Genomic DNA, 64,413 nt, shown 5'->3' with positions numbered 1-64,413 from the left:
CTCAGATGCATATTCTACTACATCCTATTTGGTCATGAAGAATTCTTTTGGTCAGAACTGCATACATCACAATGAGTTTTTTTTCGAAGTAATATTACACATTCTGGTTTATTTGTCAAAATACTGTCAAATTCAGGCGAGGCAAATCCAATATTGTAATTTATTTTTATGTAATATGCTATGAATATAACATTCATCAAAATGATACATGTCTATTTCTGATTTTTAAAAAAATGCAAAATGTTCTTTTTATATAAAAATCTTTTGCATGGCATTGTGGTAAGGAAAGTAAAGGGAAATATATGAACATGTTAAAATTATAATTCAAACTTTTATTTTAATGAGTTACAATGCTGCGTTATGATATTTAAAAAAAACCTTAAAATGATACGAATGACAAATTGACTGACTGAAAAAACGCAAGGAGACTTGTTTTTGTGAGACAAATGCCTGCTTCATTTTTGCTAAATCTGTCGATGTCGTGATAACGGAACATATTTCACTTGAACTTTAACACAAAAAGTCGGCCAAAGGACATCGTCTATCTTTGTATTTTATATTAAACGGTGTACTGTTTATTTATAAACATCAATTTAATTAAAAGAAAAGAGGCTTTTGTACTCATTAAAATAAAATATAGAAATATTTTTTTTTTAATTTTTGAACAAAGAAAGTATCATTAGAAGTATCATTAGAACTATCGAGATAAAGAATAGCTGAATAAAGTATCAGTCTTTAATGTTATTTACCTCAAAAATAGCAATCATTATACATGTATTTTTGCATAAATATTGTCAATGATTATAATGATGATAATGAGCACACATTCAATTATAAAAATAAGATTTCAATCCTATTATAATGCATTTTTAAAATGTCTTTAATATGAATAAAGACTAACTTAATTTACGCTACGTACCATGAGGGCATAGGACAACAACACTTGCTTTAGATCCCCCTCTGTCTTGAACAATGGTTTTTGTCTGTCTCCAGGTTTTGCCAATTTTATTTACAAGTGTTAACACCCTTCAAGTCTAATTTGCTAATGAAATCCGGTAATTTTATCACAAAAATGTTGATGTTTCCGATTCATACGGGTGTACTGACTTCTTGTTAATATTAAATATTCTGATCTAATTGGTGCTTGTTCCTATTGCCTTGCTCCTCAACACTGATTAAACATGGCAAAAACTTGCTGAATCTTCTTTTTCCTTGTCTTGATATCTTTATCTGGGATTCTATAATATTAAGGTTCAGTGATATCTGTCACTCAATGGTTTGTCCAGTGATCATTCTTAAGGTGTCTATGTGGTCAACCACAAACGCTCTTATCTGAACCAGGTATATCGTATCGTATCGTTTGGTCAACGTCCTTCTTTATTCTCGACATTTTGGTTCTCAATAATACTTTTTTGGTAATTTCTTTCTAGCTGGTTGTTAAACAGAGAGGTGTCTCCCTTTTTCGCTAGCTTTACTAGATCTTTGTGTTTGTCTCTGGTATGCTTTCCCGATCGATCCGATATTCGTTTAAGATGGCAAAGATAAGATATTGAAAACTGTCTATGAACTTTATGGCTTCTAGAGATATGTCTTATAACTTTCTCAGTTTTGAACTGTTGAACATGAATAAAGAAGTAATTTAATTTCCAACAGTCTTTCACACATTGTTGAAATAAATATGAACACATACAAGATGATAATATTGACATTGAAACGTGATTGCTTATTCATTTTTGCTAAATATGTATTGCAGACACTACATTGACTTAATAACCAATTGATTTAAAAAGTTATTTTTCGTTTACCACTCAGATGTAAAGTTATCTCAAGATAATCATTAAATCACAGTGCATTCATGCTTTATTTTCTGTTTCCGCAAGACAGTTTCTATATCAAAGTTGCCGATTAGGGGCAGGTAAAACATCAACAATATTTAAATTCTTGAAAAGGGTTAAGCTTTAAAAAGAAAGTATAGTCATGTAGATTGACTTGTGTTTTTCTTTTCCATTATCAACTTCGTAACTGTGTCATTAACAGCTTATGCATGTTTCGTTTAAGGGTCATCACTATAGAGGGAAAAAAAGAAAGACAGAGAGAGATTTTTTCCATGATATTGATAAGTTGACTTAAGGCTTTATGATGGAAGAACATGTAATGTGGTTTAATTACACCACGTTTTGGTAAACCAACACAGCTCCAAACCACAGAAAGATACCACATCTTGCTATCGAACAAAATCACTCTCTTTAGTTCACACACTGCGCTCGACAGAAGGTGATCACTTGTAACAACTTGCAGTAGAGATTAGTGATACCCATTCATACAAACATACAACGAGAGTTCTTAGATTATTACAAATTTTATTTAATCGATTCTTATATCAATCATAAATCAACAATATTTGGAAAAAACAACGTAGTAGCAACAGCTGGATTTCATTTTGGATAAAATATGTAGCTCTGCCGGCTGTGAACAGTAACGGTAAAGCCTGGAGAGGAGGGCTAAACAGCAGAGTACAAATAAGCCATGACATGGCCAGATACATCACTATGAAGTTAATAAATACTGATATCACGAGTCCGTAAGTCTTCAGTGGAATTTCGGGCTATGATGGTGTAGGCTTTGATGGAACAATACAGTTCTTCTTTAGACACAGTTCTTTCCATTGGTGTCCGAATGATTCACAAATCTTACAAAACATTTCATCTACATTACGTACAATGCTAACAAAGCCCTTTGCTGGTGTTTCTGGTTCAAAACCAACGGTAGTTGTTGACACTGCTGGAGTTGTCGTCAATGAGTCTTTGGTTGTGCTAATTTGTTCTGTGGTAGAAATCACAGCTTGCGGTGTGGTTGTCTCTCCAGAGTTTTTATGGAACACTAGGAAATTATTAAAAACACGCATTATTAGTGTCCCACTCGGTGACACCAATGACGTGTCTATGTGCTGGGACGGCAGATTCCCAACTGACCCATCCGGATTTTGTGTTTTGTTTTTACTTTTATTTCTAATCAGATTGCCTTTTTCAATTGACGAGACCGCAGATAATGGTTTTTCTGTGGTTTTTCCTGCCTGGAATGAATTTCTGCTCGTTTCATCTGTCAAAGTTCCTGTTATAGGTAAGACTGGTATCAATGTAGTGGGGAATTTAAAGAATGGTAATCCAGTGCTTGGCAGAGTCGGCATTGTGGTCCCCTGTGTGATCTGGGCCTCATCCGGATTCCGCGTCCCTCGTATCACAAATTCTTGGTTTCTAACAAAATTCAAATTCCTCGAAAAATTTCCTTGAAGGAATTGCATCAGGCGACGAAATCTGTCACTCTGTTGGTTAGACCAGAAAGGGTCATTCAGGCGGGCTGGCTTCAGTGGATGGCCGATTCTCCCAGACACGGGCACGGAAGAATGAGCTCTCTTGACCCTTCTTGGTTCTTTTGAAGCCAAGTCTACAATCAAAAAAGTAAATGCATAAGTTATATGTATGCTCTTTTTTGATTGAAAACACGTTAAATCATACTGTATTTATTTATGGTTCTCTTTCCGCATTGTTGATGCTTTTTTGATAAAAATTAAGGGTGATAAACAAACTTTTGATCAATGACCATGATGTTTGCAAAACTAAAATCCTGCAAAATCATTGTAGTTTTTCGTGGTAGCGATATTTGTTTCATTCTTTTTAAAAGTTTTAATGTATGTATAATTGCACGTTATAATCGTACATGATAATCAGAAAAAGAAAAAAATCAATAAATAGGTAAACTAATTGAATTCATTAACACACAAAATTGGACGAAGTGACTCTCCTCTCGAGAGTGCAAAAATTATAAATTTGGTGTGTTTTTAGAATTAAAGTACAAAAAGTTTTAGCTCTATTTAATTAATGTAAATCAAAATCGCAGGTGTTTTAGTTCTCTACCTAACACCTTCATATATGTATAGGTAACATAACTAAGGTAACTATAGGTAATCACAGTTGTCAAACCAAACAGTTTGTCTTGAAATATAAAGGGTAACACAACCATTAATGATACATTACCGAACTCATTAAGAGCTGTGAGGCAAAATAATTTTGAATTTACAAATAAAAAACTTACCGATTTCTGTTGCTGTATCTTTGTTCACGGATGGCAGATTTCGCCCATGGCACGGTGCAATACAGATAATTGTGTAGATGAAAACAATGACTGTGAAAATATTTAACTCCCGTTTAAACATCCTTAGATTTGAATCTTGCACACTTTAAAAACACTGGAACTTCTTCAGATTGTAATGAAATCCTAATGTTTATCCCCAGCTAACAGAGGATAAGGACTATTTGGGCTAACTATTGAGCTGACAATGATTTTCACACTGGTAACCACAATTTATAAACCGAAATTGATAACACGTTGAATAATTAATGGTTTGTGGATCATAGTTACTTTTCTAAGGTCATGACCTTTGATATGTTAGCGTAAAACATGGCGTCGGTTTTATGAATGATCGATTGTTTTAAGAAATAGCAACAATTCGTAACAATTAACAAGCAAAGAGACGTGATATTTTAACATCATTAGACTGGGGCTATTTTAAAGGAGACATCATAAAAATAATTTGTTTAAAAGAAAAGGTCTAAAAATAATGTATTTGCATATTCATTTTTAAATTTTGAGGACGCAACTCACTTAGGATATGACTTTATCATAATGAGATCCTAATTAAAGGAGAAGTGTTTAATATTTTGAAAATTAGAATTTTACGACGGTAGTTTAAAGATTTGTTATTGCAGAGAGTCAATTAACTTTCATGATTTAAATATGCTCACTTTATTGCTACAAAATTAAAGCCAAAATTGGCGTGATATTTTTATATACCTATATTCAACATTAGGTTATATTACTAGCAAAATTGTTACAGAACACTAAAATACACATATACACGATACATGTATATAATACATAAATTCTGTCCCCCTTTTTTTCCTTTGATATTTTTGTTATCATTTGAATTAATATTTTTGATGAAGGCGCTTGATATAAACAATTGGTCCATAGAATTATTTGTAAAGTAAAATTACTTATCAGCTTTCACAATTAGTAATTTTTAATGTGGTTAAAATTTAAATACAAGGATAAAAAGGAAGGTATTTGTCCAGGATTTTTTTTGGAGGAGAATTTCAACCTCAATATAGATTTTGTCTGTTGCATGTTGCTGCGTGAAGATTTTCGTTATGTGAGGGTGTGGGAGAAGATGATTTACGTTTATGTGTAGCATTACATTAAACCACAAGATCTTATCGTGTTAAGAAAACTATTGTCGTGTGAAAAACGGTGAGGTAAGAAATGGATGAGGTATGAGTAAAAAGATATAAATCACTTGGAGTTATTCACGACAAAGAAATTATTAAGAATAGATTATTACCGTTTCTTAATTGATATTCCAAATATGATTCTGAAATATTCTGAATGTTTGAAATTTTAGATATTGATTGCAGTATGAGTAAACCGTCGATGTTCTTTTCAAAAAGTGCTGATTGCCGGTTTTCCTAATAAGGATATCATTACTTTTTTAAAGAATGGAAAGCATGATAAAGCTTATGCAGTACCAATATTAACTACAAGTTATTATTATGCTTCTTTGTTATATTATGATAATACTGCTTCATTTTATGTTGATATTTCTAATTTAACATGTTGATACTATGATATTTGACATTGCATGCTGTTTTTTGGTATACTGATCATCATTAAGAAGGCGACACTTCTGAAGTAATCTTAATTAGTTCATGGTATTTCATCATTGCTAGATATGATATCATGTTATTGTACACACATAGGTTGAGTAAACATTTTCGTACGTAATATATATAAGTAGCAATCTATTGTCGAATCACGCTATTTTCAAATCAGAAACTTTGCTATGTTCAATAGATTAACAGAATGCATGATAATATTATGTTTCCATTTCACATAACTTTATATTTAGTATATGTTTAAGTATTTCTGAAATGTGTATGTATACATGTGAAACAGCAATGGTTATTTTGTTTTGATTGCAAAGAATGACTAGTAACTTAACAGAGCGGGAGAGAATGTTCACCCTTTTACATGTAGTGAAATGTCATCTATAGTGTGATTTTTAAAATATTAATACATATATTCCAGCAAGATTTTCTGCTTTTAATTAGTTTATCAAAAGATAATTTTAAAAAGAATACACCACTCTTTACAAATTTTTGATAAGTTTTCGTACAGTGCAATTGATATCATTTATCAGAAAAAAAACCTGTCTTAATATCATGAGTACTTATTCTCTGTAGAGCATATCGTATAAACAAAACAAAACACCCCCCCCCTCCTTAAAACCCCCAACAACAACTCCCTAAAACACCCCCCAAAATCCTCGAAACACAACAAAATAACCAAACGAACAAAAACAAAACAAAACAAAACAAAATCACGACTATTTTGTACTGGCCTACATGTGTTGATCTGCATGATCCTAACTACCCAATATTTACATATATGTACATACATTTGGTATATGTTACATTGTACATATAAAGGAGTTTCAGCACATAAAGAGGAAGTTTTAGCATACGATGACGAGTGGTATAAATATAACCCACATGAAGGAATTTTATGCGTTCCATATAAAATTATCAGTACGATATCAGAACAAAAGCGATCCGATCAAAAAGTTCGATGATTGGCTTTTGTCCTTTTCTTTATATTGTTAAAGGTATCGTGGGCTTCTTTGATTGAAACAATTTCATCATTTGGCAACTTTTGTCAACTAAACAAGACAGCACCGCATATTTGACTGAAATAATTATTTGCATTTATTAAAAAAAAGTGTCTCAAGATTTACATGAAATGATTATAGAATACCTTATATTTCTATTATTATTCGGTTCCGAGAACTGTTAATTGTATTTGATGTTTTTATCTTGCCTGAATCACATTTTAAAACCAATTTAGCTTGAAGTATAAGTAACATTTAGAAAAGGTATGAAAACCTGTTGTTTGAAGTGTCATATATCAACATATTGAAGCATCTAACGAGTTGATTTTGTTGCGATCACTTTATAAACAATTAGAATATTCTGCTGCCATTCTGCTAACAACAAAACACATTGCTTTTGCAATTTATCGACAGAACATGTCATACTCGAATACAAAGCAATCTTTGTACATTAATCATTGTGATGTACAGTTGCCAACTATTAAAGTGTTTTGATGTCGCAGCTTAAATAAGATAAGTGTACTTAAATTGAAATTTGTAAACGGCTCTTGACATGCTTCTTGAATGTGAGTTATCACGTTCGAAATTTGTTTGAAAAAATTTACAAAAATTATCAAACTTTTCTTTTTACTATTTTTCATCATAATGGCCAATCAAAGTCAACCCAAGCATTTTTTATATCATATTTCATCACTCTCAGTCTTCATAACGAACAAGGTCGTTAGATTATAGCTCAGTGCTGCATGCACAACATACGATGAAATGACTTTACCTTCAACATAACTTTGCTTGTTTGTTTTAGTAAAATTTCAAGTTTATTGATTAAGACTTCAAAAAGAGTATGTACAAAATGGTTTATAAACAACAAACAAAATAAATCCCCCAAATACCTCATTATGAAATATACATGTCCAACCTCAAATCAAAGCAGTCTCCTTTGAATAAATCAAGGTATGTAAAGATAAATAAATATACATAAATAAATGTACATAACTGTCAACTGCAGTGAATTAACACAATGCTGCCTTGTTTAAGATGCCAACTTTCTTAAGAATCCAATGTCATTCAAAGTATATAACATCAAATTTATCTTGCAGCTTAAGTTTTTCTCCGTCTTTAATCTTTATATTCATTTTTCCAATGACCAGTACTTAAAAAATAATTTCCTTTACTAATTGTAAATGACAAAAGAATATTATTTTGGAATATATCATCCATTTTATATGCCTTAATATAGAACGCCTTAATCGTATAAATAATTACTTTATAAATCCAATATTTTAATATCTGCATAATAATTGAATAAACAAAATCATCATCATTATCACCTTCGTCATCATTATCTATGCGCGATAGAAAATAGAATTTCTTTCGTTAAGGATGATACATTAAAGATGTTCAATAATTAAATAAAACCCTCTAGGTAGTCGAGTATATGTATATTAATCCCGTTGAATCTTTATTCATCATTGCATTTTGTGCATATCCATTTAAGGGGGCCGACCTTAGTTTTCATTGCGCATGTTTTTGCGCATTCTAGTATAATACAGTGGATTAATATTCTTATGAAATTTTTACGATGGCATTTATAAAATTGAACACAATTAACAAAATACAGATAAAAATATTTAGATTTTTAAAGAAAATATTTGTCTTTTAAACGATTATCAGTTGTGCGATAGGGGAGCATTTCAATTGCGCTTTATGACGTTATGATAAAATGAAGCTTGGCAGGAGTACGTTATAAGAAATAACATAAAAGAAAAAGTAAGAATTGAACACCGTTGAAATTTTATACTCAGAATCATGTTATCCTCGGGGACATTTTTCTTATTTTTGAATAAATCCATTTTACCAATCTCCATTCGTAATGTTCCATATATATAGCAAAATTTGATGCAATTCAATATTTTGAGATGCCCCCACCAAAAACAAGACGGTAGAATTTAGTATTTTTAACATATAAGGTAGGAAATGATATTACCAATAATATTTAACAATTTGAGAAAAAAAGCTATTTATTATTTTTTAAATTTGCTTCGAAGTTCGGAAAATGACAGTTTCGTATATATTCCTTCGTAAATGTACCTCTATTTTGAGATGGTGTCTAACAAGACCCAGACGGTCGATTTTCTTGAAACTTTGTAAAGTAACTAGAATTGGTTTAAATGACATATGGTTAAAAAATGAAGAGTTTTGCCGCAAAAAAACCCAAATAGGCCTCCTTAATTGGATACGATGAAGACATTTCATCAATCATATTAATAATTACACTGTACATTTAAACAGTTATACGGGATTATGTTGTATGCTAAAAAATAGTTTCAATGCAATTAATTAGCTCCTGTAATTAATCATAACAGTAAATAGTTTATATTTATTCATGCTACAGCATATGGTATAACGCAAAAAATGCAATTGAACGGAAATGATTGTGGGAAAATGATAGATAGTTATTGTTGACAAGCGACTAGATAAATGTTTCAACTCAAGATGTATCTAGATAGGTTACTAAAAATTTAATATGTAAGGTGAAATCTTTTTTATCTATTTATAAATATAATGGCTTTTCTCAACGAAATTATCGCGGTGCATCCATTTATCGAATTCAATTTGAATTTTTTTTTTTATATCTTAAGCAAGGATGTGATACATGAATTAGATATTTTTTTGATTTACAATAGAAATGTTGATCATAATGAAATCTGTTGAAAAAACGACACAATATTTGTAACAACATTTGTAATCGTTGTGATGTACAGTTTGGCATTAATTAGCAAGTATGGAGTAAATCAAATTATGATTATTATAATAATAGTTATTATCATCATATATATTATTATTATTTACAATTCAGATTAATTTACGTGACACTATGACAGTTTATCGTTTATGTAGAAAAAGGGTCAAAATTACTTAACATATAACATTCAAACTGGGTAGGAACTGAAGTGCAAGTACACAAAGTGTCTCCGTAAAGTTTTCACAAATAGGTAAGCCCTTTTACACGTCTGAAGTGAAACTTGAACAATAGGGAAGCCTGTCTCTGAGGGATGTGTGGGAGGTTTCTATGGACAAAGACTCCCGTGTTTGCCGACCGGCGCCGATTACAAATGTACTCTTGCTATAAAACGATACATGTGTTCGGCTCTTAGATTTCTTTCCCTTATTTTTTTCACGTTGGCTGGTCCGGTGGGATGCATTTTGCGAGGGACAGGTTTGAATCCCATTAAGGAACATTCAGTATTTTTCACTGTTGTTTGACATTTGACATATGGAATTAAATTTAATATTTGATATTCCAGTAATAACTATTGAATAGTAATTCCTTTAAAAAGTTTTAAAAAGTCAATTATAGCCCACATATTTCTTCCAACATGCAATATTTTCTCGCATGTCATAATACTTATTTCGCTGTCAGCAGGCTTTTTACAACATACTTATTCCGTATTAGTTTCGAAAAAATAAGTTGCATCTGACATGTTGATTACATTTTTCTGGCATGTCAACATAATCATGTTGCAAGTCGACATAATTATCATGCATGCTGACAATCTAAAAATCTAGAAAATTCTAGAAATATAACTTGCATTTAGAAGGCAGACATTTGCCACCATATTTTCTCAAACAAGCATGCAATCAAAGCTAGGCTTTCATGTGCATTTTACAAATATGATAATATTTACAACATATTGTGATTTCTTAAAATGCAACCCACACCCTTGCGTGTTTGTTCTGAAATGCCTTTAAATCTCTCATTACCAACCTTTGAAATTTAGGAATCTCTACTGTTTTAATACAAGTACATCGGCCATAACTTTAAAAAAATTGATTTGTTGTTTGGTTATTTTAAATTAACATCTTTTAAGCACTGTCATCAAAAAGCACTTTAATGTTTTGCTGATAGATGAGTAGATAAATTTTTACTGTCAATACTAACTTTCAACTGTCACCTATCAATGTTAATCCAATGTAATTTTTTCCCCCAAATTGTTTCAAAGTTGGACTTTTTTGCTCACAATGTAATTGTGTTTTTGTGAATTACTAAGAAATGTGTAGCGAAACAGAAATTCCTCGTTTTCTCAATGTTTTTACAAAGCAGATCAAATATCCAATTATCATAAATAAATGATAAGTAAAAAAAATACTTTTTTTCTGAATTAAGCCATCGAAAATGTTGACGTTTTAATTAATGTTTCACAATCTCGATCCCAAAATTTCTCCGCGAGAAAAAAAACAATACAATAATTTACGCCAGCAGTGCCAGGCACTGAACTATTGCTGATGTTTAGCGCTTCCATTTGACTTAGATGTTACTATTTGCATAATGATCCTCTTGAAGATATTTGATTTACGATAGTCGGAGTTTAAGGCATGTTATTAATTTTTGGCCAGTGTCTTGGTGGCGGCAACTTTATTAAAGGGCATCATTTCAATACAATGTCTCTAATTGAGGCTGGCATCTGACACATCTAAATGTTTTCCAAGAATATGAAAATAAACCGATATCTTTGTTTTGACAGTTAATTCGATTCTACTTTTAGATAATCGTCCGAAATCTTCAATGTGAGTTCCTCATTCTTGGTTAAATTTTTAAAAAGTTTTATGCGTTTTTATATATAGTTTTTAAATCTTATTACAAAATTTACCAACATAATAATCACAGTGATGATTTTGATATTGACAGTAATTATCATCATTTTGTATAAATGAATAATACAAACGATAATTACATTTTGTTTATCAAAGAGTTAAGAATAAAAAATTGAGTTAAAGTATAATAGTTTTGATGACATTTGTACTGATGACACATTGATCCATTTATTGCAGTCAAAGATTTGAATTACAAATTACACAAGGTGACCTTGATTGATTTTTTTATGAATGGATATACCGGATCTTGGAATGATTCACCGTGTTCACAGCGTACATTTAGCTCGTGTCGAATCTCACCATGTAAAATATTGTTCAATTCTTCAACTCTTTGTTCCAATAAAATGATGGATACTATCTGTGTCATTCAATGGTTAAATGTATCTGTTTGCCTTTTTATGATCTTTGTATGCTGGTACAGGCTGAATCACTTTCTAATTACAAATGTGTTGAAATTTTAGCGCAATTTTACGGGTTTCAGAGTGATTACTCTGTTATATTTAAATATCTAATAAAAAAAATATTCTTCCTTGTATATTGCAGAACTAAAAAAGGCTAAAGAGGAGGGGTGAACAAGAACTAGGGAAAGCAATAAAAAAAGTCATGAAGCATTCACAGATGACCAAACACATTTGGGGAGACATTAATTTACGATTCGGCCATATAGATTAACTTTTTAGAGTGTAGTGATACTTCCATATTTGCTGTAATAGACTTCTTGTACAAATGACGAAGTCACTGCGTAGGGAACTTCTTATAGATATTACCGGGGCACGGAACTTATGAACTTTGTTTACTCTGTACGTGAGCAATCATTGCATTTGGTACAGTTTTGTCAACAACATTTGAAAAGCGTTGTTAAAGTCGGACGGTGCAGGCCGCAGAAATGTCCGATTTTATGTTTTCGGCATCAGGCCGTGTCATCCTCATCTTCGTTTTAATCTTAAGTTGACGAAAGCGAAGACAGAGGATCGTTTGTTCCTCAGCAATAAATCTTTAACAGATTATGTCACCGACTGTCGGCAAAACGTCAGCTTGATATTTTGGGACCCAAACTTTAATTAATATGATTTTCCAGATACAGAAATGGAGTGAAAATCGGATAAAATGGCAAATTAAGAGTACAGTAATTAACGTAGCATGTTCATTAAATGGCGTTTAGGAAATTCTCGACAGTGTTAAGACCCCTACTTCCTTTGTACGATTTTTTGTCTATCGCTGGTTTTGAAGTACGGGGCAACTAAATGCCGTCTTGTAATTTTCAGAAATGGTTCGAGAATGTTTGAGGTGCTTTCAAACTGCAAAGTGACTGTAATAATACAAAATAGATTTTCCACATCTGTTATAAAAAGATTAAAATATTATTAATATTATCAAAGTAATAAAATAAATGCATTGAAATCATTGTTTATGGCATTATTCATATAAATGGATTAAAAAGGTATTAAAATCAATGCAACCTAGTTTAACCTAAAATATCACAACCATCAAAAATGCAAAGTTAATAGAAAAAATGCAGTATACATACGATTATATTATATTCTTGTGAGAAATATCCTTTGAACAGATACCTAATATTGGTAATGTTAATACTGTGATTCTGTCTTTGAAAATACTAAAACTACACATTATTGATGACTTTTAAGAAAATTCAATCAAACGTGTATTTGACAGCAAAGACAGCGTGTCTTTCCTTTCATTTCCACTCTAACATTATCTATATCTTAAATCTTTCTTCCCATTTTAGCCAAACCAGTGTGAATATTATTAAAGTTATAAGAGAAATTGCAGGACACAAAATAATTTGTCATCAGTTAAAAAGAATGACTTCAATTGAAGACGGTTTTATTCATTGAGTCTAACAAAATTAATAAACCACAGAAATTCTTTCGCCGAATTTAATCTACCTATTTGTTGTCAAAAATTGTCGGCTTAACCATTATAGGAGCAATATTTATGCCTGTCTTGTTGGAATATGCAGGAATGCAAGAACTATTTGTAGAAATACGAATTAAACTTTTGAAAAAGATATAAAGAACATAGTCAAATAGTAAAAGTTTGTCAGGATGAAAACAGAATATCATGTAATGAGCTAATTAGACGTGTACTTTAAAAATTCATATCGTGGCGTCACGTCTTTTAGAGAATATTTTTTTTTAAATAGACATGATCATGATTTGAGTTGAAGTTTTTTTCTTCAATGAAAGTCAAACTGCCAAATACTTCAATTTAATTTATTCAATTAGATAAAGTTTTCTGTACAAATCAATGTAAACTCATGCGCTCAATCTACTGTATGTACTATATTTGTATATTCTCAGATTTTAAAGTTACATATAGGTCCTATGGGCCGGTTGTAATTCGAATATGTATAAAATTGTATTGCACCATACTTTTTACACATACATTCACTATGATAAAATATTAACTTTTTTAGTTTCTTATCACGATTTGAGTTGCCTTTTTCTTCAATTTTTTTATTTTCCACTTCAATTGTTTGTAATGCTTTACTACGGTAGTTGCATAAGTAACGGTCAAGCAACACCTGAATGTCACTTAAGATGAAAGCGAGATACAGAGCTCACAATTGTTGTTATAAAAACAGTTGTTTGTAGCGTTTTTATTTGCAAAAGCGGTATATCAATTTTGCAAAAGTTTCCATTGAATCATTTTTTTTTTTGGCTTCAACCTATATATATATATATGTCTGTCAACTATGTACATGGCGTTCAACTCGACAACTCAAAATTAAGTGATTACTAGGAATCTATATTTAATGCATTAAAAATATGTTCAATATGTTCAAAATTCTCATCTAAAATCTTGTCATTGAAATAATAGTCCTTTTTCTTTATGGAACAAATAACCATATATTGGTGCTTGATAAGATAAACAGCGTTTATGAAATCAACACCTTACAAAACGATGTTGTGAACGGATTGACACACAAAGGTAAGTAAACAATATAAAATCTTTCAAAAAGACGTTTCCACTTGTTTACACTTACTTAATAATTCCAAAGGTAGTCACTCCCAAAATATATTTAATGCCGTTATTAGATAATTTCTAAAATATTCAAGAAAATCTATTTGTGGATTAACAGCCATTAATCAAACACAGAATAATGAAGAATTGTTGGAAGATATTTAGATTCAATTAGCGATTTAATATTGTTCATATAGAAATAAATGTTGGCAATCATTGTAAATTACATTGTAGTCAATATTAGAGGTTTGATTGATGAAGACGTGTCAAAACTGCAAATGGACTGATAGGAGAAAGTTTTGTCGTTTTCTCTTTTTATTGAAATATCAGCTCGTCACGTGCATAATTTATATTCTCAATCAATAATTGAAATAGCAGTAAGTTGTCCTTGTTTAATTACCGTTAGTTATAATACAGGCGTTCATGAAATAATTGAATATTATTAATCTTTAATATGTCGTTGAAGAGTTCAATGCTAAACTATTAACAGTCTTTAATTTCTTTCATTCATTCTATCTTTATTTCCTCTCATAGAAGATTGCAAAAAATGACATTTTTGATAAAAATAATAAATGAAACTAAAGAGTAACTATGTAAATAGATATCATGGTGGGGGAAAATACATACATATACATGTATACATTGCATCTAAGCAAGACGGAGCCGAGCTGGTGGGAAAAAACAAAATTGATTGCAATTTACGAAAATAATTGCAAAGAGTTGTTAGCTTTCATTTATCTTAAGAGCTACACATATTTCGGAAAGTTTATTGAATAAACTGCAAGTATTTATTGTACCATGCTGTCATGACCCCCAAGAAACGAAAGTTAAGGATGTGCAAACTTTGCTCGTTGTGAAAAGATATGGGGACGGAGAGAATTTTGTTCCCAGTAGGAATAAATAGAGGTCATGTTGACAAACACCGCAAACTTCGGCACTAAGTGAAATATTAAAGTTCTCAATCACCGTGTTTCACTAAGCATCTCGGAGAGCATCTGTTCCTAAGCAGTTGAGATGTGGTAGAAATTTCCAAACAGCAAGTATGGTTTTCCTACGTTTTTGGTGTATCAGAATCTAAAAACATTTGCTGAAATTTTTTATAAGTCTAAGTGGAAGCTGGTTACAGCTGCTGTGACAGTTTTAAGGGAGAAGTTCCCAACTTGCAAGTAGGACAAAAGATGTTTAATGAGATTGTATTCAATCATAATTTTGATAAAGTCATGATAAGGCCATGAAAATATTCAATTCCTTGCGTTCAAGTAAGTGGATGTAGGAAAAAGACCGGTCAAGAAAAATCTTAATACTAGTAGGAGTTTTGGTCTCCAGATTAAATAAGCGGCCGAGTAATTCAAGTTTCCTTTTGTCAATTTTAGATGACATTGAAAGGAGTCAAAGAAGTGATTCGAAAATGTCGGATCCAAATCCGCGAATGTCGGTACTCTTTGGGAGACCCATTGCATCTTTGTATATAAAGTGCGGAAGAGTGTTCAGATCGTGCATATCTTTTGTACGGAGGTCGTATCAGAGTTCACAGCTGTACAAGATGGAAAGGAGAACACTTCTGGTATAAAGCCGGTATATTCATATGATTTCTGGATTGAAATGTTACGTGTTTTTAAAGCAAAATAGGCTTGTTGTCTTTTTCTGCAGGCGTTAGCAATTTTCATAGTATCAATAACAAGTCTTTAATGAAAATGAATACGTTGGTGATTAAAAAAAGCAACATATTTGGTACTACCAAGTTCTATATTGTGACAAATTGTTTTTTTTTTAATTAAAAAAATGCCTTGAGGCAACAGATCTTTGGCTTAAATCTCTGCTGTTGTGGGTTTGGGAAATCGGTAGTTGAAAACACATTAGTTTTTTTTTCTTGCAAGTAACAGTTTTTCGAAAACCTTTAGGAAACATGGGAGTAAAGCTATTGGTCTGTAATTGTCGGGTGATTTTTTTTCATGGCAAAAACTGGTAAATATATGCGTTTATGGTCCATATATAACTAATTAAAAATACCGGCCTTTTTTGTGAAAAAAAGTATTAATGTAATTTGTCTAAAAAAAATCCAAAATGTTTACATAAAGTTCCTGTTTGTTGATTTCTCTGTTTAAAGGAACGATTATGTCTGTCTTTTTCCAAGAATCTGAATAAAATGGTCACTAAGTATTTAAGCGGCTTTCAGGGTTCTGTGAAAATTTTCAATATTGTAGTAGAAGTCTTTTTGAATAAAACGTCTTCTTTTGAGTTGTAGAAGTCACGTTACTATTAAAGACGCTGTCATTTGATTAGTTTCCAAAAGAGTCGGACATTGCATTTTGATGCATCGTCTATATCCTTGAAATCCTTGTCATTGGAATAATAAAGTCCCCTCTTATATGCTAATGAATGAAAAGAACCAAAATTCTCCCGACAAAAAGAAAATGAAGAGATTTTATTATTTCTTGAAACTGTACCTTTATCTGTATATGAAATTGATAAAATATGAATAACTATAATGCAAATCAAGCTCTAGAAAAGAAATACATCGTATGTGTATAATATCATTATGAAATAATTTTAATGTTATTCACGCGATTTGAGTTTCAGACAAATGGGTTTTAACGTTAGCTAATACGCATATAAGTTTGACATATCTTATCTAAATTTGGTTTTTACAAAGAACCATTTGTGATATGATTATGTTTAAATGATTAATAAGAACAGTAATTAAATGTAAAACTAACAAATTGAAGTATACTTGTATCCGGACAAGTTTGTTATGCAACTCTTTCAAGAAGACAAAATTTAGATATGTACTATAAAAAATATACAATTAATTCCATCAAATCTAATATGAATTTCGACATTCTGCACTCTTGATGCAAGTATCAAAGTCATTAAACTATTTCGTAATCTTGATAAAATTATATTTGCTTTTTTAAAAGAATCCCAGGAATATAAAAAACAAACTTTCTTAATCGCATGATTGTTTCTTTCACGAAAATGTAACCTGCTGTCAGTTTTATACAGTGCAACTGAGTCAAGGCTTTTAAATTACGTCTGAGATTTTTTTGTTTTTGTTTTAATGGCATCTTTGAGATTTTTTATATGCATAATTACACCATTGTAAAGTGGCAAAGAACATGCCATTTTAAGAAAACATTTTTGAATACTAAGGAAATTAAATCCATTTCCAGTAATATCTACTCAATGATGAATACAGTATTTGTATGCATTTCAACAGAATCTGGTTTGTAAAGTCACAGAAAACAAACCTTTACCAGGAATTTGTTTTAATGCTTCATTTCCCCAACACTTTTTAAAAAATAATGTTGCTATCAGGTCTAGAAATATGTAGTAAGACTTAACAAGTTTATTTTGATTATGATATTGCTAAAAATAAAATTATAATTAAAAACCTTTTTGTTATTTTATTATAGATAAAATAGCAGAATAAGCAAAGTGAAACATTTTTCATAGGTGTACCAACGGTGCTTTAACTTTGATAAAAAAGGATTAATATGTACGTAAATATGTTAAAAAATCGGACAAATTTTTAATACGAAAAGGATGACTCCAGATAGTTCTTGATATCTGTAGGAAGCGCGTTGTCTAAGCTACCGATTGACCAGGTCACGGCGAATTCCTACTGGTTTAGCTCTCTGAGATTTATATTGCCTTCCTGACAAACGACTTCCCCCGATCAGACTTGTGTCTGTGTAGATTTCATTACAATGAGACCTTGACATTGTTACAATGAGGATTCCTTAATTAACTCTGACATTACGCAAATGAAGTCGACCTTTACTATTCTAAAATTCAAAGCCAGACCTTGCTGCCCCTGTTATCAAAAAGAGATGTTTTAATACATCGTTTTGATGCGTAATTAGGAAATTTAAAGCCCTCGGGTTTTTTTTTATCTCGTCTTATTAGGGAGATGTACTATATAAATAAAATCTTAGATTCAAAAATAAAGAACTTGTATCATATTCCTCTGTATTATATCAATAATGTGTTGCCTACATTAGGATATTTCAACACTCTAGTCTATATAAATATTATAAAATAATATATTAGTAGTTATTTATATGCACAATTAATAGTGTTTGGCTTGAGTGTATTTACGTGTTATAATATCATATCAAAAGTTTCCCTTTAACATATAAAAATCAATGACAACCATTACCTTTGTTTACCTTAAAAAGCGTTATATTAGGTTGTTATTTGCATCTTACATTTACATTTTATGTGAAAGTATCATACAAACATGTATTTAATTTGGGTGCAATATTGATTCATATTAGTTTGTTGTCTTTGGGAACTGTGATCACCAGATTGTTGTTTTAAAATTTGACAGTGTTGTTTACATGCAATAGCTCAGTATTTGTTGCAGCTTGCCTGACAATGCGATGTGTTAACCCAATTTTGTTGAATTGCAATGCTGCAAATAGTTGTTGTTAAAGGTTTTATCAAGTAGTAAACATGATTATGCGATGAACAAACATTAGGTTTTTTTATAATTACGTTTGCTGTTTACAAGCATTAGCGAATGACATTTGTCCAAAAATGTTCAGCTGTCATTATACTGTGTTGTGTAATAATGCCACAAGTTATAATCTACATGGTTTCTTGTTTAGTTTTATTTTATTTATACACTTTCTCTTTAAATTCACAAGTTTAATAGTTAAAGTACTAGTATTCAATTAAAGCTGATTAAGTGAGTTTGATTATTGAATGACTTATTATTATAAAGTTTTCTTTAACATAGATTATAAATAATGAATTTAACTTTGTTTGGTCTATATTAGTTTAAAAAAGTTGTAAGACATATGTATGTTCGGTATACTTTAACAAGCTATTACTTTTAGCTTTTTTTAGTGTGATTATATGAAACAATCAAACGCACTGTGCAAATTCCATTCACCCACACTGCATCAATAGAAGTCTAGCCGATGTTAAAATATAGGGAAGGAAAACCACAACCTAAAAGTAGTTTGGTGTCTAAAGGTTATAGCAAGGTTGTCTTTCAATGGAAGTCTAGCTTAACAACTTTTTATAACAGTGTTGTCATTTTCAGTGACGGAAGAAGTTATCTAAGCTTAACCTTGACTTATTTTAACAATAAAGCTACAGTAGTGATGTGGCTGAAGCATAAACACCTTTCTACAGACGTTATACTGTTAAAGTCAAACCAGTTAAACCAATAATGATATTAAACGGTTGGGGTAGGATAAACTTCAGTGAAAGTAAAATTAAAATTCTTAAGTATAGTTTCATGTTACTATATTGACGAGTTATTAATAAACTATTAGTTTTAAATTTGCTCAACACATGATTGCTACAGTACACGTTTAATTGAAATTGTTCTAGAGAAAAAAATTCGCGAAAAGCCAATCACGCCAATATTGACAATTGAGTTTTACATGCATAATATTAGATATCTCTAACTTTGGTCAATGATAGCCGAGAATTTGAAAATTGTCACGATTAAAATAGATTTTTTTATTTCAATAAATATAATTCCTTTTTTATGCTTACAAAAAGGTTTTTCTAATGATTCGAAAAATAAAAATCGACCCGAACATTACGATTTATGACAAAAAGTCGAACATGTGACCAACTGCAACCCGCATTTATATCTCCATAAATTTGAAAGATCGGTTCTTTTTACAGACTTACCATCACTAATACAACAAAAAATGAATACATACATATTTTGTGAGGATGCACACAAGTTTCTCTACAAGACTTCTGTCGTTTTTACATTCTAAAAGCGGGGAATTTGAAAGCCCATATATCACTGTTACATTTCTATGTGTGAAAAATTAACATTTTGATCGAATTCTTTCGAGAGAAGGACCGAAGGACCGTTTGTATAAACTAGGTTAACATTAACTTCGGAAGTTAGTTTCGAAGGATGCAGGTGCGCGTTCATTATCATTATTTATCAGGTTAATGAGCGCTCCATAAACTTTAGCGAGATAATTGACCAAATATTTTGTTATATACCTGCTTCTTGGACCTGTACAGTTGTTTTAGTGAATATTCCAATCATGCAGCCCGAGTGTAAATAGGTTATTGTGTCACAGATGCCCCCGGAAGTACGTTCAAATTGGTCTAGTAAAAACGTCGATATTTTTTTCTGATCTTTTTTGATCATTTCCTATGAAACGGTAGAAAAGAAACACTCTAGAGTTTTAACATGATATTAGCCATGACAAAGACTCAAATTAAATTGAACTGTTAAAATTGGTTTAGAATAAATCCATTTACAAAATATGTTAATGATGTAGATCAAACGACTTTGAATTACAACGTTAAAACAAAATGAATTAATTCTATTCGATCACAAAACTAGTACTTGAAACAAACTAGTAAATATTAGTAAAATTACAAGGTATTATTTCCTTGTATCCCATTAAATTTTAATAAATGCAAGATTTCATCATAGTTAAAAAAATTATCTTGATAACATGAGAATCTGGATAACAAATGCGTGTTAGGAGAAATAACTTCAACCGAAAGATGCACTGACGAAGATTTCTTGCTAACCTTTTAAAATATTAACGAACCAGCCTTCCATCCGATTTGCGAATGCCAATAACTTACCTTAAAGGGATCAAAACACGATTTGAGATCAAAATTTTGTTCTTAATTTTTTTTTATCTTTAAAACTGTTTACTTATGCAATTTGACTAAAATTTGATTGTTTAGAAATAAAGTTAAAAGCGAGATACAGAGTACGAAATCATTGTTATATAAACAAAACACGAGTCTTTTAGTTCTTTACAAGTAATGCAAAGAACAGATATTGCAATATCATAATTTCTTTGACATAATAACTCGTGCCACACAAGATTAACTGATCCAATGTTTGTAAATGATATTAAATAATTAAAAAGCAACATTTTGATCGAAAATGACTTGTGCTGAAAACGTCCAAAGGAAAAATACAAAACAGGCGCAGAACAAATACGTTAGTTATATTTCTGGATTAGGCACGCTCGACTCCACGGTCGGGTATTCCGGGAAAACTACTATAGTAAGAGTGTACGATGACAATTTCGAAAAAAATTGATGATATTACCCGAATCTGCGGAATTTACGGAGGCATTGTGAATAAGATCCCAGTCGGAGTCAGTTAGTCAGTTGTCTTGTCCAGGCGGGTATAGTTACCTGGGTTGTCTCATTTCAAGCGTAGGCGGTGGGTGGTCCTCTAGAACGCACATCTAACCATCAATAGAACCATTTTAACAAGACCTTGGACTTTTGGATAGACGTAGCTATCTATTTCTTGCGTCAAAACAAGTTAAAAATGACGCGGTTTCAAACGAAATATGCACCGATTGCGTAGTCTTAGCTCAAAAGCCAGGCAAATCTTGTTGATTTCAAAGAGCCATGGCTGAGTGGCAAGCAATGAAATAGACAGGTCTACGCCACATTGCTGTTTGGCACAACTACCCAAAGTCCAAGCTCTTGTTAAAATGGTTCTAAAAGGGAAACTCGAACAAGTTTGACTCGATGCTGGTTGGCTTTGGTCTGTCTTATGATTGGGTACAGTTTTTTGCGCCGCTTTCTACTCCGCTGGGAAACTGTTCGTTTACCCAAATACGAGATCCTTTGAGTCTGCGTGGGGTCCTAAGTCTTACTAATTCTCTTTCTTTGAAATAGGAAAATTTGGCCACAATATTCCGGGGGGGGGGGGGGGAGGGGTCACTGTACACTGAAAATCAGAAAAATAGCAGATAAAACTCGCCGATCTTATTTTTCTTTTGAAAATATATTGTCTATATAATATATACTCAATGTTGCAGCGGTCTAAATACGACCGTCATCGGTCATTTATAAGACTTTTTTTGTTGGTCTACGGACCAAACTCTCCCCTCTCCCCTTTTCGGCACCCATTAAGGTAAATTATCTATTTCTTCCTCTTAAGTTCTAAACGGAATCAAACAATGTTATTTACGTAAAATATTTGCTTTTGCTAAATAAATTCGTTAATTTGCGTTATCTTTGTTATTTTGTAATGCATAGGCAAACTGAAAAGAATGAACCTGATGTCGACATACGTGTCTGTCTTGTTTAGTATACCAAATTAATTTCTAGATAATTTTGGCAAGCTAAAAAAAATAAACCAGAATATATTTTCAGAGTATATCACATATGTCGAAAAGACAAGAAGCGATTGATACAATGCATTACCACACTATGATGTAATTTTTTAAATTTTCATTTTTTAACGGAAACGCGCGATTGTTATAAACAAGAAAAGGCATTCAAGCAGGAACAGTTTACGTCGAAGCACAAAGAAAGATAATTTCTCATTGGTCAATTTGGCTTGAGTCTATCATGCGGGAAAATCCGAGCAAAGAAACAACACATTCAAGCGAGAAATTTGTTAATTCGCTTATTAATTTTATCAATTAAGATTCAATTTTTAAAATCTACATTCACTTAAAAAAAATCATCGCACAATCTTTTTTAATGTTGCATCAGTATGTTCAAGTTCAAGTTCATTTATTCGCTCAAAACCATTTCAAGCACATGGTACATGAGGACAAAAATAACATTAAAATATACATATAAATTGGTTAGAGGTAAACATATATTATTGTTATACTTTCATGTTAAATACTGAAATCTGATTGGTTAAGACGCAGTTAATAATATTTACTATTACCTCAGCGTTAGCAACGCACTTGGCAACGGGTAACATTAAAAAATGTTACATGCGCGAAAATTATGCGCGTACGGTTCGCTGTAGAATTCACGTTATTCCTATATAAAAGCAGTTAAATTTTCTTAAAATTTTTAAAAAAGACATTCAGTATAACAAAATAAATAGTGCCTGTTTGGGAGGATAACAGTTGAAATTGACACCCCTCGAAAACCATTGTCAACCTCCGCTTTGCGTCGGTTGACAATGGTTTTCTCGGGGTGTCAATTTCAACTGTTACCCTCCCAAACAGGCACTATTTATATAATATAAAGGTTATAGAGTTAGGAAAAGTTATACAAAGTGAAACTCATGGAGGACAGACTACCTCGTATATCTTTGTTATAAAAACACACAATTTTCTCAGCAATTTCATGTTACATGTTGTCATAAGATACGAAAATTTTAACACATTAGGTCTAGCTGAAAATTTTTTGTCTTTAAACTTGTTCCGGACTTGTGATATTGCATCACATTCTAAAATATAATGAAATTCATCGGCTATACGTTTTGTATTACAGAGAGGACAACATAAATAAAAAATATGTTGTGTGGACCATTATATAATTTAAACGATTCAGAGTGCATGGTTACAAAAAATAAATAAATACACTACAGGGTAACAGATTACATGCTGTGTACATTCCATTACTTAAAAGAAAGATTAAGGTATTAACTCGGATGTCATTGCCAATAAAACTGCACCTTCACCTGTTCACCCTTTTGTATGGAAGCAGCCTACCCCCCCCCCCCACTTCGTTAAAGAATTCAGCAAAATAACCCAGTTAGTCACAAAAACCTTCCTTTGTATGGGACGCGCCGTTCTAATATTTTTGAGGTATTTTCTGATATCAGAAAATGATTTGATATCAAGAATTCGAATTTCTATGGGGCGCCGTTTTAATATTTTTGAGGTATTTTCTGATATCAGAAAATGATTTTTTGATATCAAGAATTCGAATTTCTGATATCAGGAAATGATTTTTTGATATCAGAAATTCGAATTCTTGATATCAGAAAATACGATCCATTTTCTGATATCAAAAAATCGATTTTCTGATATCAAAAAATCATTTTCTGATATCAGAAATTCGATTTTTTGATATCAGAAAATGATTTTTTGATATCAGAAATTGAAACTCATTATTTGATATCAAGAATTATATTTTCTGATATCAGAAATTCAAAGAAAATGGCGAATAAATTTCACCTATTTAATGAATACTCCCTTGGCCCAAAATTAAATTGCTGAACTACAGAGCCATATTTGCATTTAAATATTTGTTGTCTTTTAATTATTTTAATGAAAAATTTAATAAGTGTTCTTGATAATTCTGGTCTTATGTATTGAAAGCGCTAACTGTACGCCTGTATAACTCTTTATATTATGCGAGGCCATCATTTTTCAATATTCACAGCAAATCGCAAAGAAAGCAGTGTTGATCATTGTATATGTGGCAAAACTTGCCAGAATGAAACCAGGTTTAAAATAAGGCATTCATTATCATTCATTCTTAAGAGACATCTACAGGCTTGAAACACATTTTCTTACAAATTACAAAAGTTGCATTACAGGGAGCATTCATTAAGTTGATAGTAATTTTATGTAAGTCTTATTTTCTGATATCAAAAAATAGATTTTCTGATATCAGAAAATGTAAATGATTTTTTGATATCAAAAAATGATTTTGTGATATCAAGAATTCGATTTTTTGATATCAAAAAATGATTTTCTGATATCAAGAATTCAATTTTTCGATATCAAAAAATCAACTTTAATTCTTGATATCAAAAAATCTATTTTGTGATATCAGAAAATCATTTTTTGATATCAAGAATTCGAATTTGTGATATCAAAAAATGATTTTCTGATATCACAAAATAGATTTTTTGATATCAAGAATTAATTTTTGATATGAAGAATTATTTTTTGATATCAAGAATTATTTTTTGATATAAAAAATTCGAATTATTGATATCAAATATTTATTTTTTGATATCAGAAAATACCTCAAAAATATTAAAACGGCGCCTCATATCTAATATCAGAAAATGATTTTTTGATATCAGAAATTCAAATTCTTGATATCAGAAAATACAATCTACTTTTTGATATAAATAAAAACGATTTTGTGATATCAAAAATCATTTTCTGATATCAGAACTGATTTTTTTGATATAATTAGAAATTCAAACTGATTTTTTATATCAAGAATGATATTTTACTGATATCAGATTCAAATAAAATGGCGAATAAATTTCACATATTTAATGAATACTGATATTAGAAAATACATATGATTTTTTTAAATCAAATAAGATTTTCTGATATCAAGAATTCAATTTTTTGGTATAAAAATAAATTAACTGTAATTCTTGATATTAAAAATTCTATTTTGTGATATCAGAAAATCATGTGTTGATATCAAAAATGATTTTCTGATTTCACAAAATACATTTTTTTCATATCAATAATATAAAAATATTTATTTTTTGATTAGAAAATACCTCAAAAATATTAAAACGGCGCATCATACCTTTGTATGTATAAAAATAGCTACGGTCAGTGCTAGCTCACCCATCACCTATTTATTTTTTTAAGATCAACTTATAAACTTTGTTATGAGTTACATCGTAAAAAAAACAACATTCAACTGCAACGTCATAAGCGAAACAAACAATTATTGTTGAAACAAGGAGGATAGCGTCACAATCAACAATGAACTAAAGGGAATGAACTCTTCAAACAACAACACAGGAAGTCGGTTCGATGATGATTCACGAAGGTTCAAGAATGTAAACAATGAATTATATAAACGTGACGGGTTCCTGAAGTCGCTTAGTCATCACGATCATAGGATAATTTAGGTGTATCGTTGTCATTCACCAAATTTGTTAAGGTAAGTGAAGTAAATTGTTAATTTTGTCAGTTGGTCGCCAGATCATTATCATGAACAGCTTAGAAATGGTAGAATCGAAGTATTTTTATGTAAAAGTTGCAAATAACCATAATAATTTGCAATTGGCTGAATATTTGCAATGTCTTTTTTCAGAATGAGAGTTGACATCATGAGATTTCCACAATATTCGGATTTTTTCTCGGATCCACCTTTTGGATTTGACTTATTTCACAGACGAAGGCAAAATTATGATGCTGCTGTGAGAGAGATTCCGGTCCAGTTTGACCCATTTTCATCTCTCCATACTTTCAGACAGAATCGGGCTACAGATAACAGATCAGCGTTCAGTGATTTTGATGGAGATATTCCGGAGGATTTTTGGGAACCAGTCATTCAGCAGGATAACAAGGCTTCAAAAAGGTCCAACACCTATAAAAAGTTGAAGAAAGACAGAAAACAGCTAGAGGAGATAAGCCCAGCTTTCCTTTACTTGTCTGATGATGAATCCTGTGATATCAATAATAGTGGTGTGTCCACAAAGAGCCGTCGTAAAAGTTTGTCCAGGTCCATTAAGAAAAGTCAGGACGCTAAGGCAGACGAATTCAGATCTTCTATACCAGGCACAGGTGCTGGATCTTTGCAGGCTGTAACAGATATAAAAAAGCCCAAAATGGGTGTTAGTCATACAGCAGATGAAGAATTAGAGAAAGCCTGTGATTACAAGTCCACACTTGAGACTGGTCAGAGTAAACCAGAGTGTATAGAAGTAGATTCATTAGAGGAAGCTGTTGATTATCAAGATCTGTGTGACTTCTTTGGGTGTGATGGAAGCACGACTCAACCTGAGACATCCACTAAAAGTTCTAGTTCTTCAAATATACGTCCAACTCCTAGCTATCCAGCTTATGATATCATCAGGACAATCCTGAAGAAAGAAAACAGATGTATAGACTATATTGAAGGCGATGGAAATTGTTTCTTCAGATCTCTTAGTAAAGTCATATATGAATCGGAGTCATGTCACAGCGAGCTCCGCCAAGCAGTGGTTGATTTATTGGAGAAGTTCCCAAGGGAATTTGAACAGTTCATTGATGGATCTGTGCATGAACATATTAAATCAATGCGAAAGCCTGGAACGTGGGCCACGCAGACAGAAATATACGTAGCTGCGACCCTACTACAGCGAGATGTGTACGTCCTTTCTCCTGACCACACGGGTGAAGTTTACAGATGGCTTCTTTTCTCGCCAAGATTCTCGTACAAGGAGGCATCAGTGTATGATCGGTGCTATCTTACCCTGTGCCACACCAATGGCAATCATTACGACAGGATTGCGTCCGTCAACAAAAACTGTAACTGTGGTGTTCCTCCCCCTCAAATGATGGGAATACAGGGGGCAGTGGATCTTACAGAGGAAGTTGTTTAATTTCAATTTCCTGTTTGTGCAATATAATTTGAATGTACTTGTACCTATATTTCATTATGTGCCAAAATTCAAAGCACCTGTATTCTATATTTTTGTTCAGCACGACTACAAGCAGTGGTAGTATTTTGTACAGTATTGTTCTTGTTATCAATAAATTATTCATAATAATGTACGTAGAGTGTAGTTATTTCTGATTTGGTAAAATTCATTAAAGGGACTTGGATGCAATTTAAGCAGAAAATTCTCAAATTATGAAAAGTAAATATGGATATTTTTAATCATTCGTCAAAATTTGAAAGTCAAATACATATGAGTTACAAAAAAGATACAGAGTTTAAAATTCTTTAAATTGTTATCTAAACAAAACTCGAGTCTTGTTATTGATTGCATATTTGTGATAATGGTATGAATTTCAATCAATTGTGGCTTCTTTTGTTGATAATATTATTTATGAACACAGAGTCAGTTTAACTTGTCAGTCATTTTGTCAAAGAAATGGTAATTTCTGTACTTAATAATTATTTGTAAACAAATATAAGACTCGAGCTTTGTTTACTTAACCATGATTTCTTATCTTTGTATCTCACTTGTAACTTGACTTTTAACATTCTAAATTTTGTCAAACAATCAAAATGCATGAGTAAGCAATTTTACATATAAGAAATAAAAATAAATTTTTATCACAAATGTGTTGGGGTCCCTTTAAAAGCTAAGCTTGGTTGAATAACTGCATGTATTTCACATGTGCTGAGCATTGTAGAGTTAGAGGTCATTATACTGCTTGATATGATCTAATCATATAGTACCTGTAATACAAAAATGTGCACACTTGCTACATAAATGATTTTTTATTCAAATGCATATAAAATGATTCAAAGACAAGACACAAATGAGTAATGTTTAATTTTCATACGAATTAATCTGAATTTCTGCTGAAGACATTAACATCAAATATACAAGAAATGTGTACATATCAGTTTATGTGGCATTATACTTCCGTTAAAATCTATAAGAACGACTATTATATCCAGTGCCACTCTCAGGTCTGATGTTTTAATTGTTGAATGTAAAAAATAAACAAAAAACAAAAACACCCAATGTATTCTAGGTTGCTGATACTCTAATCAACTAAAATAAAAGATTAAAACTGGCAGTATGAGGCGAAAGCTGTTTTGTGACAAGTAAAATAATCACTTTAAATGACATCATTTACTTGGGGTCAAACTAATGAGTATAAATTATGATTGATCTTAATGCAGTGTTAAAAAAAAGCTTAACTAAAATAAGTAGACACACCTATGAAAAGTGCATAAAAATAGAAGCAGAAATATTTATGGGTGTAAATTTTTGTTGATCTTTGATATAGATTGGTGTCTTTGAGATCTATATAATTTCATTGTTACAAAATAAAGAACCAAATAAATATTTTGCATGGGATATTATTAATGAATGTTTTAAAAAATAATACATGTGTACATGAAATTTAATCATAAACAAATATTTCTGCTTTTACTGTACCATAAAAAACATATGAAAGTTTTTATATGAAAGTTATAAATATATTTTGTGACATCTATTTAAGGTGTAGAATTTTGCTTCTCACTGTGAAGAAATGAAAGTTATAATTACTCCAATGATGACATGCTGCCAACAGATCTTGTATTTCACATCATAATCAATGTCTATAGGGCCTAGACTGCCAGGGTTGCTGGCGGCCCCCTCTATCGTACGGGTTTTGCATGTGATCATGCCCCCTTCTTTCATGTCTATGTCGATGAACATCTAAACTGGCTTTCTGTTTAGTCATAAGTCTCTCTCTCTTTTCATTATAGTAATCCTGGTCTCTGAGATCCCTGGGTTTCATCTCTTGAGGGCTGTTGTTAAAGTGTGAATTCCCTTGCAGTGGAATATGTTCCATGTTTCGAGACTCATCGAATCTATTATCCCATTTACTGTTGCCTCTGCTGTGTGACCCTCCTTGACCTTTGCTGTGTGACCCTCCTTGACCTTGAATATCCCTTCCTCCATGACCTTGATAATCCCTTCCGCCATGACCTTGATGATCCCTACTTCCATGACCTTGATGATCCCTACTTCCATGACCATGTAAATCCCTGTTCCCTGGGCTTAGAAATTCTCTTCCGTCATGTTGATTTCTTGAACTAGGCCAAGTATTTCCTCTTTGCATAGAGGGACTTTGATTATGTGCGGTAGGACTTTGATTAAATTGACCTTGAGAACCACTTGGAATATTTTCTGCTGGGCTGTTGTTAAGTGACAGAGTTGGTGTAGCACCTGAAACATTTACATATGTGAATTAAAAAGAATTAAAAGTATCAATAATTCTGAAATATTTCTCAAAATTTTTCAAGACTAAACTGACCTGTTCTTGGCTGTAACCTGAGGGGATTTCCCCAAACTCTGATCCCATCTAATAACTGAATGGCGTATGGCACAGAACATTCATGTTTGAATGTCACAAAACCAAACTTTTGAGGACGACCATCTTTAACAGGAATTGTTACTTTTTCAAGTGGCCCAGCCTATAAATACAAGATTTAACATGTACGGTAAATATTTTAAAAATGTACGGTGAAAAGTAACATCTAAATGCACAAACAACACTACCAGGTAGTTGTGTAGTTGTACTTTTCTTATTATATTAATAAACCAGATGGAGTTGTAACCATGAACAACGATGATTCCATAGATATGATAGCTATTGTTTTAAAAGCTCTTCAAGAACATTTATGTTGACAAGCCCTATAGAACTAAAGTTCTGAATAAGCAAAAAACTTAAATTGATGGGGTATTGATTCAACCTGATTTTTCCAGAAGAGCTACAGTTCTGTAGCTTTTCAAATCAAAAATGTTATCTACCTAAATATGTTGAAAAAGGGGAGGTAAAAGGATATAGTAATGTTTAGATAGTATTGTTTCAATGCCTAAATTAAAAAAAATATTTTGAAAGTAGTCTAATTTGGATAATTTATTGTTATTTATAAAGATAATCATATTAACTTTTACAAAAACAAAACAAATTGTTTGGTCAAAGAGAGATAATTCACAGTCAAATTTTAGTAATAAAATTTTGTAAAATAATTGATGAATGTCTGGGCATTACTGTTTCAGATTCACTAGATAAAGCAAGTGAAGCAAGCTCTACCAGCAAGACATGTGCAAATAAAGAACTTGAACCAGCTGCACTTTCATTCAACTGATTTTTTTGGCATCAGTTACTCAGAGACCAGTAATGGCCTGCTTTTATCAGACTAGCAGTTCCCTGTAAATATGGTTTCCAATTTCACACTCTCACGAGAACAAGCAAGATAAAAATAATTAATGACTATGTACATTGTAAATATACTGCTGACACAGCGTACACGGATATGCAACATCCAACCCTTTAATCTTTGTTCACTTTCAAATACAATCGAGTGACATATTAAACATAGGTTTTCTTGCACATTGATCCATCAGAATTTTTTGGGATCAGTAAATTTCGGCCCTCAATTCAATTCCAAGCATTGCAAATGGCGTTCTCAAGTTCTCCCAAGAATCAAAGTTAAACTTTTGAGAACCAGATAAAATGAGTGTCGTTTTTTAAGGTCAGATGGCATGTTCCTCAATATAACTTTTTTCATTTTTACTGCAACTTTTTATAAATAAACAAATTACAATTTTTTCTTCAATTGTAGAAGAGCAGAGAAAAGAATGGAAGCCCAAATTACTTTTATTGGAACTCTTTATAACTAGGAGATACAAAAAAGATGCTTGAGGAACGTGTCGTCCAACCTTAAGGTAAATAAAACAGTAAATTACATGTAGTTTTAATTATCAGGGGAGTTTTTAAAGAGCCAGGCGACACTAAACCACCGTGAACTCTGTTGTCACAATCATGTTAAATAAGGGGAAATAACTCTAACTGTAATTACTATAAAATCAAAGGTAAATCTTGGGGTTTTTCCCTACTATTGAATGAAAATCGTCTGAACCAAGAGGTATTTATAAATATTTATGTCTCTCGTATGATGATATGTATGTATACATATCTAATCATAAGCAACGCTCGCCCCTATAGTCGTGCCGCAAAACATATTAGCTTACAGAAGTGGAAGTTTAGGATATAAGGCTGTTAAAAAATTGTAGACCGTGGAAATAAATCATTATTAAATCTCTTTGGGAAAAAAAACCCATTACCTGTAAGAATAACTCGTACAGTATTTCTTCTTTTGTTCTTTCTGATAAATTCCCCACCCATAGTATTCTGTTGCGGCTGTCCATCACTGTCACGTATGATCAAAGATATATCGAAGATGATTTTGTGAAGTGAACTTTCTCTTTACTTTTTTTTCAATAATCAATGTTCACAATAGTTTTGAATAGCGCAGTCCAAAATTTGCACTATAATAAACTTTACAATGACTAAGAGTAAAGATAGTATGCTAAAAAATATCTAAGTAGATTTCAAAATTCCGAAAAAAGAAGACACGACTAGGTAGTGATTGTAAGTGTATCCTAACTGAATGAATAACTCTTACTGAAATCATTTGTTTAGCTATTGCTGAATATCGACTGAGTAGCCTAATGCAAAATTATATGTTATTAAAAAATCATTTGACAAAAGTTACGTACAGTAGAGTGTTTGTCGGTTCATATTAAATCAGTCTAGAAAAGTGAAGCCGACTAAAATGTTTTCCTATTTTCATATCCAAGCTCTTCTGATGAAAAAAAAGATTGATGTACAGTGTAGTAAAATGGCCAAGACCACCCAGTCCTCGTTATAGAACAGGTAAGAATATTTCAGTTTGAAAATACCGTGACCATGCTCAAAATGAGATATTTCCGGGGAAGGGGGATCCAAAGATCATTTTCCTTCTAATTTGTACTTCAAATTAAACGACATGAAAATACCCAAGCATGATAGCGGTAAAAAATTGTGCTAGGTATTCAGGGATAATTTCGAATAGAAAAGATATTAGACTTACCCATTATAAAGGGTTTCCGAAAGGAATCTGATTTTGTTTCTGTAAAATCTGAACTCTTGGTAAAAGAGATGGCTTTCCAATGAAAAAAAACCTTGTAAATTTTTTCCTAATCGATTTCAATTGTACCTTATTGTACCTCATCAGGCACGTGGCATCGGAGGGGGGGGGGGGGTGCCCTCCTCACTTTTTCTCGTAGGAAATAATTTTCTGAAAATTACATATTAAAAAGTGAATTATCCTGGAGTCCCCCCCCCCCCCTCCTTTTTTGGTAGTATGTAAAAAATTGGAATGAAAATGAGGAGATTGGAGTTATAGATATACTACCCCCCCCCCCATTAGGATTTTGAAGATTTTGGGAAGTTGCCTCCCCCCTTTTTTTCCCCTTTGCTTGCCAAGATTTTTTGGATGAGTCTGCCCCCACCCCCACTTTCGATGCTACGTGCCTGCTCATTGAGAGGTAATATGTGTATTATCGTTAAGAATCATAAAAAAAAGTAAAAGTATTAAATCGAACGCTAAACAGATCAGACTATAAACATCAAGTATTCATCAAACGCGCAGAAAAACTGGCTTCATTTCTAGCATCATTATATGACAATGAGAAGTTGAAATTCATTACAAAGTCCAGACTTATTTACCGTCAGTTTTGCTAAAATCTGCCATCTTCGTTGCCGAATGAACACAAAGAAGTAGGTGCCCCCTCCCCACTTTTTCTGTCAACAAACAATTTTCGTAAAGCATATACAATGTATAAATTTATTTAAGGAGGCGTTGTCCCCTACCTTTTTTGGGAGTACGTAAAAAGATATAGGAAAATTTGCTCCCGTCCTCCATCCCTAACGGATTAGGATTTTGAACATTGGCGAATAAGATTATTTTTTTTTAAATCGCTTGTCAAGATTTAGGACGTTTGCATCCCCAACACTTTCATAAACGATGCTACGTGCCAGATTAAAATTCAATATTTATAATTATTTAGATATTAAACACTTTTAAAGTGCCTTTATAAATTTAGATAGTAAAACTGAGTACACATCGAATGCTATTTATATTGATGCTGAAAAAATTAATTAAAACAATTTATTTAGCATTCAGCTAGGAATGTAGTAGTTCAATATTTTCAGTATAATCATGATTATGGTCATGGTCTTTGGGAAAGAACAAACATAAATTATAATTTTGTATGCAGCCACCAATAAAAAAAAATAATAACGCATATTATATTCATAAATGTAACAAAATCACAAAATGATTCAAATAATGAGTTTATTACTGTTACTTTACACGAAAAAATTGAACATAAGTTAGATCGGGTAATACTACTATTCATGCAGATGCTTCACACCATTGACACCATTTGATCGGCGTTATCTTCATCTCTATACACGGCCCTGTGAACCGTGGCGTACAGTTCGTTGGGATCCATGTGGATTTCACCGGCGGACTGTCTGTTCCTCACAGGAAAGCTGTACGTGTCTGCTAGGAACACCTCGTTGGCGGGCGGCGGGGGCATCGGCTGACGTAGTCTCATGTCGAGGTCCCTTTCCTCGTAGTCCGTGTCTATGATGACGTTGCCGTTTTCTCTTTGACGCCTCTGGTAATCGTTTTGGCCTCTGTGGATGGCATAGCTTATATCCCGGAAATCCCGTTCCTGACTAGGGTACGTGTTTAGAATTTCACAGCCCATCACAGGTCGCTCCTTTAGACGACCCTCACGCCAGGACCCTGTGGAAGTTTTCCTTGGTACCTGTACATGTAATTCGTTACCACATCGCCACGAACCTTGCTTGATGATTCGCTGGTTTTGTCTGAAAAGAGCCTCGTTTCGATTTTCCGAGGGAACGTCATACACTAGGTCACCCCCACTACGCACTTCCACCATCTTTTCCTCTGTTCTGTGCCAGTCTCCCAGCGTTTCTCCCTCCTTCGGCCATTCCCCTAGAATTTCACTTTCAGGTCGCACCTCTCTTCTTGCGCCATGGCGTACCTCAACATCGTTTCGCCATTCTCCAAGTTCTTTGCAATGAATTATTTCTGGTTTTTGGTTATAAGATTTCAAGGGCTTAAAATCCGAATTTGATACACAACACCTGAAATCAAAATTAATATACATACATATGATTTGCAATTCTAACTTGCGCAATATTTTCGTTTCTTAGAACCAATTTAGTAAATGTACTTTACATACCGCCTTGCCATATAAATGAAAACGCCAATTGCAAACACAAAGGCTACTCCAGACACAACCCCGATCCCCAGATACAAAACTGGAATAAATATGCACAATTATCCACTGTTGATGGTTCAGTGCATGTAGTTACAATACAAAGCGTTAGGATAAACACATAAGATTGATGAAATGAAAACTTACCGGCACACTTACTTGTAAGAAGTAACTTTTCTCTCTTTGGTTCCTGTCCAGCTGAGGTGGTGTTGTATGGATCGGTGTTATTCACTACAACATTCAGATCAATGGACGTGGAGAGGAATTCCTCTTTCTTCAGGGATCCTTCAAGTACGAACATACACTATTGTATTAGCCTCAAATACCTTTACAACAAGCAGTAGAAACCGAACCTCCAACCATAATTACAAAAAACCAAATTTTAAAAAGTAAGTTCTCTTTTTGCATACCATACTGACAAAGGAACCCGAGTGTCCTGTTACATGGAACCGTCGTCAATATGGCCTCGTCTTTGGAGGAAACACGGAGTGCTAAACAGCTTCCGGTAGATTTTGTTACGGAACTTCCTGAAACTGTCCACGTGGTCAGCTGAGATGGTGAAATCAAGCTACCTGAAACAGAACACCCTGAATAAACGCATGGAGCTACAACGTCTAGTTGTGTTGCATTAGTCATGATTTTCCATATTCTTAATTTCGTCTTGTATATAGGTATTTTTCAGTTTAAAAAACGCGTGTAAGTCAAAGTAACAGTTTGAATATTAATCAGCTATTTGCTTTGACAGATGTAATATTTAGGACGAACTGAATAACTTGAAATGAGAAATGCAACCACGAACAATATACCATCCAACCACCGCCATTGAACGTCCTTTTTGATGGCCACCCAGAACTTTCCAGTCGGTAGATCATCGTCAATGTTGATAGACGCTAGGCTTCCGTTCAGGGAATGACATGTCTTCCAAGCCTTGGACCACGTGTCTGGAGTGAAGGACGGCCGGAAGCAGTGGGTGCTGCCCCCGCAGTATGAATTGCTGTCTACAAAGAACATTGCAGCATAGTTGGAATATTTCACTGGTCTGATATAGTAACACCTTTTTCTTGCAAAGTTAGCCAAGTAATATTACAAAATCAATCGACCCCCTCCCCCTCCCCCAAATATATTTATATATCATAAAAATATTTGTATATAAATACATGTCATTCATAGACTAATATCCCTTTGGTTTTTCAATCATTACCAAATCGACAGAGGTACTTCAGGTGAGTGAGACAGTCCACGGGCCGCATGGTCCTCTCCCCTGACTGATCTATATGGATGTAGGCACACATTTCCCCGTCCGTTTGGTTCCCTACGATTTCTATCACACTCTTTTTGTCTTTAAAAACGATTTTAATGAAAAAAAAGTAAATTTGATTAACAATAAACATCCATTGTTGATATGCATAACTTGTTTGCCCTTGACGGTCTAAAATAGGAAAAGTATCTATTAACATCTACATGTACTAGTTTTGAAAAGACATTAATTATAAAAGCGCATAATTAATGCGCTATCTTACTAGACAGTATAAAAATATGAAATCGTTATTATGATTTCATCATAGGAGAAAGAATTAAAAGGGTGTGAAAATTCTACATGTGTATAACTTTTTCGTAATCAATACAAAAAGGTATTACCAGACGTCGACTTATCTTTACTAACAATTATCTGTAAAAAGTAAGATATATTCCGCTGTGAACGTCTCAAAACCCAAGTGATCAGTTTGATATGAATACTATTGTTATGCATGTCATTTCCTCTTATGTAACTCTCTGAGTGTCAGTGTGAACGTGAGAGGTTGCTCGCAGTGCTCCACTTACAGCTGTATACAGACACGCCCTTTATTCCACCACAAGTGTCAGAGTCACAGCGAGTACATCGAATGTCACAGTCAGCCTCTGGGAGACGCGTCAGCTGGTGTAAATGATGGTCACACAAACACATCGTACTCTGAAACGAAGAACTTCACACTTCAATATATTCTCTCGGTATCAACATTGCTACAAGTAAAACCCGAATAACACGATCAAGTATTCGTATGTATCTGAGTTCATGAATGTATCATACGTATAGGCCAACTGTTCCCGTCCAACCACATTGTTCAAAACAGTCTCTGGCGTTGATATTTTTCAGTGGAATTCCTCCCTTAATAAGGGTAGATCGAAAGCAGCCCTTGTAAACGATCAATTCTTTTGATGGTCTGCCATCTACTAGAGACAAAACAATTTGAAATGAATTTGTATCAGTGAACTTATCAAAACTTTTTTATCGATACAGTATGAAACCAGTAAGGAGTAAGAGTATATATTGAGGTTGATATTGCTGTAAACTGGAAAAGGTTTAAGGTGGTGGTTGATAATGAAGACAATGATGCATTTGATAATAAAATGGATGATGGAACAAACCAATTGACTTACCTGGCGTACCTGGGTTACTTTGGTTATTGTGACACCGGTTGTCATAGAGATTCCAACCATTGTCTTGGAGATGACCGCCGACCCAGTATATGGCCTCTGGACGGAATACAGCGTCCAACCGTGTCAGGTCTATCACCTTTGATGAAGTTTGTAACTGAGCGAGATAACCCCCCCTATCCCCACATTTTGATTTTGCTGTTGACCAAGACAATGGATGGTAAAATGCCTCCAACTGTGCCCGCGCTAATGGGAAATATATACAAAATAACTGCAAGAGCTTGTATATCTTTTTACTTATCAAACAAGAAAGAAATCTAAGGTTATATAAATTAAAGTTTGTTGCTTTTCATATTCTATATGGAAAATAAACTACATTTGATTTAAAGTGATGCAAGAAAAACCTACCTTTAGAAAAACAAAATAGTACAAGAAATGTCAAAATCTCCATCTCCTCTGAACAGAATGAGAATTCACATTAAAAGTAAGCCGGAAATGTATCAATAAATGGCCCGCTAATGAGGGGAAACGTACTTAAGTAGTAGTAGCAGAGTAAGAAGTAGAGGGGTGTACTTCAGAAGAGTTTATTATGACCGCCGGGGAACTAAGGTAGCTTACTGATGGTAAGAAGTCGACTGATCAACTGACTCAAACACCAGGTCTTGTTAAAATTTATTAATTTTTTTTTCAATCTTAAGCCCAGAGGAAATAAAAGATTATGACTTCCTCTTCGGTGAACTTTAAAACAAAACATTCAAAATCTGTTCATTTATAGTTTTCGATCCATAATAGCTTCTAATGCAATAAATCAGGATACATAACATATACATATATGCATGGGCTGAATACTCAATATTCAATGCTAGAAAATAAAGTGCTAATATGGATTGGATACCTTAATTCAGATCCAATAGAATAAAAGATTCAAACAGAGAAGTGCTACAGACGAACAGCTTTTCATTTGTAATGAACCTATAATTTGTTATGTACGATAAGTTTTTTTTCTCATACGTTATAAAAGAATAAGCAGAAAATAAAACTAGTATCTGCATTAAAATTCTTAAGATACACACACATATAATGTATTATATTCTTAGAGACATTCTATAGATCAACACTTTAATCAGCTGGCTCCCGATAGTTTGGATTTAATGCACGTTTTCTTTTTGTTGTTCAGAGCTGTAGTATACAGTGGTAAGACTGTGAATATTTTTCACGATTCTCCTTAGAACACATAGGGCTGAGTGCTGGCTTTCTTTTTTATCTCTTTGGAATTTAATTCTTGCAACGAGAGTTGTTTCTCTTTGACTATTTTATATGTCCTGGTTTCGTATTTAATATCAATGCAGATGTATTAATGGATTCACCTGCCGTACAGGATTAATAATGGGCCAACCCTGAGATAATCTCTTGGTGTTGGACCCAGCTTCATGATACCTCCAACAAACCAAGAAGGGTTATAGTTTTCAGACTTTTACGTGAGTGTGGTATGCATCAGCACCGAAGGTCGATCTGATTCCACTGACGATACCAGTAGTTTACTAGTTTATATGTTTCAAAGTCTAACATAGTCGATGAAAAACTCAATGAAAGAATTAAAAAAGACCATAATTAAAATCAATTATCAAACAGTATTGAGTAACTAGTGACATTTTAGTAACAAATATGCATGAAAAGAATAAATTAAGATGAAAGATAAAGTGTTAGATAATATACACAAAAGTCAGTTAAGAGATAAACTGTCCATCTCTGGCCGTGCCTCAGGTGGGATTTAAGGCTGTGCGGATTAGAGAAAGTTTAACACAATTGTTGAAATGTAAGAACAATTTTGTAACAATTAACAAATAACGAAGAAATAAATTTTGTATTTGTTGCGGAATCACTGAATTAAATATATACAAACATTGTAATCTTCTGTTACTGAACAATAAATGACTTTATACCTCCAAAAACATTAATGTTTTTTGAATAAACATATCTCTCATTTAAGTTGACTTTAAATTCTTTTCCTTGTGCTTCTGATGAATTTGAAAAACAATGTATTTTATCTTCATACAAACTCTTAAAAGTATTTTTTGTTTAAAAAAAAGTTGCCTTGCATGTCTATCGCAAATGAAACCTGCTTAGCACAAAAACGTTTGGATATGAACAAGATAAGGCCTAGCTGAAGTTCATGAAAATTGCAATCTGGGATTGCGAAAAAAAACCTGGGAAAATTTCATGTCACATCTAATTAGAATGAACTTTAGTTCTATATAAACGTCAGTCCTACATATAGTGGATTTTCCATTCATTAAATAAACAGAAAACATCGATTTACACGAAACAACTAAATTAGTATTCAGAAGGTAAACAATTTGTCATCCATCAAGTAAGATAACGGAATTTATAATATTTGAACTTTAATACTTCTTTTTAATCATTTCATACTTGAATAGATTATTTTCCTACATATTGAGGATTTTAATCGGATTTTATAGATACTTGATGAAGTTGATTTCTTAGTCTTACACTTGAAAAGAACTTTGTTATATACCATACTAGGTGTGATATTATTAGTTCTGTCAGGTAGCATACTATTTTTTGTTGACAATTTTCTTTGAAAAGATAAAGGCAGACAAAAACTCTTAAAAACCGTAGATGTTTCTCCCAGAGAATTATAATTCTTTATCTATCCCATGTAAGTTCGGGAACCTCATTTGTGTTCGAGCTGCATGTGGGGAGCTGTGGATTGAGACTTTTTTCATACTACCGATCAATCATGGAATTTTTAATTCGTTTGAAATTAGATATAGGTCAGTAACAGATAGGACAATCTTTTTTGAATTGGCATTAGCTTGATAAAGATGATTAAATGTAGGGAACTAAAAAGATATCTAGAAACAATGACGTTTTAAGTTATGTTTTCCCTTTTCAGTCGAACGTTTTCTCCTAAAAAAAAAACCCACATATGCAATAAAGTTACAGTTACTCATTATGCTTAATTGTTAATTTTTCAAAAATGTCTTGACAACATCCAGAAAATGTATCTGTCTTGGAATTATTTTTGGATCGACGACCTTATTTACAAAAAGAATTTTATCAAATTAAGTTTATTGAAAATTATATAGTAAATTTATATAGCATAAGTTTCAGTTGTCAAGCAGGATTTAAATACATGTAGATCTATCAGGGAAGATTCGGTTCTCAACAGATCTGTTAATAGTTCGAACTTATTCATCAAAGTATTGCATTGACGAAAAAACAACCCCAAACTGAATTTCAAATAGAATATTCATGACCGGTTTGAATCGAGAATATGAATAATCTAATGCTTTAGAAAAACCATCAGCAGATTTGAATCGAGAGTTCATTTTGCATTCTTTGATCTCTCAATTAAATTTTTCTTATACTCTATTAATGATAGATTAATTGCTATCAATAGAAGCAAACTTTTTGAAATGACGGATTGCTGATATTTATGATTTATCAGCATATTTTTTCTGAAACATTATACTATAAATTATACGAGTAAAACACAGACAGCGTATAGAAATCTTTAGAAAAATGAAGACATATATTTTTCTGTTAATTTGGGTCAATTTTGTAGCGATATACCCGCAATTGATGAGGAAAACTGGAGATCGTGGTAAGGTTTAAAACATTTCACAAATACTGTCATAAAATGTGTTTTGTCAATTTTTTCGGCCATTTATGATAACAACACTTAAATTAAGAACCGCTTTAAATAGTTAATAAACATCTGTTTTGTAACAGTGAGCATATTCGGAAGAATTCATAGTTTTTCCATACCCCTACGTACAAAGATACCGGATCAAAGTGCCTTAATGGGTAATACATTAATCAGTCATAATTTGATTTTTTTCATGATTAAGATTGTAAGATTTTAAAAATCTATTAGTTTTTCGAAATCTTTTTTTCAGTTCAAAGAAATTATGTACCACCATTGCGCAGATACCCTACTCAGAGAAGATCACAATTTTTATGTCAAATTTGTTTGCAAATTGCACTTCAAAATAATTTGGACTCGAGTATTTGTACACGGTTTTGTCCTGAACTTAGACCCATACCTATTTTCGCCTTGGATTTTAGACGAACATTCTAAGAAAAAGCATTATGTATTAATTACGAAAAACGAATACCTGACTTGTGTTTTGTTAGGAAAAATTCGAATACCGTATATCACGTGCCTTTAAAATAACTCATTATAGACAGAAATTCTTAAACTGATTTCGTTTAGTTAAATAAGGTATTAGCAATATATTGATTGAATAACAAATCGAAAATAGTAAAATAATATAATACTGAACAAATTGACAATAGTAAACTAATATAATACTGAACAAATTGACAATAGTAAAATAATATAATACTGAACAAATTGACAATAGTAAAATAATTAATACTAAACAAATTGACAATAGTAAAATAATTAATACTGAACAAATTGGCAATAGTAAAATAATTAATACTGAGTATTTATTTGATGTTGTTAAGGGGGCTGGATGGTTATGGCCATTTTTAGATTTTTTAAATCTTCTTTTAGAGAGTTGTTTATAAACATTTGAAAAAAAATCTCAAGGTTAAAAGCTATAATTTATGGATTTTTTCTTTACTATATAAAAGTTAATAACATAACAAATTATATCTGAAAATTAAAGCTAGATAGACCTGAAGGTCAATTTGTTAACCAAACAGCCTCCTAAATGTTTTTTTCAAAGTTGTAATTCAAACCATTCAGTATTATCGAATTGATTAACAAATTGACAATAAACAGTTTAGGTATAAAATAATGGTATAGAGAATAGTGTAATGTATATAACTGAAAAAATACCTCAAGCCTTTGGCTAGCAATTATCAATGGTAATGAAATTAACAAATATTGAACCATGGATGTGGATTTAAACAAGTGTAACTTTGTATCGGTTGTATTTTACAAAAATACTCTCATAAGAACAAAGTATTCTTTAATATTTAAAATTACGCATGCATTTTTTTTAAAAATAATTCTGTTGGTCAGCAAAACCCACCAATTTTCTTGTGAATTTGTTTTACAACGTTATAGAAATTTTAAAATGTAAAATTGTATGCAGAAATAAAGAATTAAAACACATTGTTTACATGTATTTGTCGCTTATAATAAATCTTTTGCATTTTAGAGGTTATGCTTCAATTTTTTCAATTCATTTGAATTTCCATTCACATCATGTGTACAATACATGATAACAAATTAGATAAATATTCTCAAAGTGAAGGAAATTTTCTTGAGAGAGAGAGAGAGAGAGAGAGAGAGAGAGAGAGAGAGAGAGAGAGAGAGCTAAAAAAGAAGAAAAATAGGAGAGCAAAAGAGAAAAACCCAAAAGAATATAACCAAACTTGTAAAACTATATTCCTATCATAAATACATTGTACATTATCTGAAGCATAAATGTTCACAATCCTAATGTAATAAGTAAAAGACAAAGTTATTTTTACCAAAATTAAAATCATTTATGAAAAACAAATTGCTTAAATGACAACATAATTCTTTGTGGAGAATTTTATTGTCAAGTTAATGATAAATGTGATAAAATTCCATACGCTTTTGAAAAAAAACCCCATAAACCATGAACAATTTCAATTAACATTTGGAAAAGTGTATTCTACACTTAAAAGTTTACAAAATGCAGATGGTTTAAAAGTATCTTTGAATGACGAAATCTCGAAAACTTTAGATGTTATAAAAGCATTCTGAGGATGTGCTGGGTCAAAAATTAATAATAGTAAAAATGAATGCATATTGTTAGAAGATATGAAGAATGAATTTGAAAAGCTTCATGGAATCAGAGTAACAAATAAAATTATTAAATGTAAAGGTATTTATGTGGGCAATGATAAGGAAGAATGTTATAATGAAAACTGGAGGAGAATTCATAATGATATGGAAAACCATTTGAATCTTGGAAACGTAGAAAATTAACACTCTTTATAAAAGCATGTATTATTCGGACACTAGCTACATGCATTTCAAAACTTATATATATTTTTTCAATACTATGTCTTCTTAATAGCAACTTTATCAAACAAGAGGCCCATGGGCCACATCGCTCACCTGAGGAACAATAGGTATGATAAAATCAGCTTAATGGAGTCATAATACAAACAATCTGGACAATGTACAATAATACATGTAGATCCTGTATAAATAAAATCCATTTTTCCCCCTGGATATTCTTATGTTTATAATCATAAGTCCCTTTTCTAACAGGATGATTTTATAGTCATATCACATGTTGAGTATTGCAGTTCTCAAAAAGATCCTGAACAATTGTTTATATATGGGATATAAAGCTACATCAAACTCTGAACCTTCTTGTGAGGCCGAAGAATTGTCCTGACGCCAAAGTCTTAACATTTATAAAGAATCATCTGGGTGATTAGTTTCTGAGAAGAAGATTTTTAAAGATTTACTCTATATATTCCTATGTAAAACTTTAACACAACACCCCCCCCCCCCATTGTGGCCTCACCCTACCCCAAGGGATCATGATTTTCACAACTTTGAATCTACACTACCTGAGGATGCTTCCACACAAGTTTCAGCTTTCCTGGTTGATTAGTTTCTGAGAAGAAGATTTTTAAAGATTTACTCTATATATAACTATGTAAAAATTCGACCCCCCATTGTGGCCCCACCCTACCCCCGGGGGTCATGATTTTCACAACTTTGAATCTACACTACCTGAGGATGCTTCCACGCAAGTTTCAGCTTTCCTGGCTGATTAGTTTCTGAGAAGAAGATTTTTAAAGATTTACTCTATATATTTCTATGTAAAAATTCGACCCCCCCAATTGTGGCCCCACCCTACCCCCGGGGGTCATGAATTTCACAACTTTGAATCTACACTACCTGAGGATGCTTCCACACAAGTTTCAGCTTTCCTGGCCTATTAGTTTCTGAGAAGAAGATTTTTAAAGATTTACTCTATATATTTCTATGTAAAAATTCGACCCCCCCAATTGTGGCCCCACCCTACCCCTGGGGGTCATGATTTTCACAACTTTGAATCTACACTACCTGAGGATGCTTCCACACAAGTTTCAGCTTTCCTGGCTGATTAGTTTCTGAGGAGAAGATTTTTAAAGATTTACTCTAAATATTCCTATGTAAAACTTCGACCCCCCCCCCATTGTGGCCCCACCCTACCCCCGGGGGTCATGAATTGCACAACTTTGAATCTACACTACCCGAGGATGCTTCCACACAAGTTTCAGCTTTCCTGGTTGATTAGTTTCTGAGAAGAAGATTTTTAAAGATTTACTCTATATATAACTATGTAAAAATTCGACCCCCCCATTGTGGCCCCATCCTACCCAAGGGGGTCATGATTTTCACAACTTTGAATCTACACTACCCGAGGATGCTTCCATTAAAGTTTCAGCTTTCCTTGGTGATTAGTTTCCGAGAAGAAGATCTTTAAAGATTTACTCTATATATTCCTATGTAAAACTTATGTAAAACCCCCATTGTGGCCCCACCCTACCCCCGGGGGTCATGAATTTCACAACTTTGAATCTACACTACCTGAGGATGCTTCCACACAAGTTTCAGCTTTCCTGGCTGATTAGTTTCTGAGGAGAAGATTTTTAAAGATTTACTCTAAATATTCCTATGTAAAACTTCGACCCCCCCCCCATTGTGGCCCCACCCTACCCCCGGGGGTCATGAATTGCACAACTTTGAATCTACACTACCCGAGGATGCTTCCACACAAGTTTCAGCTTTCCTGGTTGATTAGTTTCTGAGAAGAAGATTTTTAAAGATTTACTCTATATATAACTATGTAAAAATTCGACCCCCCCATTGTGGCCCCATCCTACCCAAGGGGGTCATGATTTTCACAACTTTGAATCTACACTACCTGAGGATGCTTCCATTAAAGTTTCAGCTTTCCTTGGTGATTAGTTTCCGAGAAGAAGATCTTTAAAGATTTACTCTATATATTCCTATGTAAAACTTATGTAAAACCCCCATTGTGGCCCCACCCTACCCCCGGGGGTCATGAATTTCACAACTTTGAATCTACACTACCTGAGGATGCTTCCACACAAGTTTCAGCTTTCCTGGCTGATTAGTTTCTGAGGAGAAGATTTTTAAAGATTTACTCTAAATATTCCTATGTAAAACTTCGACCCCCCCCCCCATTGTGGCCCCACCCTACCCCCGGGGGTCATGAATTGCACAACTTTGAATCTACACTACCCGAGGATGCTTCCACACAAGTTTCAGCTTTCCTGGTTGATTAGTTTCTGAGAAGAAGATTTTTAAAGATTTACTCTATATATAACTATGTAAAAATTCGACCCCCCCATTGTGGCCCCATCCTACCCAAGGGGGTCATGATTTTCACAACTTTGAATCTACACTACCTGAGGATGCTTCCATTAAAGTTTCAGCTTTCCTTGGTGATTAGTTTCCGAGAAGAAGATCTTTAAAGATTTACTCTATATATTCCTATGTAAAACTTATGTAAAACCCCCATTGTGGCCCCACCCTACCCCCGGGGGTCATGAATTTCACAACTTTGAATCTACACTACCTGAGGATGCTTCCACACAAGTTTCAGCTTTCCTGGTTTTCTGGTTCTTGAGAAGAAGATTTTTGAAAATTTCTCGAAATTTTTCATTAATTTCTAATTATCTCCCCTTGAAAACGGGTGTGACCCTTAATTTTCACAACTTTGAATCCCCTTTGCCTAAGGATGATTTGTGCCAAGTTTGGTTGAAATTGGCCCAGTAGTTCTTGAGAAGATGTTGAAAATGTGAAAAGTTTATGGACAGACGGACAGACGGACAGACGGACGACAGACAAAATGTGATCAGAATAGCTCACTTGAGCTTTCAGCTCAGGTGAGCTAAAAATACAGAGATTGATTTTTAATTTTATCTTGAAGAAAACGAAAAGAATCAAACGAAATACTTTAAGGTGGCTCAACACCAATGCGTTATTTGATGGATCGATGAAGAATCATTTTTGAAAAATGATTATACAAAAATGACACCTATATCAGCTTCCAATTATTTTATATGAATTATTTAGTAATTTTTTATAGAAACCCGAAACATCGTTTTAGCTGCGAACAGGATACTCTCAATGCGTTATTTGATGGATCGATGAAGAATCATTTTTGAAAAATGATTATACAAAAATGACACCTATATCAGCTTCCAATTATTTTATATGAATTTTTTAGTAATTTTTTTATAGAAACCCGAAACATCGTTTTAGCTGCGAACAGGATATTTTAGAGCTAAACATTTGGTATCAATTAATGCACAATACAATTATCTATAAATACATACCAAAGACGGCCATATAAACTTTATGATATTTAAAAAAAAAATGAAAAGCAAGAATTGATATACTAGTATATATATATTTTAAATCTTTGGATAAATACTGCAAATAAACTGTTACTGGAATTTAACATTTGCTGTACAATCATATTTCAACAAGAGAATGAAACGAAATAGTGAAATTAAAGAAAACTTGGAAAATCTTAAAATCAAACCGATCCCGATTGAAATTAAACTAATCCCGAACGAAATCATATAAAGTCAAATTGTATCACAATTTTGCAAAATTTCAAGTTGTTTAGCTGTAAAATGGTTTGGTCAATTACATACGATTTATTCTGAATAAACTGCAGAATTTTTGTAAAATTTCAATCTTAGATAATCCTGATGGGGATCAGTTTTTTTCGATCGGGATTGGATCAAATATGATATATAGCAATTTTTCTTTGTAAAATATCATTGTTTAGTAGGTACTTTATATGACTATATGCTATTCTTAAAATTTTATCCATAGATTAAAAAGATATAATATAATTACAATTTTGATTTTCAGAAATATTTGTTTAATTTCAAAATTCAATAATTGACCAAACAATCTTTGGCATGTACTGTGGAATCATTAACATTCGCGGGGGTCAATTTTCGTGGATTGCTTAAATTCTACATGTTCGTGGGGATGTAATTTCGAGTATTTTCAAACTTATAAAAAGAAATACGACTTAATAACTCTAATTTAAAAATTCATGAGGGATGTTAATTCGTTGATGAGAGGTACCCACGAATTCCCCGAAAATTGAGCAATCACGAAATCTAGTGATTCCAAGTATTTATTCATAATTATATTACACAATAATTGATAGTTTTAAGCTCTAAAATACCATGTTTGTCAAAACAGTTTTTCCTATTTCACTGCAAAAATACATAAAAATCATACAAAATAACTGAAAGCCGATATTGATCTCTGTTTCGTGGAATCATATTTCCAAAAGATTCTCTAACGATTCATCAATTAAAATTTTTGGTGTGTCGTGGAGATTATCTATAGTAGACATAGATTGTAAGTTAAAGTCATTAAAACAGCGTGGATTCCAAGATTACTCAACTCAAAAGGCACCCTTTTTGATATTTTTAATAACCAGTGTAAAAAACTTAATATCGATATACATTTTCTTATGAAGTGCTTCATTACTAAAACAGAAATTTTCAATAGCATAAAATTACCTTTATTCTATGGAGAAATATTTTGTTGTTTTAATGAATGTAATTGTGAATTACACTATGCGAAAAGAACTTCTGATGATATTTTACAACAACTAATATGGAACAATTGCAAATTAGTATGTAAGCAAAGGTCTTTGAAAATTGGAATAAATCAGGAATACTATATATTGAAGACGTGTTTGACGACGAGGGTAATTTCAGACGACTGGAACATTTTGCAAATGTTATTAATAAATCTTATTGGTTATGTGATTACAAAATTTCCTTTTCAATAACTAAACCAATTCAAGGACTTAACTCATTCAGCTATGCAAGCTTTATTAAAATACAAAACGTAATGAGTTTTCATTCCTGAAATTACAACTTGACTGGTAATCTAGTAACTTTTCTATAAAAACATTGTTGAAAAAAAGTTTTGTAAGCCTTGTTTTTTTTTTTATCAAAACTGTGTAAAGAATTTGAAATATATGATGAGAAAAGTTGGAAAATTATTTATGAATGCAAGATTAGAGATACATTGTATAAAAGATAAACATGTGGCATAATTCAGTTACAAGCTTTTAAATAATGTATTATGTGATAATGTATATATGAGTAAATGGAAAAAATATATATCAAATCAATGTGTACACTGTCAACAAGAAGACAATATAAAACATTTCGTGTTTTTATTACAGTTAACCTTCCTATATGAATGTCTAGCTGTCGATTGTATAATGACTCCTCTAATTCACTTGAATTTAGTCTTACATGTATAGTTTTAATGAACCAATACATATAATTAAAGGTGCATTTTTATTTGTACTTTGTTCTAGATTTATAATTATATAGCATTCTGAATAATGGAATTAAAATTAGATTTGAACGGAAAACCATATTAGCCAAAAATAAATCTTTTATAACCAGATTACGTAGTTGATCGTGTGAAAAATGAATTAAAGAGTATATTTATCAATTATTGAAACAATATCTATCAAGAATGTAATGATTTAAAAATTTAAAAATTCAAAGCATACATTCTAATCCAGCTAATTTTTAATCTAATAAGTATATGAGTATTGGGACAAGTTTGCAACGCCACCCATATTTTTAAGAAACGTATTTTATCATTTGCAATGCACTCTATATATAAGATACGCATACTTGGACAAAATTAAATCATTAAAACAAAGTTTGAATTTTGATTATATGACATACAAAACAACGCAAGATGAATAATTCATATACTGACCATTTGCCATCTTATATGGTATCTCACACAGGGCTACTCACAAACTTTATTTTCCTGATACAATAATTTAAAGGTCCTTCAAAATGGCAATAACGAACATGAAACATGAAAGCTTGTTGACTATATGTACACAATTAACAGAAACCATTAAGATTTGAAAAATACAAGTCCTTTTTTGGAAAACCATTCATGTTATTTGTAAAAGCTGGGGAAATCTGGAAAGTTTTCCAAATCGTTTACACATTTCTTGTTTTTTTTTTTTTTTTACTTCTATTTGTTTTAAAGAATCTAAGACTTTTTAGAATTAATATTTAAATTCAATGTACATATATTGTAATATTTTGGAATATTAATAGCAATGTGCCGAACGACTTATCAGCTTACTTTTATTTCCCTTTATAGCGAATCTTAACTGGATTAATTTGTGGGTGACGCTTTACTTATAACACCCAACTGATTGGCAGCACTGATTGGCAGCGACAAAAGTAAGTCTATGTTAAAATCAAGCATGTAGACTAATTTTATGCTATATATTGTAGCTTTAACTGTAGAACAAGTGGTTGTTAAGTTATTTAAATTTCAAAATTTAGATTATTCTCTTGTATTAAAAAAGAGACGGATCATGCCAAATTCTGACGAATTTTACTGATTTTGTCGCTAGTGATTTCTAGTGCTTTTGGCAATATAATGCCAACCCACTGAGTATAGAAAATACATGTATGAGCTTTTCACTCAATCCATACAGTATCTTGCAAGCTTTGTAATATATTAAAAAATGAAATAGGATCACTTCATTATGATTGTTGTTGCTGATGGACGAACAACAATAAGTGCGACTAAAAATTTAAAAGAAAAACATGAATAAATTTAAACCAAGAAAATTCTCATGTTACACTGAACATCAAAAAAGAAAATTCTCATGTTACACTGAACATCAAAAAAAGAAAATTCTCATGTTACACTGAACATCAAAAAAAGAAAATTCTCATGTTACACTGAACATCAAAAAAGGAAATTCTCATGTTACACTGAACATCAAAAAAAGAAAATTCTCATGTTACACTGAACATCAAAAAAGGAAATTCTCATGTTACACTGAACATCAAAAAAAGAAAATTCTCATGTTACACTGAACATCAAAAAAAGAAAATTCTCATGTTACACTGAACATCAAAAAAGGAAATTCTCATGTTACACTGAACATCAAAAAAAGAATGATGCATGAAAGGAAAACCAAATATGTACGTTGTAGTTGTATATCAACGTCAAGGCTAAATATAGTGGATTTTCCATTCATTAATATTCAGAACACATTGATTTACACGAAACAACTAAATTAGTATTCAGGAGATAAAAAATTGGTTATCCATCAAGCAGGTAATGTAATTAACGTGCCCATGCGGATGTCTTGATGTTATTTTCAATTAACCTCTAGAACCCTATAATAGAAGAAATTAAATTACGAGCAATTTTAATCAACCCGATTTTACATAACAAAAGTCTCATCAACATAACTTTTTAAATTGCATCTTTACTTATATGAATCACAAGTTAACAACCTTAATTTTTAGATGGTTACATGTTCTGGTGTTTTTTTTAATAATAAGGAAGATCCAACAGTACCTGTTCAATTAGTCGTTAATAAATAAATGAATCTGGTTCCAAGTTACGGTTACCTGACGAACGATTTACATTTTTCAACCATATAGCTCGTGCATGGGGGTCTTGTGCTGTATAGTTGGAAAAGGAATGAGAACAAATGGAGGTTCATAAATGCATCTCCTTGTTCCGAAATTCGTTTGGTGAGATGAAGAAAATTGTTCTCTCCATTTTTGCAGAGAATATCAGTTGTTTGTGCAACCTTTAACGCAACAACTTTTTTTTAGACATTTTAAAATGAAAAGAAGATTGATTAATGTTTGATCTAAACAGTTGAAAATAGTGATTTTTTTTTAAAACTGTCAGTAAAACTCAACACAAAGAAAGCACATTTACCGACATGGATTAGTTTTGCGTGTCTGAAAATATGCGCTTGTAAGTTAACCATCGCCAAAAAAAACCCATAAACGCTAATTGAAATGAAATAGACTGCGAAATTCTCCTAGAACTATGAATTTCTTGGGTAGCAGCCTTGAAATAATTCATAGAAAACACGGCGCATTGAAAGTGAAGTAACTAGCAGACACGCTTAATTTTTCAATACACCTTATTCCCGACCCAATATTAATAAAAACATGAATGAATTATTATTGTCTGTAACTATTTATGGTGACGTTAATATATATTTCATCCCAATTTTGTGATTTCACCAACTCACATGCTTTAATAAATATGTGTGAGCTCGTTAAAATCTAGATCGATTAATTTGACATTGCTCGCTTCGTAGGCATGAAGTTCCCGGATGTTGATTTTTCCCATATGACCTTTGACCTAGCATAACGTTTTAACGTGCAATAGAATTATAAGTTTTCATCATATCATATTGAAAAGCTTATGTATGGTGCCATAGTTCTACTTACACTTGTCAGATAGTTATATGGACTTGTTAGATTTTTTAATCAAATGTTTAATGGAGAGTAACCCAAACATGTAAAAAAAACCTGCTTAGATATACACTGTAGATCATGTAGCAGTCCTCTAACTACGATATAAAATACTTATATTTAATTAATATACGGTAATTACTGTTTTTGCTTATGTGCTTTCTACAGCTAGATTTAAATTGAGGTGACATACAGGTACCATCACAGCTCCTGTGCCTGCGAAGTTCAATCGATAGCAATAAATTTGCAATATGCTCCCCAGAAGTAGACACTTGTTGTTATCGACATGACGTTGATGCATTTATTCTATTGATCTCTGTCTTAGTATATATATTAATATATTTAAATCAGATTCTTAAATCAACGTTTCAAACTCCGTATTTTGTGAAGTCGACAACGCAGAAAGTTCAAAACTTGTAAAATTCAATAACGTGAATTAAAAAATATAGAAATCACAAGAAACAATACAATACATTTGCATTGATAAGACGTCACATTACTATAGTGTTGACAATACAATAATTGGAAAACAATTTTAATAATTGAAACACAACAAGAGTGTACACGATACGCTTCGTGAGTTATGCTGAACTTTTTCAGTGGAATATTTTCCCCTTTAAAAAACCACATATGCAATTTGGTAACAAATATTCATTATGCATACAATTATCAGATGTATTTTGACAAACTCTAGAGAATGTACTTGTCATGTAATAATTTCCGATTCGACGCGAGAATTTGTTCATATTAATGACAACTTACGTTTCTACTATTCAGAAAAAAACCTAATAGCATTATTTTCTGATGTCAAGCAGTATTACGTACAACTATCAGATAGCTATCTGTTCTAAAAAAAATCCGTCAACAGTTCGATTAATCAAAGGATTACAAAAACAAGAAAAACAACCGAATAGACTTGCAACGGAAATATTCATGACTGGTTTATTTGAGGTATTGCCAAATGCTTTTTCAAAAATCCCATCAGTATATTTTAGTCTTGTGTTTATCTTGCAGGTGTTAAACTCTCAAGAAAATCATTTCATTTCCTCCTAATAACGTAATACTTTACTGATGATATAAACTCTATCAAAAGAAGCAAAACATTGAAATGATGGATGGTCCAGATTCATGATCTATCAACAGTACATTTTAAAACCATTGTCTTATATGCGAATACTACAATAAGAGTGTACAGATCTTTAGAATAATGAAAATTTATATTTCTCTGTTGATTATCATCCAATTTGTTTCGATATATCCACAATTAATGAAGACAACTGGAGATCGTGGTAAGATTTTAAAAGCTGCATAAATACTACCATGAAAAAAAAAACCGTTTTATCTAATTTAGGTATTCAGACTCGCTGAAATAATTCATCTGTTTTGTAGCAGTGGGCAGATTAAGAAGAATTTATAGTTTTTCTTTACCCTTACGTACAAGGATACTGGATCAAAGTGACTTAAGGGGTAATTTAATGATAAACGTCATACTTGTTAATTTTATCATGCTTAAGATTTTAGCTTGTTAACTCTTAGATCTCTTATTTTAGTTCAAAGAAAATATGGACCACCATCGCGCATATTTCTTACACCAAAATCAACTCAGTTTTTGTGTCAAATGTGTTTGAAACTTGCAGTTCCAAATAGTTTGGACTCAAATGACTGTTCACGGTATTGCTCTGAACTTCGACCCCCACCTTTTTTCAACTTGGATTTTGGACGAAGATTCTAAGAGAAAGCATGATGTGTTAACTACGGAAAACAATACCTGACATGTGTTTTATTACCATCAATTCTAGAGTATTATTGCCTGCTTTTAAAAATGATTTCACTTTGTAATTAGTTTAAATATGTCTGAATAACAATTTGACAAGCACATAATAATAAAAGCTGGATATTTAATGTTGTTGTCTTCACAACTAGAGTTCATACTATCGGAAACATTGCAATGCATCTAAAAAGAGGTATAACTGCCAAAGCCAAAAATTACTATGTTTAAACTTCGGATGGTTAAAGATTCCACTAAAACGAAAAACTACCATTTAAACGTTGTAAACCTGCTTTTATAATGCTTTGATTAATTGCAAATCAATTCGTGAAGATAGGCGACTCCTTTTTTTATTCTTGTTGCCTTTAAATATTTACCAAGAAATCAATCAGAATTTTACACCATAATAACTTTTTCTTTATATTATGAAATTATAAAAAATAAAAATTATTAATGTTCAAAACTGCATACATTGTTAATTTACATTAGTCTAAACTCTAACCCACTGGTAGACTCAGTTTGCTTTTTAGAAGTTACAGGTCACTGATCACGTTACTATTTTTGCAATGATGCTTTGATGTTCTAACTCATTTATGACGTCATAATTGATTTGATTGTATGATGCTATGTCATTTATCCATTATGACTTCAAACATGATTTAATAAATCATTTCCCCGAACTTTACGACTCTAAAAAGTGATTGTCACAACCTGAGTTGGGTAAAGTTTAACATTTTTAATTTTAGAAATATAAATGTACAATATCATAAGCGGTTAATATAATTAAAAATAATCAAATAAATATTCTGATTATATTCTGTTCGTGTTAATTAATAAAGAATGTACTACTTTTTTGATGGTTCAAAACAGAAATTGACACAAAAAGTCACGATTCCAGAGGATAAGCGTAGGGGTGGTTCCTATTGTAGTATCTACCTTGAGTGCTAAATAATTACTATGAACATTTTATTAGTTATAAAGCATATTCTAAGGTTGATATATCGAATCCCCCCTAAAAAAATCACTAGGTATTTTTTATGTGCCATCACATTTTGTTCAAATTCAGAATAAAAACCTCCAAACTTTGAAGTGTTGATTTTAGCAAAAGTTTGATAAAATTATGATATAGCTATGCAAAAAACCAATGTTGTAAATAATTTTGAATTTTGTTTCCATTCATGAATTAATGAAAATAATTTGCAAACAAAATTAATTGCAGAAAATTGAATTGTCAACGAAATTCACAATATCAGAGAAGGAGGACTATTCCTATCAAAATATCTCCCTTTCAAGGTGAAAATAAAACCTGCATATGTTGTAGAGTACATGTATATCTTAATGTGAACGTGTTAAAAAAAGTCATTGACAAATAATTCCACAATGCAACACCCAGTTCACCCTTTATATTCTTTTGATATCGATGTGTTGTATTACATGTAATGTGGAACAGCAATCTCTCTATCCTTATACATGTACATATAAAGATGGACAAGGAATACTTTTATTATAAATAAATTGCATGAGAATTTTCTTCTGAAGACGATCTTACAAATAATTATATACATTAAAACGTTTCACAAAACAGAATTATTTGAAAAATAGAGCAAGCTGGTTGAGGCCTTAGGCATCAAGAAAAGAAATAGTGCAGTTCGATCTCGCAACAATATGCGCAGGCGGAGTTTGGTTATCATTAACAGTGCAACACACGCAGTTTGAAAATAGAATGCAAAGCCTTTTGAAGCACTAAGATTCGAATTTAAAATGATTTCTTTTGCTTTATTTATGAAGTCATGCACAGTTTAACTTAGACATGATGAAACACAGGTAAATGCATTTTTAGTTACAAAAGGAAAATTTTGTCGACAATTCTGAAGAGAATGACAAGAAAAAACCAAGGTGAGAGTGGCGGTAATCATTGTCAATGCCAATATCTATTTCTATAAAATTTATTATAGAATAGTAATATAGAAAATTAATTGACAATCTTTCACAAGATCAGGGGGTTTTTGGGTTCAGTTTATAATTATGCCCTAATTTATGTTAAAAAGTTAGCAATAAGAAACTTAAATGAAAACGACAAAGAGACTTGAGCAAGTCTACGGTACAACGTAGGAGCGGTAAACAACCGGATCTAAATGCTGATGTAATTAACATAGGACGTGAACTTCTTTATTTATAAACCAAAACAGAAAGAAAATGAAAAAACGACTAGATCATAAATCAACGACGGGTTAGGATGATATATGACGGATTTCCAATTCTCAAAAACAAAACCGCTTATATCAACTGTACGAGGCATGTAGACAATTGAAGATGAGGGATAGGTCGTCATTTTGCAGTAGTCTATTAATCACATCGCATATTCAAAAAAAATAAATTTTTAATGCATTTTTAAATCAAAATTCGTACTCTCTCTCTGTCTGTTTGTCTCTCTCTCTCTCTCTCTCTCTCTCTCTCTCTCTCTCTCTCTCTCTCTCTCTCTCTCTCTCTCTCTCTCTCTCTCTCTCTCTCTCTCTCTCTCTCTCTCTCTCTCTCCGATGTATTGTTCAATCATATAATCAAAATTCATTAGTATCATTTTTTCAAAAATACATGTAATACTACATTCAAAACAAATATAATAATTTAAAGCTTATTTCAACGTAATTGTTGATAGCAGAAGAGATCATACACTATTCATGTAATAAAGAACATGTACCGTTTACTAGCTGACTGGTGTCCCTTAATGTCTACATTCTAATTCTTAAGTTACATAAAGTAAACTTACTAAAGAAAACTAATTCAAATCGTTATTAATATTACTAATTTAAAAAAAAAACCCCGAATAACCTGATATAAATCAAATCTCAGTAAAAAAAGAGGAAATTTGAAATCTAGTATATAGTCGTTTACGATCCTTTTAGCAACGTATTTGTTTTGAGAATAGCTATTTCCCTTAACTCGCTTTCACTTCTCAAATTTATGGTCAGGATAATCAGGAAAAGGTTGATTAACTGATACACTTATTTCTACTTAACATTCTTTCTCTTAAGTTTTGGATGATTTTTTTCGGCAATGATTTAATAAAAGATTTAAAATTTGATTGAACTTGCTGACTATAGATTTGAATCGTAACAATATTAAAGACACAAAATAATTTTAAAATTTTTTGGTTTGCTTGTTTTTTTTTTATTTGTTTTTTTTTTTTAGAATGATATGTACGCAATTGCTTGCGCACTTGCTTATAGGCAAATGTAATCCGGAAACAGGCGGGGCGGAGGGGGGGGGGTGCTCTATACCAGAGCGCCTTCGACTTTTCCGGTGCGGAGTGAATTTTTTGACTATAAATTCTCGTGAGAAATGTTTTGTATAAGTGAGAATATCTCCAAATGCAAAGAAGGGGTATATGTTTAAAACAAAAACTCGTAGAATTTTGTTTTTACGAATTGCATGTGCATTTATTCAGAAAATCAACAAAACGTGGTGAAAACGAACATCGGGGATCGGGACTTACTATATCAAAGAGGGACGGGACACGAATGCTGTAATCAACATATCCCAATAATACCGTACATAATAACCTTACTAGTTTGTTGCTCCTATATAAATAAAATTTTTTGAAATAAACCCATCTATTTCAAATATCTAGAAAAAAAATAGTTTTTTCACGTTCGTGTGAAATGCATGCGAAGAATTTGAGTATACTCATCAGCATTTGTTAGAGATTAGCATGCTTGCATGTCGGCATAACGTCTTAAAACGATGAACCTAGAAACGATGAACCTAGGTATAGATAATGAACGGATTGTAGAAGCGACATTGAGCGTCGTAAATCAATGTTTATTCATTAACAGTTCTATATATGTAAAGCTTATAAAATTGGGATTTTCGTCAAGCCATTGATTCAAATCTTTTAATACGTAATCAATCATAAAGATAATTGAAATAATATGTTATTGTTAACTTTATCCTTTACCATGTATTTTTAGGTTCAGTTGTATACTATCATAAGATTTATGAACCTCCGTTTTATGGAACCTGAAAGATTTTGATCACTCAAATCTTAATTAAATTGACAATGATGTATATTATATTGCCTTATATATTTCATTTAAAAAAAAAAAAAAAAAAAAAAAAAAAAAAAAAAAAAAAATATATATATATATATATATATATATATATATATATATATATATATATATATATATATACCGTATTTTTCGGGGCATAGGCCGGTATTTTTTTTCTCCAATGCGCGAGCATCGGCTTATCCCCCGGGATCGGCTAATCATAGGCTCAAAGTTGAAAAAATTAAACAGTCAAATTTAAAATCCACTGTTTTTAGCAGTTTATCATCAGGGTTGTTTTTTTTTCGTCCGTTTGAACTATTGTTCGATAGTTGCAGATACATAGATATAACAGAGCCCGTTAGTATATACGTCTCTGATAGTTGTCCCGTTGATAATTTTTGTAATGACATTGCGAGTAATAAAATGTACAGTACTGTACGAGGTATTTCTTTACAACCCCAATCAAAAGAATTTTTTCCCCCACGTTCACGTATGAACCCTGGAAACTATTAATGCGTAGTAAAAAAAAAAACGGAACCGGTATATATATATATATATCTGTGTGTGTGTGTGTGTGTGTGTGTGTGTGTGTGTGTGTGTGTGTGTGTGTGTGTGTGGAATGAAGGCAGGCAACATAAGGGTGATTTAGTTAAACTCATTTGATCGATGGGTTAATAATTTCTTTCATAAGAACAAAACTATTCGAAACCGCCCATAATAATCACAGTGTACACATGCAGTGCGGAGAATTGCGGTATAAAATGAAAGCTTACATAATTCTTTTAGTTTGCAGTCAATTTGTTTGTTTATATTCACTTACACTGAGAAGAATTGGACATCATGGTTGGTTTGATTTAAATTTTGGAATAGTTTAGATAATTTTTATCCCACCTGTTTTGAAAATTGGGAGTTTTGACTTTTGCCTTCTTATTGCGGATTTTGTGATTTTGTGATTTTGTTCTTCATTGTTCCAGAAACAGGATTGAGAAGAATAAATAGACTTGGTCAGAGGAATGTAAGAGGTAATGGGAAATTAATCAAATTTTATTCACATATCTGAGTATGTTTATAATTCTACAGAAAACGTGAAATATAAATTTATTTTCAGTGCAGATGAATTACGCACCACGGATCCACCGTAATTGGATGTCATTGTGTGAAATGTGTCTCCAATTTGCTATTCAATACGGATATTCTCCCTATATCTGTTCCCAGTATTGCCCTCAACCGAATTTCAGGAAACCCACGTATACAGTAAAAACATAATGAAAGAAAGACAGATGAATATTCAATATCAATAAGTTTCAACAATGATTGAACCAGTTTGATTGAATTGTTTGTTTATTATATCAACAGTTTTTAACTGTTTATGAGATTTTCATTAAAAAAATGCAGAGGCATTTTTTTCTTTTCCTGAAAAATATGAAAGACGTACTATTTATAACATGTCTACACAACTAGAGATCAAGCATACTTAAATAGCTTTTAGACTTGTAATATATGAGTACAATTTTAATGCACAAACCTGTATATGTTTTGATTTAGGAATTTAGTCCTCAAGCAATGCATCGGTAATAACATAACATTATTTTTATGCTTTTTTTTTATAAAAAGGATAACTAATTCTGAAGTAAAAATCTTATTAACAGAAGAAATAACTATAAAACAATTAATTGTTAAAACTCTAACGTGGATTTTAAATTAACGTTAAAACATATGATTATTTAAAGGAACGACAAAAAATGTGTGATATAAGCTTTCCATTCGACAGAGACCAATACTTCATACTCATGATTAAAAGGATTCATATTGCAGGCAAAAAAGGACATGCCTCGACATTTTCTTCTAAATCAGGGATATACTCCAGTTTACGTTTAATACGACATATTACGCACAGAGATCTTTGACAAAATGAAGAAATTTCAGATGGATTTGTTAATTTGTGTTCAAGTTAACGTTGTATTGATACATTCTTAAACTCAAAGAATTACTAGACAGAAAGGTATGCTTTTTGAAAAATGTACAGATATGTGAATTTTTAGAGAATCTACTTAAGTCAATCGAACCTTTAGTCCAGCTCAAACAATATTAATAGCTAGATGACTTATAATCTAATTTCAGTAACTTGTTTCCGTCTGATCAGATATCCAAATTCACAAACATTGTGTCTTTGGTGTTTAACACTGTAAAAAACCATAAACTGTTCAATAATTTACACAACCCTAAATCGAAAAGAAATGCGGGGCTGGAAACTACATTTCATCGGAAACGGAGTTTAACGGCAATGAGGTGTTTTCCTATGGTTTGAAATGCGAGGATTTTTAACATTTCCTTTATTTGTGAACTACATTGCTTTTTAGGGCGAGGAGGGATGTGATTTTGTGATTTTGTTATTGTTTGTAGTTGATCAACTTTTACTCAATCATGAGCTATCACATTGAAGCCTTTTGATCATTACCTTAAGTACTTATTATTTAAGACATTCAAACTTGACTTGATGATTCATTTCATGTATTTCAAGCGTGTCGTTTCAAAATTGATGATTAATGGTAAATCGATCGTAAATCGATGATATTATACCTTATATAATATGTGTTTATATTAATATTATGGTTAGTGTTATTTTTGGAAAATATGATCTCTATACGTACACCGCTGGGAATACCGGTGTGTGCTAGCTGAGGTACATGAAACAAAATATATTTCTGTGAAAGAACTCCCTACCATACTGTTCAGTGAGAAGCTTTATCAACTCCTTTTTCTGTGGCGATGAAGGGGGTATTTTTATGTCAAGAAAATTTGTCATTTTAAATAATTTCTTATCTCATTAAATAGGTAAAAAGCAACGGACAAAAAAAACCGATTAACTATTCGCCAAGGTAAAAATCGCATGTTGTACCACATTGAAAGTAACAATACATATGTAAAAACGTGAGAAAAAACAAGACGTTAATATTCGCCACAAAAAGCTAATAACAATCACTAGTGAACATTAAGTCTTCGAACATAGATAATTAAATTGATATATAAAAGTTACAAATAAAAGGTATTTGTAAATTAAAACAAGCGGTAAAAAGTTTGTTCAGTGAAAAAAAGGAAGTATTCATACAGAACAATCCCGATCGATGATGATCATGATCATCTATTTTCCTTTTGCCATGAATTTGTAAGTTTGTTATATTTCTTTACACATAGGGGTTTGGATTTTCGATTAACACCATATTTTTATAATGTATTATTATCCATATTTACAGGACTTCTTTTGGGCGTATCCTTGTGTGTGCCTGTTTCCGGAAATGATTCGAAAACTGAATATTTCAATGAAAAAAATTTACTTAATCCACATGTGCCCCCGATTACCTTATTTATCCCTAAAATTAACATTATTTGCTGTTAAGAAGTGAATTTATTCATGTTACAATTAAGAATACTGGCTACCCAGACTTCTGCAGGACGTTTGAATTACTATTAATCTAATGCATGTATTCCTTTCGCCTTTTTTAAACATAAAATTGAAAACTTAATATTAATTTGAATGAGATCAACACCAATAAAGCAGTTTTTATAGACATCGTGAATAATCTTGATCCAAACTTGACGCTAGACGAAAGTTTCCGCTGTATTCAATTTCTAGATGATCTCATCGTGTGCGGAAAAAATATACCCACCGACATAAAAAAGTTTTAGAACTGAACAGAGAAAACATCATTAATGCGAAGGATACTTTGCAAGTCTTCTTTTTCACCAACACTAGTCTTATTCGGTCAAAAAGGGACAATACCCCTGTTGGGGAACTTGAAAATACATTAAAGTTGGGAATTCGTTCAAATTCGGGAAAAAGGACTTTATTACATGTATTAATGCGAACATGCCCTGGGCCTCTACAAATGTTATAGCGGATGCAAAAAAGTTTTATATAGGAGAAAATGGAACAACTCTACGCACCTTTATCCATTTACACAAACAACACATCAATCAACCCAAGTACAGAAAAAGTAAACATCTCGATGTTTGTGGCGAAGGAATATTTTCATTTTTTTCCTTCTAAAGGCTTTATACAAACATTTTTTTGCAAACAGTAAGTCCGTAAATTTCCTGAATAGCTTTTAACACCTCAACAAGTAAATTTATTTTGTAGCACATTTTGTAAATTTAGACTTAGTGCTGGTCGTTGTTTAAAACGATTTAGAATTCAGTTTACTCCTTTGTCTTGAAAAAGAGACGGTTCGTGTCATATTTTCACAGCTTTTTCTCCAACTTACATGTGTTATATATAATAAACTTAATTACCAAAAGAGGGAATGAATTGTAATGCTGGTAATGAACATGAAGTTATACAATATCCATACAGCTCACGAACGCTTATTAAAAGAGAACCACTTAGTGTATGTAAATGTAAGTAATTATGCAAATATCAAGGTAGAAAAAATTCCAAAAGCATTTTCCCAAAAGCATGATACCTTAGTAGAAAGTTTGGTTTTGGAATGAAGATCCATATCTACTTGATCATCATGTTATTTTGCATTGAATTCTCATCTATAAATTCCAAAAAATGGAAAGGACGTCGACAGCAAGGTATGTTGTTTTTTTTTTTTAGATTATTTGATAATGACCTACTTAATTTACGGACATTTTAAATATTTCTACAAGTTGACGTTTGCTGATGTCGGTTTTGTGATAGTCTAGTATAGTTAAATATATTTCATTTTTACTTTCAGCACAGAGACAATATGTAGCACATTTTCGAACCCATTCTAGGAATTCTCAGGTACTGTGTCAATGGTGCCTACGACTTGCAAAAAAACATCGCCCTAAGGAGTGCGGAAAGTACTGCACCAGAATGCGTGTACATGTGTAGTTTGAACTACTAATTTTTGTCGGAGATAGGAATAAGATATGACGCTCTCTGATCATTGACATTAAAAAGAGTTTTTGAAAAGATCTTTGTAATGAACTAAAGTACTTTCAGTAGATATTTTATAAAGAACTAAATAAAGAACAAAATATTATAAAGTTACGCATTCAATGATTAATATTTACATCTACCAAGTATTATTCCCTCTATTTCTTCCGGAAACGTATAGTTAATTCGAATTTATAGCTCTATAGAAACAGCCAGATTGAAATCTACATGCCCCGTTTATTGATTGGTCGATATCTACAGCGGCTGAAACTGACAAGAAAGTGACAGGACCAAACTTGACACCCCCAGTTTATCAATTGGTCGAGACACAACTACCTCGGAAAAATCACGGACTGCATGAAATAATCATGACGATGTCAGACTCAAAGTCTCACAGGAGACGATTTGGCTGTTTCTTTTAGTTAACGTACTTACGTACATTAACAGTAATTTAGTGAATTTTACTTACTTTTCATAATCAATTTATCAATTGGCTAAAAGAAAGATGTTAATATAAACAATAAAATGCTTTCTTTGATGAATCATTCGGGTAATGAAGGTAGCGATCATTGCAGAAAAAATTTACATAACCCGCGTTGCGGGTTATGTATTTTTTCTGCAATGTCGCTACCTTCATATCCAGAATGAATCACCAAAGAAAGCATTTTATTGTTTAAATAAATGTTTGATATTGTGTGTCATCCGATATTTGGTTTACACCGTGATCTCAAAACAAAATGCAATGGTGGACATATGTTTAAAATAACAGTGCAAGGCACATTGTTTGAAGATAGGTTGCAAATCCCATGGAAGCACCAATATTTGAATTTATTATGATTGATTTGTAAGGCGTCATTGATGACGTCAAACACAACCTAGCATTGACATAAATGAATTCAGAAAAGGGAAATCTTATCGAGAAATATGATGAGAATTTGAAGGAAAAACAAAGATAAGAGTAATGGTAATCGTTATAAAGGGCTAGCGCTATTTCTAAAAATATAGACTATTAATTGACAATTTTCCCCAACATCAGGATTTTTTAAAAAGATTTTGTGTATATGCCTTGATTGTTGTTAAAAGTTTAGCATTCAGATGCATAGATTAACTGTAAATTATTTATTATCAAATAATAGTAGTAAAATAATGTAATGAAAATTTCGTAGTTAAGAATGCGTTTGTTGTTCTAAGCTTTGTCGCATATGCCATAAACTTTAAAATGGCTTAATTCTTCCAACTCAGTTAAGCCTATCCTAATTGTTTTAATTAGAACTTTCAGAAAACAATACATTAACAATGGAATCGTGCCACATTCAACATTATACAACTTTTGTATTGTTTTTACTCTACTTCTCTAATTGTTCGAAAAAAATGCTTTATTGGCCAGTATAAGATGTCCTTACCATAGTAAACCCATGATAAATACATGAATTTAATTAAAAGTTAATGAAAAAAAAGGTGAATCTGATCAAGAATCAAAATTTCTGAAACATTGTTAAATTTGCAAGAAAATGAAAAAAACAAAAACAAAACAACAACATAGAGATTTGAGTAAGACTATGGTGCACCATACGAGAGGTAAATACCGGATCTAAATGCTGAGGTAATTAACTTGGGGCGTGAACTACTTTATTTATAAAACTTAAGAGAATGAAAATGTTAAAAAAAACAGAACTAAATCATAAATCAACGATGAGTTAGGATAATATATGACGAATTTCCAAATCTCACAAACAAAACCGCATATATCAACTGTACGTGGCATGTAGACAATTACAGATGAGAGATATCTCGTAATTTCGCAGTAGTCTATTAATCAACAACGCATATTTAAATAATTCGAATTTTTTATTGCATTGATAAATAGAAAACCGTACTTCTCTCTCTCTCTCTCTCTTTCTCTGTCTGTCTGTCTGTCTGTCTGTCTGTCTGTCTGTCTGTCTGTCTCTCTCTCTCTCTCTCTCTCTCTCTCTCTCTCTCTCTCTCTCTCTCTCTCTCTCTCTCTCTCTCTCTCTCTCTCTCTCTCTCCTATAGATGGAGTGATACACTTGAACACACCTTCTTTCACCGACCGATTTTCATTTTTAAACTGCATGTATGACATTTCTTTCACAGTATTATCTATTGACCTACTTTAGCTCTTGGTGAATAGTAAAATGTATGTGAGCTTCATTATATTGATGATATTTATAAACTAATGAATGTTTTCTACCATACATGATAAAGGGCGGATAAAGGAAGCCTTCTCTATTTGGCCAGGGGAAAATAAGAAAAATCATCTTTTTCTTGTTCCTCAGCTAACTCCTCTGGAATACACACATCTGACAAACCCAGAGGAATTGCATTCAAATTGTTAACTGA

The 64,413-nt window shown here is 32.0% G+C and overlaps 4 protein-coding genes and 4 long non-coding RNA genes across 13 annotated transcripts; 5 read left to right on the top strand and 3 right to left on the bottom strand.

Annotated features, from left to right (window-relative positions):
- Positions 1–2,420: 2,420 nt before the first annotated feature.
- On the bottom strand, positions 2,421–4,674 carry LOC105347955 (uncharacterized). Its single transcript, XM_011457221.4, has 2 exons — positions 4,093–4,674; positions 2,421–3,444 (listed from the first exon to the last, which is right to left on the bottom strand). The coding sequence occupies exons 1-2, from the start codon at positions 4,211–4,213 to the stop codon at positions 2,606–2,608; spliced, it is 960 nt and encodes a 319-aa protein (XP_011455523.3). The 5' UTR covers positions 4,214–4,674; the 3' UTR covers positions 2,421–2,605.
- A 21,132-nt stretch (positions 4,675–25,806) lies between these two features.
- Positions 25,807–27,546, top strand: LOC117681182 (uncharacterized). The gene is made up of 2 exons (XM_034444588.2): positions 25,807–25,948; positions 26,102–27,546. The coding sequence occupies exon 2, from the start codon at positions 26,103–26,105 to the stop codon at positions 27,372–27,374; it is 1,272 nt and encodes a 423-aa protein (XP_034300479.2). The 5' UTR covers positions 25,807–25,948; position 26,102; the 3' UTR covers positions 27,375–27,546.
- Positions 27,547–28,797: 1,251 nt separating this feature from the next.
- On the bottom strand, positions 28,798–31,747 carry LOC117681183 (RNA-binding protein 7). Its single transcript, XM_034444590.2, has 3 exons — positions 31,575–31,747; positions 29,758–29,917; positions 28,798–29,669 (listed from the first exon to the last, which is right to left on the bottom strand). Exons 1-3 carry the CDS (start codon positions 31,656–31,658, stop codon positions 29,050–29,052), a joined length of 864 nt encoding a protein of 287 aa, XP_034300481.2. The 5' UTR covers positions 31,659–31,747; the 3' UTR covers positions 28,798–29,049.
- A 95-nt stretch (positions 31,748–31,842) lies between these two features.
- Positions 31,843–42,276, top strand: LOC136273163 (uncharacterized). Its single transcript, XR_010711380.1, has 5 exons — positions 31,843–31,881; positions 32,091–32,166; positions 40,591–40,629; positions 40,758–40,832; positions 40,925–42,276. It is a non-coding gene; the product is annotated as an uncharacterized lncRNA (long non-coding RNA).
- On the bottom strand, positions 33,611–48,911 carry LOC105326869 (uncharacterized). 6 transcript variants are annotated; one of them, XM_034444586.2, is made up of 10 exons: positions 48,790–48,911; positions 37,005–37,247; positions 36,655–36,797; positions 36,408–36,537; positions 35,788–35,925; positions 35,393–35,584; positions 34,997–35,158; positions 34,734–34,871; positions 34,551–34,629; positions 33,611–34,452 (listed from the first exon to the last, which is right to left on the bottom strand). In XM_034444586.2, exons 1-10 carry the CDS (start codon positions 48,797–48,799, stop codon positions 33,702–33,704), a joined length of 1,986 nt encoding a protein of 661 aa, XP_034300477.2. In that variant the 5' UTR covers positions 48,800–48,911; the 3' UTR covers positions 33,611–33,701. The 6 variants fall into 6 exon arrangements, with proteins under 6 accessions (XP_034300477.2, XP_011425393.2, XP_011425395.2 ...); XM_011427091.4 differs by lacking the exon at positions 48,790–48,911 and adding an exon at positions 37,410–37,719 and having other exon boundaries at positions 37,014–37,247; XM_011427093.4 differs by lacking the exon at positions 48,790–48,911 and adding an exon at positions 37,410–37,719 and having other exon boundaries at positions 36,655–36,794; positions 37,014–37,247.
- Positions 48,912–52,460: 3,549 nt separating this feature from the next.
- LOC105339451 (uncharacterized) lies at positions 52,461–53,234 on the top strand. Its single transcript, XR_901996.4, has 3 exons — positions 52,461–52,621; positions 52,722–52,799; positions 52,883–53,234. It is a non-coding gene; the product is annotated as an uncharacterized lncRNA (long non-coding RNA).
- A 4,605-nt stretch (positions 53,235–57,839) lies between these two features.
- LOC105339450 (uncharacterized) lies at positions 57,840–59,706 on the top strand. The gene is made up of 4 exons (XR_901995.4): positions 57,840–57,992; positions 58,124–58,171; positions 58,258–59,151; positions 59,271–59,706. It is a non-coding gene; the product is annotated as an uncharacterized lncRNA (long non-coding RNA).
- Positions 59,707–61,214: 1,508 nt separating this feature from the next.
- LOC109620145 (uncharacterized) lies at positions 61,215–61,934 on the top strand. Its single transcript, XR_002200843.3, has 2 exons — positions 61,215–61,724; positions 61,868–61,934. It is a non-coding gene; the product is annotated as an uncharacterized lncRNA (long non-coding RNA).
- The last annotated feature ends 2,479 nt before the right edge of the window (positions 61,935–64,413 follow it).

This window comes from Magallana gigas, chromosome 2 (assembly GCF_963853765.1).
Source record: "Magallana gigas chromosome 2, xbMagGiga1.1, whole genome shotgun sequence".
NCBI lineage: Eukaryota > Metazoa > Mollusca > Bivalvia > Ostreida > Ostreidae > Magallana > Magallana gigas.
Note: the sequence above shows the minus strand (reverse complement) of the source record. Positions and strands in the feature narration are given on the sequence as shown.

Excerpts from the sequence above, each read along its gene's own strand:
- LOC105347955 (XM_011457221.4), bottom strand. The coding sequence starts at position 4,213 with ATGTTTAAACGGGAGTTAAATATTTTCACAGTCATTGTTTTCATCTAC. Across the intron at positions 3,445-4,092 it reads AGATACAGCAACAGAAATCG|ACTTGGCTTCAAAAGAACCA; the intron begins GTAAGTTTTTTA and ends TTTTGATTGTAG.
- LOC117681182 (XM_034444588.2), top strand. The coding sequence starts at position 26,103 with ATGAGAGTTGACATCATGAGATTTCCACAATATTCGGATTTTTTCTCG.
- LOC117681183 (XM_034444590.2), bottom strand. The coding sequence starts at position 31,658 with ATGGACAGCCGCAACAGAATACTATGGGTGGGGAATTTATCAGAAAGA. Across the intron at positions 29,918-31,574 it reads TGTACGAGTTATTCTTACAG|GCTGGGCCACTTGAAAAAGT; the intron begins GTAATGGGTTTT and ends TTGTATTTATAG. Across the intron at positions 29,670-29,757 it reads CAGGTTACAGCCAAGAACAG|GTGCTACACCAACTCTGTCA; the intron begins GTCAGTTTAGTC and ends TAAATGTTTCAG.
- LOC105326869 (XM_011427089.4), bottom strand. The coding sequence starts at position 37,452 with ATGGAGATTTTGACATTTCTTGTACTATTTTGTTTTTCTAAAG. Across the intron at positions 36,538-36,654 it reads CGGGAACAGTTGGCCTATAC|AGTACGATGTGTTTGTGTGA; the intron begins GTATGATACATT and ends TCTTCGTTTCAG. Across the intron at positions 34,630-34,733 it reads TCTTACAAGTAAGTGTGCCG|TTTTGTATCTGGGGATCGGG; the intron begins GTAAGTTTTCAT and ends TATTTATTCCAG.